We start from the raw sequence: 59,110 nt of genomic DNA, 5'->3' as shown, positions 1-59,110 counted from the left end.
CTGAGTAAAAAATTGCTAAAATATAAGTACATTTTCTGAAGCTGAAGTTCAAAACCATTTCAAGTATTCCGAAAGAAAAAAGAACATGTAATTAAGAGGCCTTTATTGACTTTAAAAAGATACAATGTGTTGCTTGCATAATTTTTAAACTCTTATTTAAAACTCTATGACAAAACAAGACCTGTCAGTAGGACAAAATGCTTGACCATTCTCAGTGCTTGATCGTAAAACAAGCCAGTCGATAATGTAAAATTTTCATTAGTTCAAAAAGGCCATAATTCTGTCAAAAATCCATGTCAAGAGTTGTGGGCCTTGGAGAGTGACCTCATACTATGTATGCTCTCAAATAAGTGTGTGAGCCTTAACCTGTTCTAGTCAATAGTTTTACAGATATCAATTTGTACCAAAAAACTTAATGTGATGCAGTACAATAGCACTACCTATTCTTCAAATAGCCAAGCTTAAATATGTCTTCAAAATGTGAGACATACAGTGATATACAAAATATCTCACTGATACAGGTAAAATCTCATGACAAAATCCCAGAACATAATTGATCCTCATAAAATAAATGCTTTTACCAAACTTCATTTCTCATATCATACCAAACATTTTGGAAAAGCACTATAAAGTATTCTTGCATAGTTTAAATTTGATCTAATATATTACAAAAGAAGATGATCATTGAGATGCCTTTACAAAAACTCCCCTGATTATTTGAAATGGACTGGTCTCTCTTTGGAGCTGCCCATTATCAATTTCAAGGTGTAGAAACACAAAATTTCAGCCTACAAAAGACATAGATTATACTCAATGCTTAGTACTGAAACCAATTCAAAAATGTGACCATAATAAGGAGTGTTTGGAAAAATCATAATCTTGAAATAATTCATAGACAGGGAAAAAGGAACGGCAAATTGCACCAAAAACAAATTTTAAAACAAACAAAAATCAAGAACATAATTGAGTAAAAGCTTGAAATAATTGGTCAAACTATGTAGATACTTGGTCTTTTATACAAGCACACATAAAAAAACATATGAGCCGCGTCATGACAAAACCAACATAATGGGTTTGCGACCAGCATGGATCCAGACCAGCCTGCGCATCCGCGCAGTCTGATCAGGATCCATGCTGTTCGCTATCAGTTTCTCTACTTGTAATAGAGTTGGTAAGCGAACAGCATGGATCCTGACCAGACTGAGAGGATGCGCAGGCTGGTCTGGATCCATGCTGGTCGCAAACCCACTATGTTGGTTTTGTCATGACGCGGCTCATAATAAGACATTAAAAGCTCTGGTCTATAAATGAATAAATGCTCTTCTCTATTTCTTTTTCCAAAAAAAACAACAAAAAAAGATAAAAAAAAAATTCTAGCACCGAAGAGGTTTAAAAAAATGAGAATTTTTTGACAGAATGAATGAATGATGAATGACAGAATTAGAAAAGAAATGAGATGTAAAATATTAAATACTTTCAAACTTCAAAAAAAAGTGTCTCCATAATTTTTATCATTGAAGTGAAATATTGAAAATGAATAAGATATATGCCTACTTAATGCCCAATAAATGGCAAATTTTCATATTTATTCATCTAAAATCTTTCATTTAATTCAAAATCAAATGGAAGTGTTGCAATAGGCGAGTGTTATGAACCGATTCACAATAATTTTGTAAAATTAAAAAAAGAATTCTAAGAGTCTTACTGAAGTATTCCAGGGTTTAAACAATCACAAACGACCCTAGAATATTTCTTGAATAAGGCATACAATCTGCAACTCTGATGTAACTCACAAATGATTATTATTCTAATCATAGTATTGTCTATAAAAATTGAACACATGCATTCTTCAAACTGCATAAATTTAGACCCATTATGTTTGTATGGAATTCATCAATTTAAAAATTGTGTTGTATCAATATGGTGGCTTTGTTCAAAAAAATATTTAAGCTAACATTTAGCATCATTTTAAAATTGCGCTATATATAAATATGTTTAAATAAGCCATTGCCTAATTAATATGGTGTGAAAGGAAGAAAAAAATCTTTTTCCTTATATATAAATTTGTGTGTAACATGTACTATCAAAACCTACATTATCTACTTGTAATATAAAATAAATACTTTCTTTATCACTTTCAGTATTATCACATTGTTTGGCATATTAAAATCTACGTTAAAAATAACTATTTTATTTATTATTCATTACTCATCATAATGACCCATCTTTATGCCACTTTGTCAAGGCCCCAATAACCCCCCCAGCAGTTTTCCGCGCCAAAATTGATGATAAATGCGATTTTCTTCGTGACTCAGCTGTTGTAGTTGCCATGGTAACCATACTGTCAATATCTACATTATCAGTAACAGTTGTCAATGTTGTAACACTTTCTGTTACCGTGGCAACTGAATTTAAAGCAGTGGCACCTGCTGTCGTCACTGTAGGTAAAGGAAGTGAACTCGGTCTAGAGTTATCTTCCCCTGATGCATTTACGGGCACTGCTCCAGTAATATATCCGTAAAGTGAAAACCCTGTAGTCTTCAGTTTATTTATCACTTTCAGTCTATTTGAGTCTGAGTTTGCATTTTCAGTACCATTTGCATTGGTACTAAGTACTGACCCCTGCTGACCCGGTGAACTAAAAACACTATTTGACCTTTGTGACCCTAATGTACTTGAGATCCCTTGCCATGATGATACTGAACCATCAAAACTTCTTTCTGACCTTTGCGGTAAGGTTACTGGTGAGGGTATAAGTTTATAAGAGTTTGTTGGTAGGGTCAAGGTCGTTAATGGCGTTGAAGTATGTCCAGCCTTAAAATGCTGATCACTACTAAGACTCGGGAATCGTGCGGGATTAGAACTAACATTATGATGTCTGATTCCTGGCTGACTTTCTTCCTTTAAATCACGCTCGTTGAGAATGGACGCAAGCCCCAGTGACATACTGAATGTGCTGGTACCATGATTCTCGGCTACACGACCTAATGCCATCCGTGGTGATGATGAGGTAAAAGAAGAGGTGATTCTGCAAATAAACAAAGTTATATAATTATACACAACATAATAGACCTCAAATCATTGCTCATTTACTTCTGATCTATTATGTAAATTTCTCCCCTAACAAGAGTTTAAAAAAGACAAAGTAAAAATTGAAAAAAAAATTGAAAAAAAAATAAATCTGATCAATCAATAACAAAATATCAAAATTCAGAATATCACCATTTCCTTTAAAAACCTTTATGCTAATTAGAATCCTCTCTTATGACTGTAATGCTTGCAATTACTTGCATATGAGCCTCGACTTTTAAATTAACCCCGCCTTTCACTGTTAAGAACCCAAACCTTTTGTCAGTGGCAACATTTTAAGCTTGAAGCTTTAAAAACATCACCTGATTTGCTTGTATATAAAAGCCTAGCTCTATATTACACTAATTGTGATATGAAATAAGCAAAACCTCACTGATGAAAACCTTACATAATACTTTTCATTAATATGATAATTAACTATTACATCTTTTTAACTGTCAGTTATACACAGAAAACCTTAAACCTCTTGTTTTTTCTTTTCTATTATTTTCTCTACTTTTGTACCCGTCAGAAAAAAGTTTGCAAAAGCCATTTTCTGATCAAGATTTTACAATTTTTTTTACCTTCAATGTCTGAATCAAGTCATTTTAGCTGGATTGATAAAAAAGTACAGATTTGAGATAATCTTCAAAACTAACCAGGTTTCTAAACAGAATGACCAGTGATGGCATGTACAAAATTTATAATGTACTTGAAAAAATGGTATCATGGCCTATTAAACTTACAATATCCTTGGGTGCGTGACCTATGATCCCAGTGAATATAATAAGGCAGATATATAATTACATGAAGGCCACTGCCTTCTTTTCGCTATATATTACTTATTTGTGTTGATTTGCAGTAAAATTCATCCTACTCCCTCTTATTTACCCTAAACCACTCTAATTTGTGAAATGGATTTGTCCTGTTTTGGAGCAGTCCATTTAAAACTCTAAGGAATTTCAATGACAAAATACAAATATTGAGCTACCAACAGTATAAAATCTGATCATAACGCATGGATGTGCAAGCTGGCATAGCCATATACTGGTTGCAAAGGCCAACCACTTAAAGTTCCAAAACGTTAGAAACTAATGTTTGTTTACAGTATAATCTTGTAAATAATACAAGTAGAGGTTTATGAAATATTCAGTGTCTAAAAATAGCTCTTTCTATCTATTCTAATGCCAGATAAATATGCATTACACTGCTGTTTGATGAATATATCATTTCAAGCACAGAAAAATCAAAAGAATATAACTTCAGACTAGAGCATGCTCCTTTTCTACAGCAAAGCTTTTGCAAGCAATTTTTTTTTTCAATTTCCAGACTTTATTGCAAACCTGATACTGAAAAATTACAAGGAATGTTGTCTGTACTGGTGATAATGCAAAATGAAAGACAATTTAGAAAGTTATAATCTGACATAATTTTCCACACATAAACATGTACAAATTGAATAAGAAGATCAGGTTTTTGTAAATCTCCAGATACAAGTTTGAAAGAGGTAGAGTTTCATACAATTTCAGAATACAGTAACCAAAGAAATCCTAAAAAACTCTTATGTCAATAACTTTACAATGCATGTACTTGGCATTGCTTTATATGTGTGTGCTTTGGCATACTTACATACATTTGCCACCAGAAACTCACATAGGCAACACAAATAGGAACTGTGGGTCTATTCTATTAATAATTAAGATTGAACCTGTAAAACATTATACAATTAATGCTCTTGATAATCTTATCCAAAATAATATTGTCTTAATTTGGTAGTAAGGTAAGGATTAAAAAATACAATCCCTAGATATGCTCTCTTGACAGTATTGCCACAGGGATATATAATAGCTGTATCAGTTTTAAATTCAAAACTTATCCTTTATAATTATGTAACAATTTTATTAAGACTGGACCTATTTGTAATAGAGTTGGTACGCAAACAGCATGGATCCTGATCAGACTGCATGGATGCGTAGCCTGGTCTGGATCCATGCTGGTCGCAAACCCATTATGTTGGTTTTGTCGTGGCATGGCTCATAATTATGACTACACCTTATCCCCCCCACTCTCGACCCACACAACCTTTTCTTTTGCTTTTCGAACAAGTGAAACAGTGTAAATGCTTGTCTATAACATCATTGCCTCTCAATACCTGATTTTTCAAAAAAATCCAAGTTAAAAAGGGACATTACTCCTACAAAATATTGCTTTCATGATAATCCCCCTTTGTCTTACAACTGCAGCTTGCCATGATAAGCAAGTATTCTAAGTGCCATTTTGATACCTTTAAAAATGTTTGAATCAGGGTCTACATTAAAGTTTCTGCACAAAGACAACAATGACACAGTGATAATAACTAGATTTGTGCCGCGTCATGACAAAACCAACATAATGGGATTGCGACTAGCATGGATCCAGACCAGCCTGCGCATCCGCAGTCTGATCAGGACCCATGCTGTTCCCTTACAACTCTATAACAAGTAGAGAAACTGATAGCGAACAGCATGGATCCTGATCAGACTGACAGCGCGGATGCGCTAGCTGGTCTGGATCCATGCTGGTCGCAAACCCATTATGTTGGTTTTGTCACGACGCGGCTCATTTGTTCTTCAAAACAGACGAGCTAAAAATGAAAAAAAAAAAGCTCTAACATCTACAAAATACAATTCACACAAGGTTGAACGACCCATTCCAAAGCACCTGTTTGATAAAGATATGGCCATACATACATGGGAACAGAAATATGCGAAACAGGTGGTACATTCCTGACAATATGCTGAATATTTGGTTTCTAATCCAGTTGTGGAAACCAAAAAAACTCCTGTGAAATCAACGTTAATTTTTAAACAATACTTTAAACCTTAGAGCAACTAACCAATATTATATGGGTATTGAAAAACTAAAGTCTGCGAAATAATAAAACAGTCATGTGCTTTCTTTTCCAGTCTTCGAAACCCGAAATATTCCTATGAAATCAACAAAATTTTACACTGTGTATATCCAGTAACGCAGGAATGACAAATTAAAGCAGATACTGTGCAAAAAGAAACACCCAATGTGGGAAAGCTATGACAGACACAAGAAAAATGGTAATGTAAACAGACCAAAATATTTTGTCGTACATCAAATGAAAAGAAATGGATCAGCGTATATATGACTCGGCCATAGAAATAAAAAATTCCACATTACTTATGCACAATTACTGTGTAATTTGCACATTTCTGTGTTACTGGATATACAACATATTAAAAACTATTTGTAAACCCTAATAGTCATAATTTAATCAAAATGAAAAAGAAACTAAAATCTTAAAGTTTCAACAAGTTTGTAAATCTAAAAATAAATTGATTTTTTATTATTATTTTAATCAAATTTCTATACCCAAGAAATGATAGCGTAACAGTTATCTTTTGAGTATTTTGATAAATTTTTGGTAATCACTGATGAGTATCGTATATACTTGGTTGAATCACTTTATTTGTACACTTTAAAACAATATTATTTGCATAAAAAGGAACACTTTGAAGAATTTTTATTAAAATTTGCATTAATCTTGAGGTGGCTGTTTTAAACATATTTGATTAATCACAGGCAAAACACACTAAATTAATTTATTAAAAGTCTTAAAGTCATCAATCTTCTCAAATTACGTGCAATACAAATCAACAAACAACACTGTAAAGATAGTGGCATGTCAATGAGTTATGATGAATATATGCATTAATTGCAAACGAAAAACAGAAAAGAAAAAAACAAGCAAAGTTCAAAACAACCTTTAGACTTGTCTGTAACAGTCACCTTTATAAGAAAGTTTGAAAAAAACTGATAAAATATGCCAACTATAGGAAACTGAACCTTTCCCAGAAAGACACCTTATAGGGTACATTTGTATGAAGCTATATCTTATGTAATATTTTCATAAAATTTAAAAAAGGTAAAACTATATTGTTAATCTTATATTCCTTATTTCAGGCTCAATGAGCGGGCACCTGAGTAAAACCATGTTCAGTAAGCTAGCTGAATAGCTTAAAGGCAATATACCAACAAATTCCTTTCATATAGGCATTTTAGAAATATATTCTTTTTCAAAATTCGAAAAAAAAAGGTTTTGTGCTTGGAATCATGAAGAGATGCCCCCGAGGGACATCCGTCTTTCTTTTAAGCCAGAAAATCCCAGTACCAATGTAATTTAAATTACTAAATAACCTTAGACTTACATTACAGAGGGATAAGAAGCTCTAAAAATAGAAATTTTCCAATCCTGACCCATAATCCTTTGCAAGAGATTCATTGGCCTATGGAGTTCACATTTTCATCCATAACAGAATAATTTACTTCTTCCTTATCATAATTTCTTTTTTTTTCACTTTTGCAACTTAATTTTTGTTACTTTTTGATTTCCATAAAAAAAAATTTGACAACACGCAGATTTAGATATAGGTAAATTTTCTTGTGTCAAAAACATCAGAAAATCTCGCAGAAATGTGAATTTGCGTGATAATAAATCGCCGACACAGAGATTTTTTTTTATAAAATACCCCTCCCATTGATAATTGAACTCTCCCATATATATAAAAGGTGACTGTACGGACAAGTCCAACTGTATTAAAACAGGGGGTTTTGGCACTAGCAGTAGCATGCTTACTCTTCTTCCACAACAGTTGTCACAGAATCAGTGTCCACATCACTGTCAATAAGGTAAGCATTCAACATTTACTCATGCTTTGTAATCATTCCTATCAATTCTTTCACAAAAACAGCTTTTGAAAACGCATACTTTTCAACACTTAGTATATTTGCAAAGAATTTATCCTTCATTGTTTTTTTGAGGTGAGGTAGTCATGTTTGCATGGGTTAAAGTTGAAAATTTTGGACAATACTAAAAATTCAAGCTGGGAGCCTGGATTTATTCTTTGAAATGGATCCAGTTGGTTTTAAGCTAAAAACCAGTAAGAAAATTCAATAACCAGTAACCAATAAAACTTCCTTAAAGTGGGGTATATTTATGCCGTGTAAAGTATGCATTTTCTCAGCATTTGGTTTTAATGTTTGAAAACAAAAATTCAAGCATTAAAAATAATATTAAAACAAACAAACAACAATGTTATAAAAAGCTTTTAAGAAAATGGTTGTGAGAAATAGCTTTAAAAAAAAATCTTAATTAAGGAATTATCAAAAACTTTAAAAAAAAAAACAAGTATGAATACTAAAATTAATCAAAGGAACATGCCTTTTGATTTATGTCCAGGAACCTTTAAAGAAAAGTCTCAAATAGAGGAGATAAAGTGAAAATTTCAAACTCGTCAAGAGGCATGTTTCTTTAAAAGGGTATAGAACTATATTTGGCTGTCTAAGAAAAAGAGAAAAAAGTTTGTATTTTGAAGTAGCACGCTGTAGAAATCTTTCATTGCTAAACTTACTTAGAACAGCATAACTTTAATAATTTGTTGTAAAATGTTTTATTTTGTAATTTTTGATACTGCACATTTGTAACATCAATTTCATTGGATAATTGTGATGTTTATATAATACAGCTGCAGTCGATTTATGAGGTTATTTCATTTTTTTTTTCTTTGATAATCTAAGTTTGCAGTATTATAAATTCCTTAAAAAGATTCTTGACAGGTTATATGGCAGTATATAAATGGTTATTTTCATTATAAACCCAGTCTAAAGGCACATGTTATATATACAACCATTTATATAGGACTATATATCCTTTCAAAAACTTTATAAATAATAATTTAAGTCTAAGATCAACATAGGCATGTTTATTTTTGTCCAAAAAAACAATGAAATTGTTTTAGTAAATCTATACATATATTCAGCCAACTATAGCTTTCTATCCCTTTAATGCTAGGCATTTATTTGTTTTAGTAAATAAATAGCCAATTTTAGTTTTTTTGCACCAAACCTTTTCAAGTCAATAGACTTTGAATGTCTGAATTCCTTCCCCAATTTGATCCCTATTTAATATTTCAATAAATAACAGTAAAACATGCAAAAAGTAAGTATTTAGCACAAACATTTTTTTGCAAATAAAACCAAAACATAACCTAAACATGCTGTGCATAGAAATAACTAAATTAGGGTGGCCATCCCATGTGACCTGTGACATAAATCGTGAATACTTCTCACAAAATTACCATTTTCAATATTTTAATGGTTTCAAAACTGAGGTTTGAATGTTTGAACAAAATACCTTTTTGTGATGAAAACTATAGTACCAGAGAAAGGGAATTGATAGTAAAGAGAAAAGAGAAAAATGTGTGCTTTGCGCTGCTTCAATGCATTTTGGACTTGATTATAAAATAAGAAAACTAGATTTGGAAAACATGACTTGGTATTGGATTGTTTATGTGTGCCACCATTAAACTCCATATCATTTCTGAAATCAAATGTCACATGGGAATCAAACAAAATAAACAAAGATCCCGATTATGCTTATCTCTTTCACTACTACTATAGTCATCAATTCTTTATTTATGGATATCAAAGATTGAATTGATGAAATGTTGCAACTCCTCTATGTCTTATGCAAAGGAGCACAATTATTAGGAGAATATTTTTGGTCTTTTGTTATTGATAAGTCACCCTGAAAATATCAATGACTACCTACTCATGGCCAGATGCACCTGTCTGTGTTTATTGCTAAGTGCAACTAACTGTTACATGTGTTAATGACTCAAGAGTCTATTGCTTAGAGCAACCATATTAAAATTAAAAGTGTTAATCACCATGACTGTGTTTATTGCTAAATGAAACTGTCTGCTAAGTTCACCTGTCTAGGCCTTGACCATTGGTTTGAAGCTAAGTTCTTCTCTAGAAAGGTATCACACAGATGCACAAAGATATACAAAAATGATATATATTTAAATAAAGCCTGTCACCCTGTATCTAATATATCTTATACACCATTTTTCCTACATTGAACTCACCTTGTACAAACATCTATATTTCTAAAATTTAAAAAAAAAGACCTATAGCTCAAACACTTTCCATAAATTTAGAATGATGCAATTAAATTCCTTTCTGTTTAGATAAAAAAAATTTCCACATCAACAACAACTACAACAACAAATCTCAAAATAAAATAGTCTCAAAGCATGCTTCAGCACTGTTCTTTATTCTTTCTAATTCAACATTCTATATGCAACATATTCCTTTCCATGCTTAAACATCTGTTTATTTTATCATCGTAAAGACATTAACCAATCCAGTCCTAACAGACAATCCCTCCCCCTTTGCCAAAACCCAACCCCCATTTAGCAATATAGCCCTTTTTCAGCTGTTAAGTATTAAATTTATTTTCATAAAGCAAAATTCTGAGGAGAGAAAGCACTTTAATAAATCCCACTTGATCATGTCCAAATTTATTTTTGTATAAAGAAGAGCCAAAACCTTATATTTAAAACACACTAATTGGGTATTTTTCTATCCCTAGAGGTCTGACAGTCAATCTCTACCTACTGCACAAAGTTTCCAGCTAACACTATCACAACAGCCTATACAACATTTTTTACCATTATTGCATACTATTTTATCATTCCCTAAAATAATCAACCCAACCTGTCCGCCTGCGATTGAGGCGATGTCTAACACGACGGATAGTTCTGTTTATGATTGTATATACACCTGAGCTTTCTTGGAAGTCCGGTCATTGAATACTTCCACTATCTTCATTCGTGTAATACAGAATATTTTTAGCTCATTTACATATTTTATAATATGATAATTTTTTTAATTTTTTTTTTTGGTTGGGTTTTTATGTCGCAACCAACATGGTATAGGTCATATGGCAACTTTCCAGCTTAACTAGTGGAGAAAGACCTCAGGGGCCCCTCTGTAGCATGATTTCAGGCAACAAATGGCACCCGAGTAGAACCACCGATGTTCCCTAAGCTAGCTGGATAGATTTCTCACATGTAGAATCTGATGCACTTATATGACTTTGCCTTGAAATCCTTAAATCCTTATTATTTATTATTATTTGAAATTTACTTATGTAAATTCTGTTAATTTATAATTTAGGTTGTTTTCTTAGCATGATACAGACATCATCTCCGAGTTATAAAACTTGATGCCCAGAAATGCACTACTTTATTTCATAGATATTATTATTAGTTTTAATGTTATATCTAAATTGGTTCAAATATTTAAGGAAAAGCTTTCATAGGTCTTAAGTAAATGTAAAATGCATAAGGCATGAAAATAAAGATTTGTTTGCTTAAAAATGAGTAGCCGCGGTTCATTGACAAAAGCCGAATCATAATGCGTGTGCTTTGCACCAGCATGGATCCAGGACAAGGCCTGCCCATCCCCCAGTCTGATCAAGATTCTATGCTATTCGTATTAGCAAACACGTATTATAAGTATGAGAAACTGGATATAGCGTAACAGCATGGATCCTGATCAGACTGCCGCAGAGGATGCAGCAGGCTGGTACTGGAGCCATGCTGGGGATTAGCAAATTGGCACTGTGTTGGTTCTTGTCCGTTTTTTTGGGGGAATATCGCGGTCTTAAATTATCTACCAATTCTTCTTCAGTTAATTGACTGAGGAGTATAAAACTTCTGGTTCTGAGGTTGCATTTTCGTACATTTCTCTCCCTATTTCTCCACCGAGGTATCGGGTTTTTCAAAATTTCCTCGAGGTGGTGGATTTGGCCAGTTCTCTTGCACGACGTTAATGTCACTGAAGCCTTCTCGAAGTAATATATAACCCAATAAATCATGTTTAAAAATCTGATATTTTCAACATTAAAATAGTACCAAATTTAATTCAATATTTGCCTAAGACTGCATGTTCTACAACCTTAAGTCACTCATTAATTCTGATGATTTGGCAACGTTACAACTGAGAATCTTAAGTTTATGCCATATTATATTTAATGTAAATTTTTCCATGAGTTATTAACTTATAATCCACTATTTCCAGTAAGGGCTCTTCTCAACAAGACTTTATCATATTCCAGGAAGATATCAGAAACTGTCATTACAAACTTATTCTGTATTTAAAGTATTGAGTCTTTGTATTTTTGTTTGAATGTGGTGGTTTCCTTATGACAAGTTCAACCAACTTAAAAATCAATGGGTCTCTGCAGGATTATTCCATAGAAGGTATTATCACCAAAAATCGGAGGGAATTAGGACACAAGAGCCGCGCCATGACAAAACCAACTTAATGCGTTTGCGACCAGCATGGATCCAGACCAGCCTGCGCATCCGCACAGTCTGATCAAGATCCATGCTTTTTGCTATCAGTTTTTCAACTTGTTATAGGGTTTATAAGCGAACAGCATGGATCCTGATCAGACTGCACAGACTGGTTTGGATTCATGCTGGTCGCAAACCCATTATGTTGGTTTTGTCATGGCACAGCTCATAAGGATTGAGAAAAGAGGGGCGGGACATGCCAATGTTCAAGCCTACCTTCCAGAGGTTTAATGATCTGAAGTTTTTCTGGCATCTTGTAATGAGGGTTTGTACTGCTTCCCGTCATCGACATGTAACCGAAACTCAACTGATTGGCCGGCAAACATTCTGCTTGTTCGGGTGTCCGGCACCGAACCTGCGTGTCGCCGATTCTCAGTATCACTCTTCTACTTGTAGATCAACTCCACTCGACAGTTCTAGAAATTCAATGATATTCAAATTGATTATATATAATATGATTATAAAGAGAATTCCTCCATGCTTTTGTCATAAGATTTCTATGTAATAAATTTCACTACGAATTTGGTTTTAAGAATTGAAACTGTCTTTGTAATTCAGTTCTTTTCAGAATCTCCTAGTCGGTTGGTAAAAAATTGCCTCAGGAAATTGTTACTGCCTTCTCCAAATCTTAACTGCAAACAAACCTCTGACTCAGGTCAAACGATGTATTAAGCGACGGCAAGGGGAAACCCCAAAATGGATCGCTTAATGAAACGTTTCTCTTAAGACAGTCAGCATGATATTAAAGTCAAAATTTATAAATGACATCTTTCTTATGTGGTAGGAATGTTTTTTAACTTCATTTTTATATAAATGTTGAATAATTAGTACGCTCCGATAATCTAAATGGATGCAAATGTAAAAAATAACTTTCTGATATTTATTGACAAAACAGGGTGCAAAACAGTTTTGATCCATAACGTACATGTTTGACATTTTTACCAGAATTTGTTAATTTCTCCGTTGTTTTTCCTTGTCTCCAACACGAAAACCCTATAAGTGAAGATGTTTTCTGTTGTGCATTTTTTCATTTGAAATAAACAAATTACATCTAATTGTTACGATCAATTTAACTGCTGATCAAGTTCAAGGTCAATTTAATGCAGTCTAAATGTCAACAAGCGAAGCGTATACACCATCTCAGTAGGGGCGGAGCGTTGCATTGTTTATCCGATACTATTGGATAATACACGTCACGCGTATACTTACCTTCATTTGCATACGCTAAAACGGTTTGGGAAATAGAGCTTTTCACACGTTTATTTGTTGTGTTTTGATTGTTGACACTTGTGACATTACAAGGCGGCGTTCTCTAAAAACAAAATTACTTGACAGGTAAAAGTGGTCGTTTAATGAAAAACTTTATGTCAATAAGGTGACTAATTAGCGGTCGCTGGTCGCGTTGAGCAAAAGTCGCTTAATACATTAAAGATATAGAGAAAAAATGATCGGGGGAATTTAAAGTGGTCGTTTAAGACAAAAGTCGCTTAATACACGTGGTAGCATGGGCAAGTTAGACTGTAGTTAAATAAGTTTCTAGACTTTTAGGTTTGATTTTTGGTTGGGTTTTACTTCACACTAACACAGTAGAGGTCATAGCTTTACTTTAATAGAGTGCCCCTCCGATTTATTTAAGGCACAAAAGGGCACCTAAGTAGAACCATCAACATTCCATAAGCTAGCTGGATAGAATTTTCCACACATCAGAAATGGAGTATTTCTATCAATATACTATTGCTGAAATCTAGCTAAAATTAGCAGTTTGAAAGTTAACACGTAAATCATTAAAAAATAAATAACCTTTCCCTTTGTTTCTGCTCCCGTTCTTGCCTCTCCCTTTCTTCTTTAGCATAGTCCATTTCATTTATCTCATTGGCTCGCCTCATTGAGAGGCGCCGTAGAGCTGTGTGCAAGTCGTTGGAGCCTGGGATACCAGGCTTACCGTAACGAGACGGTGTGGCACTGAAAAATGGATATTCTGTGTTTTATATATTATTGTATATATCTCAGCATGGCAGACTTACTACTGTAAAAGTAATTTACTAAAAAGAATATAATTTACCAATTGATCAATGACAAAATCTGAATTAAGTTCCATCTGTAACACTATCTTATTGAGTTTTTTTTGTTTTGTTTTTTTTGTTTTTCTTTATTTTGGGTTTTTAGCACATAAAAGCTGTTATGCTTTCAAGATGAGCAAAACCACCATCCTAAACAACATACACAAATCATTTGTTTCTCTGGTTGGGTTTTACCTTGCACCAACACAGTAAAGGTCATATGGTGACTTTCCAGCTATACTGGAGGAGGAAGACCCAAGTTGCGTCTCTACGCATTATTTCAGGAAAAGCAGGCACCTGAGTAGAATTGAGTAGTTCCGTTAGTTAGCTGGGTAGCTTCCTCATATGAAAGAATCCAAATTTCAAGACAGGATTCAGACCTACCAAAGTCCAAGGTGGGATTCAGACCTACAGTGGTAACGGGCTTTTTTAAAATCAGACAGAGGAAAGCAGAACATACCCATAAAGAGATTCAAGTTCACCAGTACAGTTTTCACTGACAGCGGACTCTGTATCACTGAAGTACATAGAGCTTCTCTGGGACACAGATCGTGAGTCATCATTGTCAGCTAGGCTGGCTCCCAGCATGCTTGTAGCACAGGAGGAACCAGATCCATGGCGAGCAGGTGATTTGGCAGCTTTAGCAGTTTCAAATACCTTCCATGTATGCTTCCTGGATCAAAATATAATTTTTATTTTCATTTGATCAATACAAGTTCACTATTTTTATAAATAGTTAAGTATAACAAGCAATTATCATAGTATTGCAAGCAATCCATAAGTCCCCTACCGGTTAGAACCCCATCAACATTCTGAAGGGCCATTGGCCATTCACTAATGTTTCAATTTTTCTCTATTTTAAGTAAATTTGTTGGAAAAGTTCTTTAAAAGTGATCACAGGAAACAGTTTTTATGAACAGACAGACGGACTGAAGGACACTCTAAAGTTAATATTTGAACATCCCTGTTACCAAAATATAACCTTTTAAAAGCAAAATTCTTAAAGAGGAGATAACTCTTGAATTAAAGATGCAATTTCATAAAAAATTTCAGCTCTTTTTGACTAATCACAAATATTGTTATATTTGCCATGTTTTAAGCCTATTTGTTGCCAAGGCAACTGATATTTTATTCAAATAGGAAGAACGAATAAGACATGCATAATCTCAAGACTGCTATCTACCCATATGTCAAGTTTCATAAAAATATTTCCAGTACTTTTTGAGTTATAACTGGATTCAGTTTATGTGTAAAATTTGCCATATTTTCAGTCTATGTGTTGCCATAGCAACCAGAATTTTCAACATAGGAAGAAAAGAAAAAGACATGCATAATCTCAAGACTGCCATCTACCCATATGTCAAGTTTCATAAAAATATTTCCAGTACTTTTTGCGTTATCACTGGATCCAGTTTATGTGTAAAATTTGCCATATTTTCAGCCTATTTGTTGCCATAGCAACCAGAATTTTCAACATAGGAAGAAAAGAAAAAGACGTGCATAACCTCCATACTGCCATCTATCCATATACCAAGTTTCATAAAAATATTTTCAGTATTTTTCAAGTTATCCCTGGATCCAGATTATGTGTAAAATTTGCCATATTTTCAGCCTATTTGTTGCCATAGCAACCAGAATTTTTAACATAGGAAGAAAAGAAAAAGACGTGCATAATCTCCATACTGCCATCTATCCATATACCAAGTTTCATAAAAATATTTTCAGTACTTTTCAAGTTATCGCTGGATCCAGTTTTGGGGACGGACGGACTGACGGACTGACAGACGGACGGACGGACGGACAGACAGACGGACGGAGGGTAAACCTAAAGTCCCCTCCGGTAAACCGGTAGGGGACTAAAAAAACTAGAAATGTGTCATCATGCCACGGATGCCCCCGCATGCAGCCAAAATTTCAGATGGTGCTTTAATTATTTTTTTCATTTTAAGTTCAAAGCCCTTAAAACTTTTCAAGTTAACACAAACCATTTTCATACAATGTTCAAGGCACTGAAATTATTCAGTCTAAACCTTTTAAAAATAGCATATTGCATATTTGTAGCCAAAATAATGGCTAAAAGTAAGAGTGCTGAAAGTGAAAGTTCAAAATTTTTCCAACATTCAGGAAAGATAAGTTTGTCTTAAATCATTGAACTACAACCAAATTCAAACTTAAACTGCTTATTCCTAAGATGTATCTATATTATTTTCAAAGTGAAAGGGACATAACTCTGCCAAAAAATCATCAAACCATGACCAAATTCCAACTTGACCTGCCCATTCCTTTGACATATCCATATGTCAAATTTAAGTTGCATATGTAACACTGCTGGGTAGATAATGAACAGAAACTGTAAATTTCATATTATTTCAAAGTGAAAGGGGCATTACTCTGCTAAAAATCATTGAACCATGACCAAACTCGAACTTGGCCTGGGCATTCCAAAAACATATCCATATGTCAAATTTGAGTTGAATGTGTTGTACCATTGGGGAGATAATAAACGGAAACTGAAAATTTCATATTACTTTCAAAGTGAAAGGGGCATAACTCTGCCAAAAATCATCGAACCAAGACCAAATTCGAACTTGACCTGTATTTTCTCATGACATATCCATATGTCAAGTTTGAGTTGAATGTGTTGTACCGTTGGGGAGATAATGAACAGAAACAGAAAATTTCATATTACTTTCAAAGTGAAAGGGGCATAACTCTGCCAAAAATCATCGAACCAAGACCAAATTCGAACTTGACCTGTATTTTCTCATGACATATCCATATGTCAAGTTTGAGTTGAATGTGTTGTACCGTTGGGGAGATAATGAACAGAAACAGAAAATTTCATATTATTTTCAAAGTAAAAGGGGCATAACTCTGCCAAAAATCATCGAACCTTGACCAAATTCGAACTTGGCCTGTATTTTCTCATTACATATCCATATGTCAAGTTTGAGTTGAATGTGTTGTACCATTGGGGAGATAATGAACGGAAACTGAAATTTCATATTATTTTCAAAGTAAAAGGGGCATAACTCTGCCAAAGGTTAACGAACCATGACCAAATTCGAACTTGACCTGTATTTTCTCATGACATATCCATATGTCAAATTTGAGTTGAATGTGTGCAAGCGTTCTTAAGATAATGAACGGAAACTGATGATGACGGAATGACAGAATGACGGAAGGATGGAAGGACGGAAGGACGGAATGACGGAACAGGGTAACACTATATGCCCCGGCCATTACATGGCGGGGGCATAAAAATAGTAAAATATTGCAAAATCCTCTGATTTACAATATAATATGTGCTAAACAAGACCTGACAGTAGAACAACAATCTCAACTATTCTCTGTGGGGTTTTATTATAGAGTAAAACAAGAGCCTGGATAATGTAGAATTTTCTATGTTCAAAAAGGGCAATTATTAATTTATGGGCCTAGGAAAGTGGCCTCCTATTATGCTCTCAAATAAGTGTGGGAAATTTCGGCCACTTCCCTTCAGTAGTTTTGGAGATACAAACTTGCACATAAAAACTTAACCAAAGTGTGACAGTGACACCGACATCCAGGTGAGTACAATAGCTCTCCCTATTCTTGAAATAGTCAAATTAAAAAAATCCCCCCCAACGCAGCTATCCTGTTTAGTGTTACATCCTTTTATTCTAATGTTAAAGTAGGGTGTTTTCTCTCTATCTTAACAGTTCCCTGAAGTAAATAATTTCTTATAATTATCTTATTTCCCATGCAAGCTAGAGAAAATGTAAATCTTAATCTACTAAATCACTCTTTATCTTGACCAAAATTTTAGAATGCAGATTTACACTAACACCCTTTCTTTTAATTTTATAAATGATCAAATTTTTTTTATATATAAATATCCTGTTTCCATGCACGAGAGCAAGCATGTAAATCTTTTGCTACTAAATCACTTGATTTGAAGTCAGGTTTACACAAAAATGCCTTTTTTTCATTTTATATAAACAGATATACATGGGGAATCTTGTTCTTAACTTGAACATATTTTCCAACACCAGATAGTTCTGAAGACACTTAAAATTTCCTCATTATTTTTTTTCCTTCTATAAAATAAGTGACCTGCAAGTGTCATTTGCAATGTGTAAATTACTTTCTTTGTTCACTTCACAAAATTTCATATTTTAAACACATTTTCAAAACATTCTTGAGAGTAAGCATGAATATATAGGCATTATACATTATATTTACAATATCTCGACAATTACGAAAAATTTAACTTCTTACTTTCTTTCCATGGACGAGTAGCCCTTGGGATAGTCGACCTCACTTCGCATGGAGTTCTCTAACTCAGATGCCAGTGACTCTCCTGTCGAGTTAAACATTGGAGACATGAAGCTATGTCGCATCACGCTTGGTCGCTCTTTGCTTCGGAACCTTCGTAACTCTTCCTGCGTTTCTTCAAGAAGAGCCAAAATTTCCTCATTTTTCTCTTTTAAGTCAGCAATCTGTAAATATGCATTGTTCAATAAGTTTTATCTTAAGATAAACCATTACACTTCAAAAATTAGCAAAATGGACAGTCCCTTATTGATCAAATAAACAACATAACCTTCAAATAAAGGCCACTTGTCTATAAAGGCCATGTTCATTCTCTCCCTTGGATGACCTTTGTTCACAGCTTAATAAATGAAGGATTGTCACAGTGGTCTTTATTTACATGGTGCTGTTTATTCAGAAGTGGTCTTTAAAATAGGTATGACTGTAAAATGCATAAAAGTTTTTTTCACTACTAGATTATTTTTGTATTAATTAATCAGGCTAACAAATTGCCAATGTTGACAAACAGTAAGAAATTCTTGTCAAGTTAGGCTTTATACTAGAAAACGATTTAGACCTTTTCCATTCAAACCTGTTTATCTAGACCTTTCATTTACCTTAAATTATTCCTGGTATTTAGCAAAATAGCATAAAAACTTGCGTTTATCATGTTTGTTTGCCGGGTAAAAAATAAACCTAATCTGATAAAGTAGACTTTTTTCCTAGTTTTTTGCTGACATTACACCAGTATTTCACATGGTTTTTCGGTCATATTGGCAACAAACATGCTTCAATTAGATCCTTTAATCAACAGCAAAAACATCTTATCAGCAGACAAATTTAAGTCCAAGTTAAATTAGTTTCAAGAGTTGTGAACACATCAGGGTTATCAGTTTGACTTATTTCTTATAAATCCGGTCCATTTAATGAAATTTCAAATTGAAATTTAACAACAAAAATATGCTTGTATGCAAGCTGAAAATAAGACAACATGCTTTGTATATACTTTAAAGAGAGGTGTGGATAACAATTTAGAAAAGAATTTAAAGTGTTTCAATGCTGTGTAAAGGTTCCGCCCATGCTTTTTGTTTTAAATTTTTTTGAACTTTGACCTTTAAAGTTTTTTGTAACTTAATTTATTTGCTTCATTGCAAGAAAAAAAACGAAAGGAAATAAGCATTAAAATATGCCATATTTCTATAAATATTCATCAAGCCAAATACCTCATGCAGTGATAATGCTCCTGTTAAAAATTAAAAGTTAAAAAGGGGCATAACTCCAAAAATATTGCTTTCAGATTTATGCTCCTTGTCAAACAACTGCACCTTGTCATGATAAGTAAGTATTCCAAATTTCATGTCGAAGCCTTTTGAAATATTTGAATAATGGGCTGCATTAAAATGTTCGCATAATGACAAAGACAACAACTCCACAGCTATCATAAAGGCTCAACTTTTTCTTCAAAACAGACAAGCTAAAAAAAAGAAACATATTCATTCGATAAATGTGCCAGAAAATGATGTGTAAAATAATCAAACAATTTTACCTCTCTCGTAAGATAATTCTGTGAGTCGTATGCAGCCTCCAAGGTTTTCTGTAGGTCCATATTATCAGCAGTAAGCTGTAACAGAACAAAACAAAAGTCACTGTGACTGTCAGTTATGATAATTCATACAAAGTAGGTGGTGGTGTTAGTTGTTTTCAATCCAGATCACACCAGTAAGCCACATTGAATTTACCTAAGCACAGTTTGGCCATTACATCATTCCTGGGCATGCTGTCAAGCAGCTTACTAGTACTATAGTTGCCTTCACTTTCGTAAGGAACTGATAACTTCTGTACATACCAGAGTAGAGTTACAGTGTGAATGACCCTAGAAAGGATTTCATTATCAATCACAACAAAAGTTGCCTGCTTTGTCTGGGAATCAAACTGGGGTCACCCGATGCAGAGTCCATAGCTCTACCAATCTAGCTAACCAGAAGGCTTTCATTCACAATACTGCCATATTGGGATAAATATAATAATTAGAATAAGCCTAGATAATAAGTATGAACCCAAATAATAAGTATGAACCTAAATAACAAGAATAAACCTAAATAATAATTATGAACCTAAATAATAATTATGAACCTGAATAATAAGTATGAACCTAAATAACAAGTATAAACCTAAATAATAATTATGAATCTAAATAATAATTATGAACCTCAATATTAGGCATAAACCTTAATAATACGCAAGAACCCATTGTGATATAGATTTATTGACACTTCCTGCTAGAAACCTCTACAGACTTTTTTCTGCAGCGTAGGAAGCTAAAACAATTAATTGAGAAATTTACTAACACAAAGTACTTACAGTGCGGACTTTTTTCTGCAGCGTAACAATTTGGTGTAAGAGGTTTGTGATCTCTTCTTTCTGTGAACAACATTCTTCTGACTTCTCCACCAACTCTCTCGACAACTGGGAAAGCTGGCCATGAACATCCTCTGTTAAAATATAACAACAATAACGATATGATTGCTTAATAACCAGTTTTCATGAAGGGAATACTGAAAAGTAAATTTGATATCACTTTTAAAATCTTCTTCTATGCTGTCATATAATTATGGCATCACAAAAAACATGAAGTCATGTCATATAATTATGACATCACTTGAAAAATAAATTGATGTCATATAATTATGACATCAATGAAACATGAAGTGATGTCATATAATTATGACATCACTAAAACATGCAGTGATGTCATATATTTATGACATCGCCAAAAACATGAAGTGATATCATATAACTATAACATTACTAACACCATGAAAATATGTCATATAATTATTGGCATTGTCTAAAACATAAAGCAATGCCTTATAATTTATGACAGCACTAAAAACGTGACCTAAAAATCAATTTCAAATACGAAATATCTTCATGAAACAGTATTAGGACAACTATCAGCATAATGGAATGGAATACTTCAACATGTGTATTTTAGAATTCCAATTAACTTATTGTTAATAATAGTTGTCATAAATATATCATTTGTCTATTTGTTTGCTTGGATGTTAGTTAGACAACTTATCAATATGTGAGTAGCTTTTGATTCTCTGATAATGAAGAATGATACATCTTAAATCTTCTAATTATCTAAAATCAATTTGTCAATGTTTCAATCTGGACAAAATATTTCATCATTCTTAGGGAAAATGTTAGAATATGTACTAACTTAATAGCCACCAGTGCAAACCATGATCAGTCAGCACAGATGTGAAGGCAAATCTTGATAAGCAATGATTGCAAGTGTAGATACAGTTGTTGCTAACAGGAAAATGGTTATCATTATTGTTTATTGGAAAACAGGAATGTTTAAAACAAATTTATAATACAGCAAACTCCTTATTTGAGAAAAATATGAGATTTCTTCATAATTTGACAGCAGCCGTATATATAAAACAATATAAACATCACAATTATCCAATTAAAAGCAATGTTACAAATGGCAGTATTATCAGTAGAGAAATATAACCTAACTAAAGTATTTTATATCACATACCCTAGACCTATATCTGAAAACAGGACTTCATTTTTTTATTGAGTGATTACTGATTAAGAAACAGAGTTTTATCTTAAACAAATACTTTATTGGCATTTACAAAAAGCTTTTGAATTGACTACAAACATTTTTGTCACTGGCCGACTAAAAAGAAAGCATTTAAACTTTCCTATTGATGTAAATTGCCACTTATTTCGATAATATTTTGCATTTTAATACTTACTATAACCTCACTACAAACATTTTTGTCACCAGCCGACTGGATATATAGATATTTTATGCCTGATTTAAGCCATATGATCATTACTTGAATAATATTCTTATTCCAAAATGTACAATGCATAGTGAAAACAAATAAATATAATAAACATCTTGATATTGTTCTTCGTAAGTACTTTTCAGACTGACTTTGGTGTTTCATGCTATAATGTATTTGAGCTGTCTCATCAATAGAAATGATATTGATGTTTATCGAAATTTTCCTTTAGATCAATAATCGATACACATTAAAGAAAAACTGTTTACAAATTATATAAAAAAATTTGAAATTATGAAATTTTAACCCATTTAAAGATATATACGCCTTTCTACGCCTTTTTCACCCCCCCCCCTTTTTTGCTTTCTCAAATGGTGAAAAAATGCCTTATTTAGGCCCCTAATACTTGTTTTTGTTTGAGAAGTGTTGTTTAAAAAAGTGACCACTTTTTCGGCGCTGTGCCCCATCTTAATCGGTGGGTTGCCAGAAGGGGGATGTGCCCCCTTCTGTTTGGGGGATTTGAAGGGGGGCTGTAGTCCCCCTCATCGCCAAGAAAATTTTGGACTTTTGAGAGGCTAAAAATGACCCCAGGTTGATCATAAGGTAACTTGTAACCAACGCTGAAAAGCATTTGACTCTATCTTAATCCATTGAGAAGTGGCAGCACTTCAATTTTGATGGAAAAAATCAACGCAAAAAAGTGATTTTTGGCAATTTTGAGATGTCCCCTAGTTGCCATGGTAACAGGAAATTTAAGACTGAGCATGTTGTTACAAAGGCAATGGTCCAGTCAACATTTGTGCCAAGTTTGATTAGTATTGAAGCAGTTTTATAGCAACTTGAACTTGTAAAGGGAGACTTTTCAATGAAAACAGCCATTTTTCACAAAATGCTCATGCGGTAATGGGTTAAATCAAAACATTATACGTAAGCAGTTGTCCATGTCAAACAGCATTCTGTGTATACAATAATTATTTGTAGCCTTTTAGACCCTAAAAAAGCAGAATTCAATCATTGATTTCCAATTAAACTAACTCTTGAGAAATAGCTCAGACAGTAAGCCCAGATCAAGTTGTCAACATATTAATCTTCTTTTACTAATCATTGATATAGAGTCCTTAAAAATCCTATCAAACTTTTATTTCTAAGCCATCAATTCTTTACATTTAAGTCCCTGAAAAGAGGTGCTGTAACTAAATGCTAAAAGTGTCTTGAACCATTGACCTTGTTTCTTCACATGACATCAGGAACCTTATCAATTTAAGTTGCACAATCAATCGACAGCAACAGCTGTCCATAAAAAAATTCTACGTGCTTGACAGTAATAATGGGGGCATAACTCTGTAAAAGGGTATCTCAGAGTTATAGGACTTGTGCTCATCATGTTAAAAAAGTCACAGAAAAACAAGTAATTTAAAGTTTTCAACCCACCCCCCTTTCAGGGGTTTTTTGGTTTTTAAAACGACTCCCAGGGAAAAAATTTTAAAAAAAGTGTAAAAAAAGGAAAAACCAACACAAAAAAATGGGGGCCAGGGAAAAAACAAAAAGGCTCCCCCAAATTTTTTTAAATTTTGTAAAGGGTAAAAAATTTTTTTTTAAAATTTAAGTTTTATAGGCTATTTATTTTTAAGGGAAATTTAATTTTTGTGGGCCCTTAAAAACATACCAAATTGGTTGTACACATCATTGCCCCAAATTTGTTTTCCCTTTTTTTCCCAGCCCGTCGGGCCCAACCCCTTAGCTTTAAACGTCTGCAAAAAAAATTAAATTTTTAATATACATGTATTTTCAAATCCTTCTAAATGCAGCATGACCATCAGTGATATGGCCATCATTAAAATGATTTTGGTTTGCCTACCCTTTGAAAATGCCCCTTCTTACAACCCTTTTTCTGCATTTTGCTATAGAAATTAAAAAAAATTTGCAGCAATTAAAAAAGAAGGTTGAAAACCACATGTAATGACTTTGCAATTACATGCAATTAATTACAAGTATATTGCTTGCATAATGAAACGCAACTGAACGTTATAATTACTCGTTTGCTTAAATAAAATATCAATTTCCTTTTTCAATTTTCCTCCATATAAGCTAATCAATATTCTTAACTTTTATTTAATTAGTATCTAAGCAACCAGACTATGATGTACCAGTGAGTCAGCACTTTATAAACTGTTCAAATACTCAAATTTCGAAAATTAGTAAACATGACACCAGAATACAGTGTTACCAGGTAACTCTTTAAATAAAATTGTGCACAGTAGTAGAGAATATAAGTAGAGTCTTGTATTATTAGCTTGCAAATCTCTTAAGAAAATGTACAGGAAATAACAAATACAGTGCACTCACTACAGAGTGGTCCTCTGCAGAGCAATTGCTCTTAACAACAATATCCAAGCAGACAAATGAGTAGAACCACAGATATCTGTAAGAGTAGCTAGATAACTTCCTCACATGAAAGAATCCAAAGTCCAAGACAGGATTTGAACCCACAGCAGTGAGGAGCAAGTGGTTTGAAGTCAACAACCTTAACCACTTGGCCACATGCATAGATTAGATTTAATATATATATGCTTGGCCATTAATGCAAAGTCAGCGTGATAAAGGAAAACAAATATGGTTAAAACAAACCTCTAAATGTAACTGGAGATTCTCATCTTCTAAACTCTGAATCTTTTTCTGCAACCCTGGCACTGTTTTCCCATCCGGTGAGTCCGGTGAACTGGAGTCCACACCCTCGTAGTTTTGCGTATATATTTTAAGAAGCTCATCTTTCATCGACAAGTCATGCTTCAACTGATTTATTCGCTCATTAGCTTGAGTGATCAATTGTTCTAACTCTTCGTTCTTTTCTTCCCAAAAAATTTATTCTTCCTCCCAAAAATGTCCCGTCCAAAACTTAAACGGTTTAAATTTCCCAAACTCTCTCCTTTTTTGCAATAGAAAAAATACATATTATAATTTTTGAAATGTACAGTCTTCAAAAATATTTTCTTGCATTAAATAATTATAAATCCTTACCCAAATTTTATTCTGATAATACCACTATTTTTAGAGCACTTATTGTGATAATTACTGGTCTGAAAAACTGGTAATAGTATTAGACCAGACATCACATCTGTGAAGTATGACCAGTTATACACAAGTCGTTAGATGTGTGCAGTCTGACCAAAATCTATCTCACTGGATGCTCAGTTTTAGTATTTTAAATTTAAAACCCCCTACAACTACTATCGGACTGTACCAAATTCAAAGGACAGGTCCATTACACTAATTGAGCAGGGATGCAAGGGTTATGTCTAAGTGTATTGTCTGTGGATATTTCATGCCACCACAAGACTTCTAGCAATGCATAGGTCATATATGAAATTCACAGCTTCTAATACTTAATGACAGACAAAATATCTACTGCCACATCCCAAATACCCTTTAAAGTAATATTCCCAGCACCTGTTCATAGAAAATGTCCCATATTATCTGTTTATTTTCTCTTGTTCAAGCAGAATTGATGAGTGAAAAAACAAAATAGATATAGACTAATTAAACTTTCTGAGGCAGCCGCCCCTAAAATATATAACTCGCCACAACTCACATAAATTAGACTTTAAAAGTTACAAGTACATGTGATTAACCACTCATATCTGTTCTTGGAACCTAAAACAGTTTGTGCAAATATCTGAACTTTTAGCTACAGTCAATGGAAACAACAATGAATATGAATTTTAACTAAATTAATTCAATTATATGATTATATGTACATTTAGGTCAGTTGGAACGAAATTGAAAATAAAGTTACACATCATCAGTATTGAATAGATAAATGTGTCAAGGGAATAAATTGTCATCAAGTATCAAAACAATGGCGCTTACATTGGTATATTGAAACAGTTAATGGAAAATATTGATCATCAAATGACAATCTGGTAAATTAATGTTTATTATAAAAGTTCATGAATATTTTACTAAAGTATGAACCATGACTTATGAAGTAATATTTGCATCCTCAGCATAATAAAAGGTATAGTACTCCAACTACTATGTTTAAAAGGCAACAAAAAGAGAATATACAATCATGTATATATAATTTGAAGATTTTTTTTTTATTTTTAAATAAGCCTTTAGGAATAATTTACATAATTAAAACAATACACAGGCTTAACTTTCATTAATTTTGTTTGTTTTTTAATAATAGAAAGCCACAAAATAACATCATAATGATACTTCTATGTGCAAGTATGGTGTTCTTATAATAACAAGTTAATTTTGCTTTGCTTTTGTTTGTTTGTTTCCTTGTTAAAGCTGCACATCATCAGACTCGTGCTAATTTTCATGAAAATTTTGAAAATGTATTTAAAAGTTAAATATTACGAAGGCAACAAAATAATTTACATGTTCGCTGCAATCGGCGCTTAAAATCCACGCACATTACCAAAAAGAGGTCAAAATATGCATAAATTATAAATAGCCCTATGCAGTCAAAATGGTGATAAAAACTGTAAAATCAAATGCAGTCTTAAATAGCACAGAACATGAAAATTATAGCTTGAATCTTGAATCTTTTTACTTTTCTTAACATCTTTTTACATTTTTCTAAAGTTTGATTTTCTTGAAATAGTTTGGTTCATCTGGAGGCAGACAACTTTAAGTGCTGTAGAGTTGATAGCTGGAACCTAAATTATAAAATAAGAAAAACCTTTACCACCAGTATAGAGCCAGGTCAGCCTGCACATCCATGCATTCTGACTAAAGCTCTATACATTTACCTAACTTACACAATCTTTATTTTTTTTTTATTTGATATCCTAAAATTTCTAATTGAACGAGAAAATTTTAAAGATCTGGCAGGTTAATTTCGCAAGTATATGTATACTTATTAACTTCAGTAAAGAATATCACTCGAACCAGAAATTGACATATTTTGATGTCTTCTCTAAATGGAACTACACGATTAACACATCATTTAATGCTTTCTTTTTAAAAATAACATATGGATATGAAAATATCAAAATGCACATGATACATAAAAAAAAACATTTTATTTTTGCAATAAGAAAACTTTAATAATCAAACAGAACAAAACTTACTTTTGCAGACTTTTTCACATTCTGAACATTTTTCGAGGCCATTTCGTGTAATATATACAAATTGTACACAATTCCATTTGTTTCCCACAGCAATTTTAAACAGCTGATTTATCAGTGAAGTTCTGCACAAACAAAGTTTGCAGCAAGGTCCTTGACAATTTTCATAATTTAATGCTCAATTTGCAAAATGTCTTTCTTGGGGATTTATATTTCGTGTTCAAACAGTTGCAAAAAAAAAAACGTATAACAAAAAACAAGATCCTGTTTGACTGATATATTAAAAAGAGCTGCTAGATAAGATAAAACTCGCTCAATTATTCTCAACATGACAATAAAACAACCCCGATAATGAAGGAATTTTCAAAGTTTTCAAAGGGGAGTAATTCAATCAAAATCCATGCAAGAGTTATGGCTCTTGGCAAATGACCTACAAATATGTTTTCCAAAGAGTAAACAGAAATTAGTTAAAGAGATTTATGATATATGGTGTTGCCAGCAAAGCTTTTAACCATGTGTTGATACCGCAGACATTTGGGAAAATTAAGAATCCACGGGCACTTGGGCAAAATAGAATCCTCCGACACTTACGAAAAAAGAATCCCCAGACACTTGGAAAATAGAATCCCCGGACACTTGGGCAATTAGAATACCCGTACACTTAAATAAACTTCTATTCTTCAATTTAAACTTCCGTTCTGTATTTCAGTTAGTCAAGCTTAAAATCGAATGAATACAACTAAACATTAATCTTATATATATGGTCTGCTTTAAAAGTGTCCCACATTAATGTGTCAAATCAATATGTATTTGAAGGCAAGTTGTTTTACTTGTTAAATAGAAAATATAAAAAAAAATGCATATCAATATCTGTCTAAATCCGTCTTGAATATTTTGGTAGTGACAATTTAAACAAAAAACAGGTTTTCATAATCCTATAAAACACTTAACAATTTTAACACTTAGTAATCTTTATAAACTATAAATAAAATGTTTGTTTAAATTTTAATATCCTTGTTGACAGTTTAGCAGTGTGCATTTTTATGACAAAGTGCACACTAATTATTATATTTCTGATTCATTCAAGGTAAAATTGGTTCCGCATGCCTATTTTCAACAAAGGTAAATACATTGTATATACACTGCATGCATATAATTCAACGTATAAATAGCATATCTGTTTGTTTGTTTGTTTGTTTGTTTACAACCATTCACTAGACGGGTAGAATACTGATTTGCTACATTATTTTATCTTCATCACTTTTATGTTCATTTTAATCCACAGAAATAATCATCTATTCAGCATACATGCATAATTATTGCATAACATATATATATGTATATAACATATGTAAACAAACACAGAATTACATTATCAAAATTTCTATTCAATTTAAATAACTCCAGTTTTCCACACTTAAATTTAATTTCTACCAGAAGCAACTTACATAGAAAACAAACAAAAAATGAAACTTAAACTCATTCAAATGCCTTTAATCAAAAACACAAAACATTCACAGTCTAATTCCACATTTCCATGAAATATTTCTTCTAGGTTAAATGAAGGAACAATGAGTATTTTCTATTAAATTAAGATACATATCTAACTCTGCTTTGATGTGTATATATACACCTACATCTCTTATACATCAGAAGTTTTTCCTCCCCAACCAGAAGCATAGCATGAATTATGACCTTTGGTTAACAGGCATCAATTAAGCAAGTGGTTTATTTTCTGGTAAAATGGCATTAAAACAATTTCTACTTTCTGAGAAAAACAAATACCAAAGCTTTAAGGAATCATTCTTTTGATATTTCTGCCTCACTCAACCATTGTTAAGGCAATAGAAAATAAATAACTAGATTCTCATCCAAATTTTGGGGAAAAATAGGGCGGGTGGGTGGATTTTAATTTTTATTTTTTATTTTCCATTCTCGGTCTGGAATTACACACAAGGAGGTCAATATTTTGGACTTTGTTCTATATAATAGGTTCTAATATTATGTGTATGTAAGATATGTAGATTCAGATTGAGAATAGAAGCAACATGATAATATATCTTGATTGTAATGATCTAGCTGTTTTATTGAACCTTTCATATTATTTACATGTTTGGACAAAATAAAAAAGACAACAATATATAGATCTACATGTATTGTTACAAAATAAGACATATTAATTTTATAAAGGAGTTGAATAAAGATGTACTATGCCTATGCTGATCAATAGTGCTTTTACATGAGTAAATTATTTAATCAACCAATGAAGCTACACAAAAAGACAATCCTATTTATATATTACATTGCAAAAATAACATCTAAGCTATTGAAAATTTGGCAAAGAAAGTACAGAGATTTACCTATTATATAAAAAAGCGATCTTATTTTCACTTTCATATCATGACTAGATATTATAAAGAGTACATACAAAATCAAGCAGCACGCTGACCATGAAGATTCTATGCAAAATTCATTTTTAAGGCCACAAGGACCAGCACCCCCCTTTTGTTTATATTTGGTTCAAATGATTATTTCAGGCCGTGACATTTCAAGTATTATATGATAACAACCTGGGTGAATGTCAAAATGACGGCTTTTCTTAGTGTGGCTTTCAATGAAGAAACAAAACAAAATTGGCCAGTAGAAATAATCAGGGTCCTCACTAGGATTTTCAAAATCCTGAGACTCCCAATTCTGCTGTTTCTTCTTGATTAATTCTATCATGGAGCTTGTATAATATATCTGTGATTCCACACACCCCCCTCCCTTAAGAAAATATACATTGTACAACACAAACTGGCAAATGTCTCATTCTAAACTAACTTAAACAAAACAGTAAGTTAATTTAATTAATAAACTATATTTAAAGTGTTATTGGACAATTTTTATCAATACAAGGCTTCCTTTTGGTGACTTCTTTTTTTATTATAAAAATCGGCATCGCGAAAATATGTGACAAACGAAAAAAATGTCTGTTTTCTGCATAACCATTCACAATTCTAGTTGTCGTTGATTTTGATTTTATCAGATTAATTATTTTATGAGAATATTTAAATTGTTATTCAGTTGCTATTTTAAAAGGCATTGTAAAACAAAATTTCCAAATTTGTAATTTACGGCAAAATTTACCGAATGCTGTTTATGAACTGCTGTTTATTTGAATATTTGACTTGTCCAAAATTGGTCTTTTGTGGTTCAAACTTCAATATAGGTAAAGTTCTTTAACACATTTCATTTTAACTATCAAAACAGGTTATTTTTAGCTCTTAGAAATTTAATTTGGACCCGAAGATTTTTCACGGTAAGAAATTTTATCTCGGCCCGCATTTCAGCCAGGACCGAGACTGACGGATTTTCGGCCGCACAGATGATGATACACTTATTTATCTACTTAATTCTTTTTCTTTCTTTCTTCACTTATTTATCTACTTAATTCTTTTTCTTTCTTTCTTTTTCTTTCTTCTTCTTCTTCTTTTTTTTTTTTTTTTTTTTTTTTTTTTTTTTTTGAAAATAAAAATCGTTCGGGCAGAGCAATTTTTGCCGGGCGGGCGGGGATGAGAATCTGGGAATTTATTTTCTATTGCCTAAAAGCACTATGGGGTAAACTTTAAGAAGCTGGGTTAACTTTTAAGATGCTTTAAAGGCCCATGAAGTCATAATGCCTCAGAGATGAATAAATTTTTCTTTCTTTAGAGATTTATTATAATGTTTAAATTATGGTTTTTAAAGAACTTTAGAAGCTTATCAACTGAAGAAAGTAGGCTGAATGTGAAATTATTTGTCATAAAAGTAGCAAAATGTAAACAATGTAGTATTTTGACTTCCACACTAAATCACTATAACTGTACTTATTGCCAGAAAGTAAAGTTTCCTTAAACCTTTATCATTACATTTATACACACTATAATCATTAGTAATCATATAAAATTACCTGTGCTTAAAAAAAACCCAGAAATCACCAATGGTGACTGCTAAATTTTAATTACATTTTGTGTATTCTGACATTGAAATTCTGAAATTCATAATGAGTTCATTCACATTATGTGTGAAAAATCAACACCCAGTTACATAAACAAATATTCCAATGTTATTCATTCTTCCATAAAAAAAATTCATGTGCTGTACCTTTAAAGACCAATAAATGTAAATAACAATGTTTTTAACAGAAAGGAATGGAAGAACACTGAACTCGCAGGGAGTGGTCTTAAAAACAAAAGAATAGCAAAAACATTGACCTTAGATCATGCAGGAGTGTGCTTAAAAAAAGAAAATGAAAAAAACAACTTTTAATCTTTGTCAAGCCTCTTTGTTAACTTAATATATAATATCGCCTTACACTAAAAAGTTCAGGATTAATTTTTGGACCTGATGCCAATATGACACTGTAAGCATCTAATGTTGTAAGATGCTTATCCCCCCCACCCTGCTGTTATATCTTTTCCAATGTTAATGAAAATATAATCCCTATAAAGAGACAAAACAGAAAAAATATAATCCTTATAAAGAGACAAAACATAAAACGGCATGCCCAGAAATATAACAGCAATGTGATGTTGCCTTTTGTTGATTAAAATTATTTCCTGTAACCACATTTAATAATGACTTTGTAAAAGGTTAAACCTGTGTTAAAGGCCACCTCTGAATCAAGATTGCCCTGTAAATAAAGGCCACTCTTTGACAGTCACTTATTGATTAAAAAAGAACAAAGCAAACTCTAAATAAAGCCCACTTCTCTATAAAGGCCATATTGTTTGGTCCCTCCTTTGGATAACCTTTATTCACAGGTTTGACTGTAGAAAGCATGATCATATGTTAATGATAATATTTTGGTGTGTTTTTTGTTTATGTTTGTAAGTTATGTCACATATTAAAAGACATCAGGTAAATTGTCACCTTTATCACTATTAGTGGAGAAGACGGGTGCACATCTGAAATTGTTAACCATACAAGTTTCATAAACTAGTTATCTACACAAAAGGAATCCAATCACTGTTGTGATTTGAAACTACTGTTCCACTGCATGAATAAAGTACAATAGAAACACAGACAACTCAGTACAATGCACTACCAACAACCTCTTTAACACAAATTTGCTCCCAAACTAATATATAAGACTTTTGAGACTTCTGGGAATCAAACTTGAAACTGATCTGGCCAAATGTTTACAATTTGATAACAAAACAAGCCTAAAAGTCAAGATTTATTATTTACAACTAAACACTTACTAAGCAACCATTTGTACAGTCTTTTAGGCACTTCTCTAGGTGATCACTTTCAAAGTCCGGCATGTTTAAATGTTAATAATTGTATCAAAATTTCACCATCATACACCTGATAAATTCCTATACCACTAATAAATAGCCAACCAAATGCAAAATTTTATCTATGATGGCCAGGTTATGACACTGGCAAACTGTAAACAAAATAAACAGACCCGGCTGACATGTATTCAAATGACCACCTTGTAGCCTCAGATACATTATAATAATCTTAACTCCTATGAGATTTGCGTACAGTTAAAACAATTACGTTACATTCAATATAGAAGATAGTGCATGTGATGATAATGACATTTGTGTACTGAATGTCACTGATAAAGTGATTTAAATTTTATATATAGAACACCAAACTCACCAACTTCTTTAACGCTTTCCTCCATCGCTAAATATCTTAAATGGACTTGTCCATCTGTCAGTCTTGACTTAACCATTCATTATTTTTGGGGGAAATTTTTTTCAAAATATGTATTGACTGAATAGTGAACAGTGCAGACCATGATCAGACGGCACTCAGAATCAGATGTGACCAGTGATCATTGTCTGCTCTGGTAGCATAGATAGATTAATATATAAGCTGCCCCCAACAGGCTAATATTTCAGCTTTATATTGGCTATCATAAATCACATCAAATTGGATCAAACGTAATACTGATTTAACTAAACAGACTTTACCAAAAACAAAAATTTTTTAGTCATATTTTGCTTGATAGACTTAAGCTACATGGCCTTGAAAAAAAGTTGGTAAAATTACTATTGAATATTTTTCTATGAAAGTAACATAGCATCATGTTCTTAAAAGTTTTACACAAATTGCAAACAATTAAATTTTTATTGCAGGAAAATAATTCAAGCTTATGCAAACATTTAGTATTTTTAATTCATTTCTTTTTCTGCCTTATCATTATTTTTCATCTAAATCATATGGTAAAATTAAACATTTATCTTCCCTTTTTTGCATATTTTGACCGATTTTTGGCCGATTTTCAGTTTTAAATCTGTAAATGACTTTCTTTCTTCATTTGACAATAATTCTTATTTAAAAAAAAAGAAGAAAAAAAAGCATGAATCTTGAGGCATGCTATTCTAAAGTAGGACTGTCTCTAATTATAAACTGGGTACATGACAGCACAGATAAGAAAATTTTGGTAAAATCTCGATCATTAACAAAAACACATCCACCTTGCATATGCACCTATAATCTTAAAGTAAATATTGACTTCTATATACGAATACGTAGTACGTCATTCTATATCAACTAATATCGTCCTAATCATTAAAAATCTAAAATATATATCAAACCATGCAGTCTATTTACCTACCATGCTTGTGATCAAATAAAAAATTAACTGTCGTGAGGTATTATCTTCATATATTCAAATAATAATTAAACATATTACTATATAATGTTCTAAATATTAAGTTACACCATCAACATTATAACTTATATGGAGACTTTTCAGCATTTACTGGTGGAGTAAGATCAAAGATGCATCTATTGAATTATTCAAGGCACCAGGCCCGGCTTTCACTAACGTTCTCAAACTGAGATATATCTCAATTTTAGATTGTCTCAGTATTGACTGAGATTCTTACTCACCTGAGAAAAATCTCAAGTTGGCTTTCACTAATTTTTTTCTCAACATTTGAGAATTTTCTCAGCTGAGACTGTTGTTTTTTTCTCAAGACATAAGCGGCTATCTTAGTGTACATTGTTGATGGGCTTCTATGACTAAAACATAGAGTGTTCCTTTTTGTTACGTAGTATATATCATGTATATATTAATATAGTTGCTGTTTTGATGTAAGATGACGCAACACGGAAATGTTTTGTATATTTATTACATTATAAAAGAAGATCTATATTTTTTTGTTTTATTTAAAAAGAACAACAACAACAAACAATGACAAAAACAACAAAAAGCAATTGCAAATGTGTGAATATTTGAATGCTTATGAAAACGAGTTTTCAAGAATGAATGTACATCAAAAGAAAAACAAAATCATTTTCAGTATGATAATTGTGACGTCATAATTTCATGACGTCATAAATAAGAGCGCATGATGTCACGCACAATAATCAGTCAATATATTACTAAATATATGAAAATTATAGGAATTTAATTGCAAAAAAGGTCAAATTATGTTTATTTATCAAAATAACAATGCAAAAAGTAAAAATACCCCTGAGAATAATGATTTAGCTTCACTGAGACATAATCTGAGACAGCCAAACCTTGTCTCAATATATCTGAGAAAAATCTCAAATCTTAAGTTGAGATTTTTCTCAATATTTTTTAGTGAAAGCCAAACTGAGAAAAACCTCAATGTCAATTTCTGATTTGAGAAAAATCTCAGATTTGAGCTGAGATTTTTACTTTGAGAATGTTAGTGAAAGCCGGGCCAGGTCAAACATAAGTAGAACTGGCATCAACCAAAGGTAATACGGTGACTCTCCAGCTTTACTGGTGGGGTAATACTTAAATTGCACTTAGTGCATTATTTCAGGCAGAAGCTAGCACATGAGTAAGACCAGGAACCAACCTTTCATAAGCTAGCTAGAGAAGTCCCTCAGAATCAGCAATCAGTTACATTATTTCAGTTACATGACTGGGCACCAGCATAAAAACCATTGATCTTCTGTACTGTTCGGAGAATCTATTCAAAGACTCAAGTTCAGTGCTGAGACCATTTTACTTTATTTGTCTGTGTGCATTATTTCTGGCAAACACATGGACAAGAATATGACCACTGATATTCCACAAAGTACCTGTACAACTTTTGCTCTCTCAGATGAAGGACTGATATCACAGTCTCTGGAAGGATTGGAACCCACAGTGATACAATGCACCATTAAACTGTCTCTGTACATAACAAACTCATCCTCAATAAAATAGCTACCTCAAATGAGGGAATTTAAAAACTGGCAAGAGGGGTGATCCTCAGAAGCACTGAAAACAACAATATTACATGACAATTGCAGACTCAGTTTAATTGAGTCTGTTCACAAGAGAAAATGAAATGCGCAACATCTTTTATGTCCCCTAACATCAGCTTAAGCAGTATTCAATAGTCAACATGAAGGCTCTTTTATGATTAAACCCAACAGTGTTAGTGGTAATACAATTTTTATCAAAATACGAAAAATTGAGTTACCAACAGTAAAAGGCCTTGTCTCAGACTGCACTGATAATGCCAGCTAACCAGTGGCTTTATATTGATAGCAAAGGCTCCAGAAGATATGAGCCGAGTCACCACAAAACCAACATAATGTGTTTGCGACCATCATGGATCCAGACCCGCCTGCGCATCCGCGCAGTCTGATCAGGATCCATGCTGTTCGCTATCAGTTTCTCTATTTTTATACGGCTTAAGCGAACAGCATGGATCCTGATCAGACTGTGCTGATGCGCAGGCTGGTCTGGATCCATGCTTGTCGCAAACCCATTATGTTGGTTTTGTCGTGACACGGCTCATATAAGATTAATCATTAAACATACCTCTTCCAATAGTCTAGTTACAGCTTCTATATCATTGTACGTTTTAGTCATCTGTGTCACACGATCCGAACATAATACTGAAAATAGAAACATTACATGCTTGTTAAAATTATGTCCTAAAAATGCTGAAAATAGAAAAATTACACACTCTATATCATTATGCCCTATCCGAACATAATACTGAAAATAGAAAAATTACACACTCAATATCATTATGCCCTATCCGAACATAATACTGAAACTAGAAAGATTACACGCTCAATATCATTATGCCCTATCCGAACATAATACTGAAAATAGAAAAATTACACACTCAATATCATTATGCCCTATCCGAACATAATACTGAAACTAGAAAGATTACACGCTCAATATCATTATGCCCTATCCGAACATAATACTGAAAATAGAAAGATTACACGCTTAATATCATTATGCCCTATCTGAACATAATACTGAAAATAGAAAAATTATACGCTTGTTAGCATTATGCCCTATCCGAACATAATACTGAAAATAGAAAAATTACACGCTCAATATCATTATGCCCTATCTGAACATAATACTGAAAATAGAAAACTTACACGCTTGTTAGCATTATGCCTTAAAAATGCTGAAAATAGAAAGATAATAGTCGCTCAATATCATTATCCAAACATAATATTGAAAATAGAAAGATTAAAGACTCGATATCATTATGCCCTAAAAAATTTATCAATTTTATTTCTCAATAATGTCCTGTTTAAGTTTCCAAAAAGTAACAGTGATTACAGTGTTACAGTGATTTAGTATCTTATATGGAAGTCAAAATACTACTTTATTTATATTTTTTTGTTACTTTTATGAAAAATAATTTCACACTCCGAGTAAATTTTTTCAGGTGACAGGCATCTTAAAATTACTCTAAAACAATTACTAATATTAAAGCATAAACTCTTAGAGATGGAAAAATTCTTATTGTTTCTGAGGCAAAATGGGCCTTTGATAATGATTTATGCAATTATCCCTAATTAAAACTGAAGCTGTATTAATAATCTGTTACAACAGTAAAATGACAAAATGATGAAGGAAGCATCTCTATAATATCCTAGTGGAAACCCTTTTAATTTAACATTATATAACTGCACCAATTTTATTATCTACAGACTGATACCTTCAGTGTTGTCTAAAAAAAATCTGAAAAATCATAATGTTTATTGTTATTTCAGTAACCTCTAGTAATTTTTTTTAGCAAAATTGAATGTATAATTAATTGAAAGATTACATCTAAGCCCTAGCTTAACAAATAGGACATACTTGATAAATTAATCTGTTAAATGGAAACATGATTATTTCTGATAAAAAGATTTATGTAACTAATTAAATGTTTTATCAACCTGATAAGGAAATGCATATACATATTTAATAAGTATAATTATCAAAATATCTTTCTGAATCAAATTTTAATGTTAAAATAAAATTAGATTAACAAAATCTGTTTTTTTCCCCTGTTTCAAAATTATACTTTCAAAACGGTATTTTCTCTATACAATGTAATTAGCAAACACAAATAGCAACAAGCAACAATAAATCATTTTTCTTTGCATACTAATTCTTTTAAAGTACTCAATTATCCCCTGTAGAAAAAAATAAATCTAGAAAATAATCCACACAATTTCTCAGAAATCACTTCACAATAATATAATTAGGATTTTCATCTTATGCAATATCCCGAGAATTCTGCATCATCCACATGAGAAATTTGTAAGACAGAAATTTCCGGGGGAAACTTTTGATCAGATATTTGACATATAATCAATAGCTCTGAACTTATGATTACATTTCTGAAACATTTCCTCTGCTAGAACCCTACACCTGCCATATTTGTAAAATGGATTTGCCCTGCTTTGAATTTGGAACAGTCCAATTAGAAGTTTAAGGGATTTCACCATCAAAACATCAACAAAACCTCAACATTTCTGTCTGTCTGGCGGAACAACAAGAGCTGTTGGTAGGACAGTAAGCTCAACTTTTCTCAATGCTTGATAGTAAAACGAGAGCCTGAATAATGTAGACTTTTCTAAGGTAAAAGGACCATAATTCTGTCAAAAATCCATGTTAGAGTTATGGGCCTTGGACACTGACCCGTTATGCTCTCAAAAATAATGTATGAAGTTTCAACCCATTCCCTACTAAGTTTTGGAGATACAAGCTTGCATGCAGAAAATTAACCAGTGTGATACAGAAAATTAACCAGTGTGATACAGAAAATTAACCAGTGTGATACAGAAAATTAACCAGTGTGATACAGAAAATTAACCAGTGTGATACAGAAAATTAACCAGTGTGATACAGAAAATTAACCAGTGTGATACAGAAAATTAACCAGTGTGATACAGAAATTAACCAGTGTGATACAGAAAATTAACCAGTGTGATACAGAAAATTAACCAGTGTGATACAGAAAATTAACCAGTGTGATACAGAAAATTAACCAGTGTGATACAGAAAATTAACCAGTGTGATACAGAAAATTAATACAGAAATTAACCAGTGTGATACAGAAAAATTAACCAGTGTGATACAGAAAATTAACCAGTGTGATACAGAAAATTAATACAGAAATAACCAGTGTGATACAGAAAATTAACCAGTGTGATACAGAAAATTAACCAGTGTGATACAGAAAATTAACCAGTGTGATACAGAAAATTAATACAGAAATTAACCAGTGTGATACAGAAAATTAACCAGTGTGATACAGAAAATTAACCAGTGTGATACAGAAAATTAATACAGAAATTAACCAGTGTGATACAGAAAATTAACCAGTGTGATACAGAAAATTAATACAGAAATTAACCAGTGTGATACAGAAAATTAACCAGTGTGATACAGAAAATTAACCAGTGTGATACAGAAAATTAACCAGTGTGATACAGAAAATTAACCAGTGTGATACACAGAAAATTAATACAGAAATTAACCAGTGTGATACAGAAAATTAACCAGTGTGGATACAGAAAATTAACCAGTGTGATACAGAAAATTAACCAGTGTGATACAGAAAATTAATACAGAAATTAACCAGTGTGATACAGAAAATTAACCAGTGTGATACAGAAAATTAACCAGTGTGATACAGAAAATTAACCAGTGTGATACAGAAAATTAACCAGTGTGATGCCAACGCCTGGGATGAGTACTAAGCTCTCCCTATTCTTTAACTTGCCTGCCTAAATTAACAAACTTTTACATATTTTTCAGCTGGTGCACAGCCTGAAATAGCTTGTTATTTAAGAAATAATATATCCCAAACTGTGATTTTATTGCTCAATAACATCACTGTTTGGAGTTCGGATGCGGGGAATTATATCACGAGGGCGTAGCCCGAGTGATATAATGATGCGCATCCGAACGACAAACAGTGATGTTATCAAGCAATAAAATCACCGATTTGGATATATTATTTCGATTCTAACACGACATCAACAAATAAATGCTGCCGTACATAATAATTAGCTAAACTGCGCCTGATTTGTTTCCGTACTTATTTTCAGCGCGTCACATTTTAGTGGTTACGTCACGTATAAAATGATTACGTCACATGTCTAAATATAGAACGTCAAACAGTGATTTTATAGTATAATAACACACACTTTCGGTTCCTCTATGTTCAATAGGGAAAAATGCGGGTCGTGTTAGAATATAACTTAATTGATCATGTGGTCTGATACTTTGTAGATTTTTGTACATTTAACATTTTATACCATATCAATATTAAATATATTTCCTACAATGTCTCCCTCAAAAGGTTCAACGAAAGAAGTTGTAATTAAACAAGTGCAAAAATGCACCCAAAAATACAGTAATTTATAACCACTAGTTCAATAATGGATTTATGATAATAACAACTCACCATTGTATGTTATATTTGTAAGCTCCTCCTCAATCTTGCTAATTTGCATATCCATCCAATTAATTCAATGAGAAACTACATTTTTGCAACATTTTAGTTAACCAATTTGCATATTCATTTAAATAATGATAAACTTTAATCCATGCACTTCAATGAAACATCCATTTAAAGCACTTTTTAAATAAACATTTTGTGTTGCTATTTTGCATACTCGTCTATCAATTAATAAACAAAATTATCTCACTTAGCATTCACTATATGAACCTGTCATAAAATTAAGATAAACTCATTTAAGAATGATACAATATTTTCTGTTATATACAATTATTTTAAAGTTTAAAATCCATCATTTCAAATTACAACATTTATAAATTCTTTTTTCAAATTTGCATACATGCACATTATTTATATTAATTATAAAGATTTGTTTACTGGTTATATGGTCGTGTAGCAAAAATGGTTGAAATCCAATATAACATATTATATTGCTAACAATCGTTTATAACTGGGCCATATTATAAACCTGTTAAAACAGCACAATTCTATTTATTTCAGGAAAATGAAAATTACTTCATAAATTTACAGCAGCTGTGTATACAGATTAAAATCAACGCGACAATTAATACAATAAATATCACCGTCACAAACGTGCAGTATTATAAATATATATATTTTATAAACATGTATATTTGCTTTCCTCTAATACCTTGTGTCTATAACTGATTTCCTCTAATTTAATGCATTAACCGATATTTAAACAGCACTTGAAAGAAAAAAATACTAGATTCAACAGCACTTAAAGATAAACTTAACTAATGAATTGATTATCAAGGTAATCCTCTGTGTAAATTTTCATAAGAAAAAATTAATTTGTGTCACTTAAAAAAGCTCCAATTAAAATAACCGCCAACCCACGATTTACACTTTTTTTTCCTTATGTATAAAGTAACCTGCAGAACTGACTAATTCTTTCAAAGATTATTTCCTATACACTTAAATCAGCAAAGATTACTTTCCGATATATACAATATACCATATATACATACAAGGCCACCCTGTGATATACTATATGTCAAGTTTACCGTGTTACGTACATTATTTTAATACACCAGTAATACTACAATATATCCCCGGCCATTCAATATTTTTCCTATCCTTTCAATTAGTGTAATGTATTGCATTGTGGGAATGGTGTGCAATAAGTCTGCTTAATTTCCACCAGATCACTGTAATCTACACTCAATGACAAGAAATTACACGGCAATATTGTTCTCAAGAAATCATTCAAGTCAAAGCCTTTGTGATTAACTTTTCACAATTCCCCCATCAAACATTTTTTTTTTAATGATTTCAAATCAAAGCCTCTTTGATAAACTTTTCACAATAATTATTCTTCTTTCAAATTTTTTTTTCCATTACAAAATTAATTCTTACAAAATGCAAATAAAAATGTTATGTATAAATTGTTACTTTTCCACTTTTTTCCAAAACAGCTTATCCATTAGTCAAACTTTGGAAATATTTGAGTCACAAAATAAGGTCAAATAAGGGCAATATAAGCTTTAATAATAACAGCTGATGTTTTATTTTTTTAATATTAATGAAAATATAGCGACTTCTAACCCCATCCAGCCCGTCACACATACAAGTCCCTTAAACCTAAAATGAGTACCCTTAATTAATTCAATATGACAAACATTTTATCATTGAAGTTTCATAATTATAGTTATTTTAGGAAAACTTTCAAAAATCCGAATCCTGCAAACAGTTCCAATCTTTCCATTTTTCATTAAAAGCACAATACAAATTTTTGACAGTTTTTTATAAAAATGTTAAGAAAATATAGTTATAGTTTTCAATAGAGGGATACATCTTAATTCACAACACTTGTAAACCTTATAAGAAAGTTTATATTATATTCCTGTACGACCTATATTCAACAGCTGCTCGTGAAGTCACGTTGAATTCATAACACTAAAATAAATATTGAACAATGTCATTTTAAAACTTGATAATCAATGGAAGACTAGGTCATGAATTGAATTGAATGCCCGAGTTTCAACAAATATTGGGACAAATATTCTAAACTACAATAGTAATACAATATAGCACCGGTGGATGATTTATTAAATAGGTAGCAGACAGTGCCTACTGAATCTTGTATATATATTTAAATATAAATACTTTAATCAACTATATATAACAGTAAACTATCACTGAATGCCCTTTACATGCCAGGTAATATCCTGCCCATGTCCTTAATTGGCATCCCAGTGACTTCAGAGCACTTGCATTTCACCCCTGCTAAGGTTCAAATTCCAACAAGGACTTTGGATTCTTTCATGTGAGGAGCTATCCAGCTAGCTTATGAAACCTCAGTGGCTCGTAACTCACGTGCCTGTTCGTGTCTAAAATAATAGACAGAGGATCAAGCATCTGAGAATTGCTCCACCAACAAAACAGAGAAGTCGCCAAATCACCTCTAAACTGTCTTGGTACAAGGTAAATCCCAACAAAAAATTAAGAGATAAACAAATGGGATCAGGCAAACACTGTCATAATTTAACTGCATTGTACAAATATGTAGGAGAAGACCTTTATATTTAAAGCTTTATAGCTTTCGGCTCTAATCCTTTTTCATTCGTGTATCTAATTATTGTAAATGTATTAACAACATGATGTACTTGTATCATTGTTTGAAATAAACTATGTTTAAACTAAATGGGATCAGGCAGAACAGAATGATTCCTTTAGAACCCCCTCTAAATTATGTTTGAATAGGCGTGTACTTATATGCTGTTGCTTTAATCCTTATAAAAAGCCATATTAAATTTTGTATATATAAAATAGACCCGTTAGGACCCGAAGTATAAGAAACGCACAATCATAAATCCACAAACAACTACATACGCACACAAATAAAAACGAAAAATAAAATTAAACAAACTATATTTTTATCCATATAAAAGCCATAAAATTCGTTTATAATGAACGGCTAATGAACAAACAAAAGTGACACACATTAAATGATATATTAACAGGTAGTTCTAACAAATTCCAATGAATCTATGACATGGGAGTTCAGTATTATTAAGTTAAGGTATAGAGACAGATCTAATCAATATGGCACCGCGCCCTAGTATCAGAGAAAATACTCTTCTATTGGAAATCATCACACTGTACACAGAAACCGGTTTCTATTAACAAGCAATTATTTGTCACATGGCACCATTGTTTTTTTGTTCTTTTGGTCACATGACATTGTTGCAAAGCATTATGGGATGCTGTAATGAAAATATTTTCAATTGTTTTGAACGATTCTGATCAATCAGCAATTAAAATGTTTAATACTAAGTACTGCTTTTTAAAGAACAAAACAAGAAATATAATTATAAATCAAAACTGTTTTACATTTGAATTATCATATTTTGCCATTGGGCAATATAATCATTTTGATATATCACAATCTCAACATTAAACAAACTTAATATGTAATTATAATTAATTAATAACTGACCAATTTTTTGCAACGGATTTATTATAAGGTCTTCTTAGAAAATATTAATTTTCATGATAGCAAGCACAATTTTGTCATCAAACCAAAAAGAGGTTAAATGATGACTTTCAGCAGATCACAGAGGGGATTACCCATTTTTCAAGATTTAAAAAAATAATAATAATTTGTTATTTATATAAATTTTGTTAATATCCTGTCTTTTGTAAATGAATCATAACTATGAGAGTCAAATAAATTACTTGATTCATTAGCCAAAATTTACCTTATAATAACACGTCAAACAAATTTTCCTATATCACTATTCAACTGGGGAAAAAACAATTTAAAATTAAGAAACCTTTAAAAAGTTTCCTTAAAAGCACCAGTGTAAATAACAACAGTTTATGAATATGAACATTTTTTCAACATGACTGACATCATTATTCAAATATATAATAATCCCATGGTAATAAATGCAATACATAACTTATTTAAGCAGACCAGGTAATAAATTGTACAGTTTTCTGACATTGTAATGACAGTTGATACTTATAAACAAAACACATCACAATGTGTCTATATTATGTGTATTGTGACTATTGTGTATTTTGTAATATAATATACTACAAAAATACAGACAAATCAATCCTACATCATACTTTAAAGGGAGACACAGGCAAAACTTTCATTTCTTCGTTTTGATTTTTTCATTCATTATTCTGTAAATGTCTGCAAAATAAATACACTAGGCAGTCATAGGGACAAAACTTTTCTCTTTATAAAGCATAAAATGGTTGTTTCCTAACTTGACCCATGTGGGTCAGGTTAGAGCGTTTAGTTTTTACAATAGGTGCCATAGTGAACTCTGGAAACGTTAAAATACATGTCAAATGAATGACTTAAGACTTGTTTTAATCATACAATATCCACAATATCTGTTATTGTAACTTCCATGGTTTGTTCAAGTCTCATGATTTGTTTTAAAACAACTTGGTGATTCTGTCGACGTCTAAATTGCGTTCAATATATTTAGATATATTTCAATTCAAACCCCAAAAATATAGAATTATACCGTAATTCATGCTGTGACTTTACAACAATGTCATTTTATCGTTATTAGAGTACATTAAATCATTTTGATATTTTTGTCATTAATTTGCCTGAGTATCCCTTTAAACAGCTTGGTTGTCATCATCTCAATAAACTATCATCACTAATACCATAATTACATTTCTGACACAATTTCTTTGAATATTTAAGTGGCTAAAAAGGCTAAATGATAATGACTTGTTTTGGCTAAATAATAACACCTTGCCTTGGCTAAATAATAACAACTTTCCTTAGGTAAATAATGACTGATAAAGACTTGCCTTTGCTAAATGATTTTGACTTCTCTTGGCTAGATAATAATAACTTATAATGGTTAATGGCTAAATAATAACAACTTGCCTTGACTTAATATTAGCAACTAAATGGTCTTGATTAAATATTAACTTGTAACAACTTCCCTTGGCTTAATATTAATGACTAATAACAATTTGCTTTGGCTAAATAATAACGACTTGGCTTATAATGCCAGCCTGAATACAAAGTAATTAGTCACCTAAGCAATACAGCACTATAACAAAATTATCCTTTTATTAAATTTGACCAAAATAATTCATTTGTTGGCCACATCAGTACACGAAAAAATTTTAACAGCAAAATGCTGAACTTAATTTGAACTTGAGTATAAAGTTAGATTATTACTAAATACCTTGAATAATTTGTTCAATCCTGTTAACTTAAGAAATAGGATTAAAATTTTAAGCATTTTCAGGCTTATCTACAAAAATCGGTCAGACAAGTATCATAATAAACAATTTATATATATCAGGGGTTGACACTAACTTTTCAGCCAGGAATCCCAACGGGACATCTGTTTTTGAATTCAAAAGTCCCTTCCCTAAGTTGGAAGTCCCTGATTATTTTTTATATAATTTTAAGAATAAAGCAATAACCTTTGTCTATCAAAATTGATGTGCAACTTATTTTTATTGTTCTTTCGTTCTACTTTTTGGAATGTTGATCATAGCACATGGATCTGTGATAACATTAAGTGATGAAGGAACGAAATCCTCTATGTTTCCTTCCAGCATTATTAAGTTTGGTAACAAAATCATACATGCAGTTGGAAGTGTTTATAGGTCTTGTAAAATATGTCCTAAATATTACTGACTTCAATAAATATAATTTATTTTGTCCCTTTGTCTGTAGTTATGCAGTAAGTAATTTTCATTTGATATTATAATAGGGGTCTCACTAAAAAGCGTCCCGAAGGATTTTAGCGTCCCGAAGCGTCCTGAAGCATTATTGTTAATTTAAACAGCCAGAAGGGTTATATTTATTGTAAATGAGCTATATTATTATGTACTGAGGTATTTATGGTAGAAAAAAATATTCTTACTTATCATTTTTTCTATTTATATAAAAAAAACTAACATACCTTCGACTCCAGTTCACTTGCTCAAAAACCACCGTATACCGACAAAGCGTCCGGAAGGTTTAATGTTTATCTAAACCAAAATTATTTTGAAATACTTCGTAATTTTAGTTAATGAAATAGTAATATAAGTAACAATAGCGAGAAAAAATGTTTTCCATACATAAAATTATCTTTATAGCGCCCGAAATCGTACATCTATCCACGCATAGTTCAAGTCGCTTACTGACTAACATAGCGTCCCGAAACGTATTCATGGTTTTTATTTTTATCTAAGCAAAGATAAATCGTAATTAAGTTCTTTTATGATATGTGTAAGTGACATTAAAAAGGAAATAAACATTTCATCCACAAAATATTATTTTACAGCGCGAAAACTGACGTTTCCCATGTTGCGCTAACAAAGCGTCCCGAAGAATTTAGCGTCCCGAAATGTCATGAAGCGTCCCGAAGCATTATTGTTAATTTAAACAGTCAGAATGGTTATATTTATTGTAAATAATGTATATTATTATGTATTGAGGTATTTGTGGTAGAAAAAAATAATCTTACTTATCATTTTTTCTATTTATATAAAAAAACTAATATACCTTCGACTCCAGTTCACTTGCTCAAAAACCACCGTATACCGACAAAGCGTCCGGAAGGTTTAATGTTTATCGAAACCAAAATTATTTTGAATTACTTCGTAATTTTAGTTAATGAAATAGTTATGTAAGTAACAATAGCGAGAAAAATGTTTTCCATACATAAAATTATATTATCTTTATTACGCCCGAAACCGTACGTCTATCCACGCATGTTTCAAGTTGCTAACCTTTTTAATGTCACTTACACATGTCATAAAAGAACTTAATTACGTTTTATCTTTGCTTAGATAAAAATAAAAACCATGAATAAGTTTCGGGACGCTATGTTAGTCAGTAAGCGACTTGAACTATGCGTGGATAGATGTACGATTTCGGGCGCTATAAAGATAATTTTATGTATGGAAAACATTTTTCTCGCTATTGTTACTTATATTACTATTTCATTAACTAAAATTACGAAGTATTTCAAAATAATTTTGGTTTAGATAAACATTAAACCTTCCGGACGCTTTGTCGGTATACGGTGGTTTTTGAGCAAGTGAACTGGAGTCGAAGGTATGTTAGGTTTTTTTTATATAAATAGAAAAAAAATGATAAGTAAGAATATTTTTTTCTACCACAAATACCTCAATACATAATAACAGGGCTCATCCTGGGGGGAAATTTTAGGGAGAAGTGACTTCCTCGCGAAAATTAGGGAGAAGGGAAACAACCCAATGTGTATGCATTAACATGCATGGCTATACATCCTTTAAATATAATATAAACACAAGTAACATCACTTATAATATTTCTCCAGTTTATTAATTAATAGTAGATTAATTAATAGTAGTATTAATTAAAATTAGATTAATTAGTAGTAGATCTGGCAATGGCATCTAAATGTTTTTGAGCTGCAAATATGAATATAAAAAATTATTTTTTTGATATCTATTGATCAGCTATTTATAAGCTTTCTCAAAATATGTGTTTATATACAATGTATTTTCATGTACATTTGTTGATAATGATGTGTAAGAAAAGATGTGATGATAAAATCAATTTCATATTTTTTCTTTCCTCACTTTTATTGGATATTGATAAGTAGAATCTGTTCTATTCTGTTCTGGTAACAGAAATTTCTTTGAACGTCCTGAATGTTGTAATGTCAGATTTATATGCATATAATTATGCTTATAAAACAATTTTCAAACATCAAAGAATATGTAAAATATGTACTGCAAACATTTGTGCACATTATATTTGATCACTAAAATTACATAAATTCATTTCTTATTGAAAAACTTGACTGAGAAATTGTAGAAAATTAATTTCTAATTACCTCCCTTTGTTTTCATGAAATGTTAAATTCGGTAATATCTTTATAAATAATGCTTTTTAAAATTTACAAAATTGATAAATCTTAATCTGAGCGTCATATTTACGACATTAAAACAAATATGTATATTGAAACAATAAGAACTCTTCTTCTTGACAAATTTTGTTGTTATATACGTTAAATGACATGCGACCGATATGTAGTTTAGCCGGGATGTCTTGCCCACGTGCGTAAACTGTGTCAAATTTGTCATTTCTAAAAACAGAACAATGCAATGCCAAACACCCCCACTGTCTACAACATACCAATCGCAAGATTTTTGCGAAATGGTTTTCTTAAATTTTTGCGTAGGTGTATCAGAATCAGTAACTTTCTTTTAGTTTTACTGCTAGGTTTGGGCATTTCGCCCTGTAGCCATGACGTGAGCGACATAACAATTTTACAGTAAAAATTTTATGTTAACAGACTGATATCATTCAAAACTATGATTAAAATTTTAATCCGGTCGCTGATCATTAATGAAATTGATTATTTTTAATTGACTAACAGTTTTGTGATAGCCGTGAAAAATCCATTGCACATCGCCTTTACTCGGGTTAAAAACCCACCATCGGAGTGCATCGTGTATATCAATTAGGGAAGATTGCACGTGTTTAGATTATCGGGGAAAAAACAATGTATAATTATCGCCAAATCCCGTATTAAACTCGCAAACTATCACACAATTATACCGTTTCGGGCCGATGCTCTCATTATTTACTGTTTAGAGTAGGCGGTCTATCGCTTCGCTTACAGGTAGAAGGGTAGTATAAAGCGACGCTCTGATTGGATAATGATAATTAGCGGTCGTCATATGGGCGGATACAATCTCTGCTCTTTACATCGCTAAGTAATTACTATTTGGAATTAAGATTTTATCGGCGATGTTGACTTCTCTTTGATCAATCGGAAGAGCAAAATTGGAATATACACGGCGAAGTTTTCGCCTGAATCGCCCTTCCGGATGAGCCCTGTAATAATATACATTATTTACAATAAATATAACCCTTCTGACTGTTTAAATTAACAATTATGCTTCGGGACGCTTCAGGACGCTTCGGGACGCTAAAATCCTTCGGGACGCTTTTTAGTGAGACCGTATAATAGTGCTGTATAGTGTATTAGGTCTACTTGAATAAGTGTAAATTAGTCATTGAAGAGAAGAAAATGAGTTACTGCAAAAAAGCTTTTTTGCTCATAATTCCTTTACATAATGATATCAATGCCATGATAAGACAGGAACAAGTTATTATTATTGCATTTAAAATATAATCACAAAATATTTAAAAAAAAATCCCCAAAAAATCACGCATCCGAATATGTTTATCCGAAATCTAGTACACTATTGATTATGGAATTGCCGACTTTTTCCACGGTGTAAGTATTCTAACATAATAGTAAACATCAAATATTAAACAAAACTATATAAAACATATCATTTTTACTATGGTGGTTGAAAATACAGCAAAATATCGGAAAATACTGACATTGGAATGTTTGGTATGTGGAGAATTTTCGTATTTTGTAAACAATGTTTCATTTCCGGTTTGCTTTTTGCAAGTTTATCACGTTTAATAAATACTTTTTTTGCAAGATTACCATCTTAAATGAATACTTTAAAGTTGATTAAAGATCAATTTTAATTGTTTAGTATATTTTTTATTTAAAAACTTAAAAGTCCCAACGGGACATCTGACTTGGAACTTAAGAAATCCCTTGCCAATTTTTGGAGTCCTCGGGACCGCGGGACTGCGTTAGTGTCGAACACTGTATATATGTATAAAAACCGAAAACCAGTCCATCCGACAATGCCCTGGTGTCTCACATTGTTCTACGGCCTCCCCTTGTTGTATACCTTCAGTTGTAAATAATGTATATGTATATTTGGTAGGGGTGTAACAATACGGCAAAAACCGTATTGCAATATATTGCCATTCTGCCGAAGCGTATTGCAATATATTGCAATACGTATTGTTGTGTATATGTTTTGATGGAGTAACATTATATATTATTATTATATTCTTATAAGAAACTTAATGAAAATGTAAGGAATGAATAGAAAGTAAAGTGTCACACAATTTGATAAACAAAACTAGTCGCGCTTTACCTTTCACATCTTGGTCAGATATTTTTATCCTTATGTTGGCGCTAATAAAATTCGCCAATTAAAGATTTTATGCAAAATTTGTACGGAATTAGAAGGCAATTAATTGAAAATTATGAATTTTATAAAGTACCGGTTTTCCAAAAATCGTACCGCGGTACAAAATTTATTTTTTCATATTGCAATATATCGGTATACCGGTAAACCGTTACACCCTTAATATTTGGCAAACTGAATTATTCTGCAGTGTTACGGATACTATTGTATTAATATTAAAATTTCCAATATCATTTAAAATCTGAACATTCCTATTATATATATTAATCTATTTTTAAGAGATCCAGACAAAATGGAACTCAAACACAGTGTAAAAGAAACCAAGACACAAACAAAAACACATATTAATATTTCGTATACATGTATATAAGTTTACTCACCTTTCTCCATTAAAGTTAAATCCATGTTTATTTAGGACAATTGTTTACTCCATAGCCATTAGTTACTTGGAAATTTAAATTATCCTCCATATTTGCAAAATTATCCAAAAAGTCTACTTTTTCTAACAGTGAAATGTGTCACCAATGTCCATTTAAGACTGATGCAAAGTCCTATTAACTGGCTTTTATTCAATTTTTCAGTCTTCAGCATTTAATAGCCTAAAATGATTTGTACCTATTACTGGCACATGAAAAATTTCATGAAAATTAATTTCACTTTTTCAAAGCAAGAACAATGAGCATAACCTTAACTGAATATCAAAATTACAAAGAAAATAAAATATCAAAATTTTATAATGTTTATCGAGTAAACCTAAATTTCTTGTTTACAGGAAATTTTGCACAAGATAACAGTAAATGAAAAGTGCAAACTTATAAAATGCTGTACATGTAAAACTTATCAGTTGGTTATTAATGTAAACTGGGTAACAGAATGCATGGTGATTAAACTTGCGCATCAAGGTTTTCTGTATTTAACAATAAAAACAAATACAATTTTATATTAACTAGCAGAAATCCTTAAAATGCCATCCCAACTGAAATTTTCTTTAAGGTCATCCAGTTTCCCATAATTTAACTTTTTAGCAATAACTTTTCCCAAAAATTTTCCTGCAGGCTCTGCAGAGAGAAAAAGCCCTGAATACTTTACTTTTTTTATTTACCAACAATTCTTTCTGATAATTTTAGATGCAATTTAAACATGAAATGGAACACTAAACAACACAAAAATTGCTTTCACATAATCACATACACTTTATAGAATCACATGTATAATTATCCTTACTACAATTTGATAAATATTCAAAAAACTTTTGAGTCTAAAGGAATATAGAGACGTTTCTTTAAATAAAATATCAATACTTGTTGCATTGCACGTTTTCAAATTCATCCCATAAAGAAATGGCTTTATTCACAGTTGATAGATATTCAATCAAATTTTATAAATGACACTGCATTATCTACTATTTCTAAAGTTATATCACGTTTGAAGTTTCAAACATGCACATCATCACGGATCATTTCCTATGGTTTTACTTTAAAGATGCCTGTAAAATTTATCACTTTAAATTCAATCATGTTTGGTATAGGAGTCATTTTTACCTACATGTAGGCTATTTCAAAGAAAACATCAAGCTATTATGATCACTGCAGTGTCATCATCGTTGTGGTCCATAAGCACATTTAATTTTAAAAGTTATCAACAATAAACATGAAGTACTTGCTTATCACAATCAGATGCAGTTGTTAAGACAAGGGACATAATTTTGAAAGTAATAGTTTTAGAGTTGTGCCCCTTTTTAACTTTGAATTAATAACAGACGAGTGTTTACACTGCTTCTTATTTTGTGTACTTTTAGAATGTAAAGAAGAAAATTTTTAATGTTCATGAGTCTTCTACATGTTTTGTATATTTCTATAAATTCATTAAAATATGTGGTAATTTTTTTTTTTTATTCTAAAAAAGTTTTTCAGAATATGAAAATTGTGGTATGAAATTGCTTCAAATTGAGAAGAAAATCATGTTGTTGTTATTTTTCCTACTTACTGAAAATTCCTAATAAACGCCCCTCCCCTAATAAAGGCCCCCCATGCCTTTTGATAAGGAAAACAATCTACTCATCAGTGCTGAACTCCTAATTAAAGCCATAATTTTATTCAAATCATTCAGAATCCATTTTATTTTATAGTAAACACAAATATGTATAATATGAACTATAAAACCTTAACACTTTTTAATGTTATTACCAACACTTGCTAACATAAAAGTATTTACAGTGTTTTTTGGATTTAGGAAAAACTGTGTTGTAATAATAGCCCCCCCTTTTTAGAAAATGTTTAGCCCCCGGGGGCATTTAATAGGAATTTTATGGTAAGTTTGTCTATTTTATATTTTCTTTTGTAAAAAAAAAGGAAATAAATAAAAATAGAATAATATAAAACCTTACCATTGAAAGACAAATTATCCATTATCTATTTATATATAAACATTGAATTATTTCAGTCCTGTTTTGAATAATCCTTAAAAATATACATCCTACACATTATATGAATCACATCTTTAAAGTTTTTTGTTTAATGATTACTTATTTTGAAATGCATATACAGGCTATTAAATCTTTCACCTAAAATTGCACTGACAAAAAAACCACAAGATTAAAACTAAACTTGTTTACAGCCAATAGGTGTCAGATCAATTAATATTTCAACTTTTAAAAAGTACAAAACAAAACTTTTTTTCCCCCATCGAAACTTATAATGTAAATAGTAAATAATATTTAAAGCCGGATTTTAAATCGATTTAGGGTAACCGGTGAATATCAAATTCAGCAATAAAATATTGGCCCGAGCTTTACCTTACAATTTGAACAATCACAACAAATAAATAACCTAATTACCTATGTTTAAATCTTTTCATAAATCGTAAATGACACAAAATATGGACGTCAACTGATCTGTTTAAACTAACCGAATTATCCGATTAAAATTTAACACCCTTGGCGGCCAGTTCACAAGACCTGGACAAAATGCCAATATCAAGCAGTGATCGAAGGTTCAACAAAACACTGTACGCCTATGAACCCTGCAGATTATGTTCCTATATAAAGCAATGAAGAAATTTTGTTAATAGCAATTAAACTGATCATTGGACAAAATATTATCTGCTCCTAAAAACTGTCAAATCTTGAAGATTCTAGAGTGTGAAATGGTGCCAATTTTGCATTGATAGATCAATCTTCTACAAAGTGTAGTTGCTAGATAAGTCAGAAAATTTATGTTATCACATACCCATGCCGTGCATATATTTTGATGCCAACTCTTTGATGCGATATTGTATGTGTTATACAAACAGAGTAAAGACACATGAAATATTAATGTCTACTGTCCTACCATAAGAAAAATGTTTCTTTTTCACTTTTAACTGTCTTTGTTTGGGTATGTGATAAATAGAATATAATACTGATAATTTGTGTAGTCAATACTGTGTTTATTGAACATGTGTAATACAATTTTATTCAACTTTTTCGATAAATTAAGCATTAAAAACCTACATTCATTTAATTCAATATCCTCTCTTTAACAGTATAATTATTTTATTGGCAGAGTCTCTAACGGCCATTTGATGACATTTTTGAATTTGGAGACATTCAGGCTGTAGTGTTCTTCCAGTTTTGGTGACATTCTTGCTTTGGAGACCGAGACATTCGAGCTCACCAACAGCGCTGATTACAAAGAAGTAATATGAGAAAGTTAATTCCGTCTAAATTAAAAAAAAACACTTTACCAAGAGAAAATTACTTTGTGCTGGGCTGAAGCTAATTGGACTCTGATATTACATCCTTAATCAGAATTGATTTTTTCCTCTCAGGTATATTTGCTTACCCTCTTGACCTTTAATGAACGACTATATTTAGTTATTATCCAAAGAAATACAGAGATAATAAACTTAAAGAAACAATTATTTGATTATCTGAGGGCCCAGTGCAAAACTTCTGTAAATTTGTTCTAAGTGTCTGGCAAGTTAAAGCATTATATTTATCGCCCCTCACCCCCTCTCTCCCATCAAGATCCCCCCTCAAAACCACTGTTAATATTGATCAGGTTTTAACTGTAATATTTCTTTGAAGATTAGCAATAAACTATACATCAAACCCATTTCTTAAGAAGAACCTGATATAAGGTGCGGACATTTAACAGCCTATAACCATATAATTGCTTCAATAATTCAATATGGTCTATGCCAAAAGCTGCATTTATTAATACCATCAAAGTAAAATAAACTGACTTTTCCTCATAAAAAAAAAAACGTTTTCAATATGGACAGTATCTACTGCCCAATGACGTTAAGTATAAACTACATTGAGTTTGAGGTCAAAAAGTCTAAAAAAATAAAAAATTTGAATTTCTTACATAGATTAAGTGGGATATTTAACACAGAAAGATTAGCAAAGGATAATTAAGAAATATACTCAGAACTGAATTTAAACTTTTTTAGGCAGATTGGATTGGAAAGCAACTGTTAAACACTTAGAATAATTATCCTGGAAACCAATTCAAACCAGCCAGTGCAGACAAAAACCAGCCAGCACATCCTAGCCCAATGTGTTGCTGATTATGGTCAACACAGTTAAGTTTGCTTTTCAAACAGTACATAAATTCCCTATATCAATACATATGTGATAATTGTGCGTTATATTTTTCATAATGTTACTTTTATGTGAACGTTTTAGATAACCCTTGAGTGTTCCACATTTAATTTTTTCTAACTGAGCCAAAAATAATATCATTTTCTTGTTGATAAATAATTTATATAAATTATGTCAAGACAAGTCAATACACAAAACTGCATAACACTGCATTTAGACAGCTTTGAAATGAGGTAACATGCAAAAACAAATGCATCCTGTTTTTTTCCAGCCCGGTGATAAAAACATTCAAAGCTATATATAAAATGTTGTATTGATAACGGCACGGACCTAAAAAAACATTGACTTGATTTTCTTTATTTCACACCTGCAATGTGCACTAAGTTTCACACTCATCCTACAAACTTTCATTGTTGTTTTACCTGCTAATTTAAGACAATGGTGAAAAGTGATTAAACTCTAATTAGTAAACTTAGCCATACATGTACATGCAAAAATTATTTAAGTCCATCAATGATGCTTTGAAACCTGGTTTACACATCCTGGATTTCCATGTAAACTTCCAACATTTTAATCAGTAATAAATAAACTTCCAACAATTCAATCAGCTATACCTGGACTTCCAACATTTTTAGCAATACATGGACTTCTAACATTTTTTAGCAATACCTGGACTTCTAACATTTTTAGCAATACATGGACTTCTAACATCTTTTTAGCAATACCTGGACTTCTAACATTTTTAGCAATACATGGTCTTCTAACATTTTTAGCAATACCTGGACTGCTAACATTTTTTAGCAATACATGGACTTCTTACATTTTTAGCAATACGTGGACTTCTAACATTTTTTTTAGCAATACATGGACTTCTTACATTTTTAGCAATACGTGGACTTCTAACATTCTTTAGCAATACATGGACTTCTAACATTTTTAGCAATACCTGGACTTCCAACATTTTTACCAGCAATACTGTACATAAACTTCTGACATTTTTATCATCAACAAATAAACTTCCAATACTTCCACAGGGTTCTCAATAACTTTCAGCTCAGCAGGCCAAATTTGAATTCTAGCAGGCTTCCTAGGGGGGTCCGGGGGCATGCTCCCCCGGAAAATTTTGAAATTAAGCACTTGATTTCCTGCATTCTAGGCCATATTTAGGCAGTTTAAAACTATTACAGAAGACCAAATGTAAAGGCATAATTTGAAAAAAAAACTATATAAAATTTCTCACACTATTAAATTCTATAAAAAATGGGTTACATTATGAGTATTAATCCAGTATTAAGTGTGTTGTCAAAAACATTTGTGTGATTAATTGGAAAAAAGTGCAGTTTTGCCTTAAATACTGTTTTTAAATTCATTTTAAACTTAATGAAACACCATATCCTGCAATTCATTTTAAAATACTGGACCAATACAGTTATATCGGGCATTAATTGCAGACAGGAGAAAAATATTAGAAAATTACTGCATAAAAATCACTCTTATTCAATAATAAAATATCATGTGCCAGATGCCAATCATTGTAATTCATTTTCTAGGGATTAACACTTTCATTGAACAGAAGGGCATTTTAAAATGACTTGCCAATTATGTGAATACTCACCTGGCATTAAATGATTAAATAAAAATAAGCAAATTGTGTGTTGCCTGTTGCTGCAGACATGGCACTAACAAGATTTCAATAGAACTTACAGTTTCACATGTACATAATACATCAATGTACAGTTTATGTTTACAAAATCAAAACAGGCCGAGTGTTCACAAAAATGGATCAGGATCAAATTAAAAACTAATATTCTTCATTGTTTATCATCATAGATTATATATCTAATATTAATTTGATGAAGTTGGGTTTGCGATGGCAAGTTTATGAAATTTTAGATAAATTTATTGTTATTTTTGTAAGATAAGGGAATTTTACAGTTGATCCAAATATTGATCCTGATCCTAATATTGATTCTTATTTTGAAGTTAAAAGCTTGAACAGGGCTTAAATGTTTTAGTCATAAATTCTAAAAACTTATTGCAACTTTGGAACAAAAGAAAAATTCACAAAAACTTTCAAATTTTTTGCCAAAAATCCAGTACTGTAATTCATAAAAATGTATAAAGTTTTTTGGGGAAAATTTATGGGAACTTTGGGATTTCATCTTTTGTCCCTGTTTTAAAACAAAAAATTTATATTTTTTAAGTCATTTTGATCAAAGTAATTGCCCCCTTAATTTTATACCTAGGGAAACAAAAACTTGATAACAAGCTTTTTAAATTCAAAATTTTTATTACTTGCTTTAAAAAATTGCTTTTTTCATAAAAAAAGGGTTTGCTATACTGTTAATTTAAAGTCAAAAAAAGATATTTTTTTCCAAAAATTTCTTTTTTTTTTTTTTGGAAAATTCCCAATCCGTAATTGAAAGGGCCCGAATAATTTTAATCCAAAATCAGATCTTTTTTCGACAAAAATTAATGTATTTTTACACTTTAAAGTGTAAAACAATATCAAAAATTGTTTTACGATTTAAGAAACAATTAAATTTTTTTAAAAAAATTTTAAAACCCCTTGTTTAGTGTCCTTTTTTACCCAAGAAATTTTTATTGCAATTCAGTAGGCTGGAAAAATGGAAAATGGATTTGGATTTCCTTTTAAATTTTATGCAATTTTAAATTTAAAGATTTATATCTAATAAAACGTTTTTCGTTTTATTCCAATCTTTCCCATTGTTTTTTTTATTTAAAAAAATTTAAATTTATTACACAGAGCAAAAAAGTTTTTGACATAAAATTTTAATGTTCCATTTATGGTATAAAATTTAAAATTTTTTTACAAATACAGCCGGCCAAAAAGTTTTTTTTAAAGGTCTTTGGGCCCGGGGGCCGGGCCTCTTTTTGAAAACCCCTCCCCCTTTTTTCCCCCAAACCCAAAAATTTAAACTTAACAATTTAATCAAAATACAAAAATTTTTCCAAAACAATTTAATCCCCAAATTTACAAAACTTTAAAAAATTTTAATTAGCTTAGAAAAACCATAAAATTTCCAACATTTTTGAGCAATTTATAAAATTTTGGGCCCTTGCCCATAACAGAAAATCCACTTTCCGTCATTTTTTTCAAAAAACAATTAAAATCCCCAAAACATTTTTCGGCATTTTCCCTTTATTTTTAAACCTACGGGATTTAAAAGTTAAACCCCCTTTGCAAACAAACACTGAAAAAGAAAAGGCCTGTTTACACATCTTAAAACTTTTTGCCCCAGCTCTATACTCCCGGGGAACAAAAATAGAGGAAATTTTATATTTTTAAAAGCTGAAATCCCTAAAATTTTAAAGGGGATTATCAAAATTCAAAAACGGGGCACATCTTTTACCCAAATCAAAAGATCAAACAAACATAAAAAATTAAACCAAAATTTTAAGTGCAGAAAGGGTTTTTTATAGTTCCCAGTCTATCAACATCTCCCCAGACCTTTATTTTTGTAATTTTAAAATTTGATTTTTTTTTTTTAAAAATATTTCTTTTTTCCCTATTAACTGAAAATTTTTTGGGGGTTAATATTTCACAAACCCTTTAAAAAGTAGCTTTTAAGTTAATTAATTTTCAGCCCTACATTTTATATCTTTTTAAATTTTAAATTAAAAAACTTTTAAATTTCATAAAATTTATAAATTTTAACAAAAATGAATCTTCCCTTTTCCATTTATTAGGAGCTTAAAAGGGAAAACTAACAACTTCAACAAACAGGAATTGATAATACTGCCCCCCTTTGGCCCTAAAATTTTAAAAAACCAAATTCTATATTAAAAACCAAAAAATTTCAACATTAAAACCAAAATGTTTTCAATAAATTTAATTAAAAAATTTCTTACATAAACTTATTTTTTGTAAAATTTTCAGCAAAAATTTTAATAAAGAGATTACATCTTAAAAATAAATTTTTCAAAAAAAGTACCCAAAATTTGTGTAAATAGTTTTTTACCAAGGCCATACCAATAGTATTAAAATAATACCCACAAACCCAATTTAAAGACCGTAATAAAACTAAAACCCTTTTAAAAGAAAAAATTCAAAATAAAACCCTATTTAAAACTAGTAAGACAAAACCCAAATTTTTCCCCCTTTTCAAAATTTGTTTTATTCCCAAAAATTTTTAAAAATACAGGTTTTTTTTTATAGCCGTACACTGAAAAAATTTTTTAAGATGAGGAAATAAAAAAAAAAAAAAAGGTTTTTTTTC

At 31.5% G+C, this 59,110-nt stretch overlaps 1 protein-coding gene across 1 annotated transcript; it reads right to left on the bottom strand.

Moving 5' to 3' along the window:
• Positions 1-2,188: 2,188 nt before the first annotated feature.
• On the bottom strand, positions 2,189-40,340 carry LOC132714398 (trafficking kinesin-binding protein 1-like). Its single transcript, XM_060697278.1, has 15 exons — positions 40,199-40,340; positions 36,301-36,377; positions 30,095-30,290; positions 25,075-25,295; positions 24,113-24,197; positions 20,999-21,129; positions 20,184-20,258; positions 18,605-18,825; positions 14,805-15,017; positions 14,085-14,246; positions 12,485-12,670; positions 11,884-11,925; positions 10,008-10,028; positions 7,715-7,756; positions 2,189-3,028 (listed from the first exon to the last, which is right to left on the bottom strand). The coding sequence occupies exons 1-15, from the start codon at positions 40,251-40,253 to the stop codon at positions 2,212-2,214; spliced, it is 2,544 nt and encodes an 847-aa protein (XP_060553261.1). The 5' UTR covers positions 40,254-40,340; the 3' UTR covers positions 2,189-2,211.
• Between the last annotated feature and the right edge of the window lie 18,770 nt (positions 40,341-59,110).

This window comes from Ruditapes philippinarum, unplaced genomic scaffold (assembly GCF_026571515.1).
Source record: "Ruditapes philippinarum isolate M1 unplaced genomic scaffold, ASM2657151v2 ctg2486_1_1_1_1, whole genome shotgun sequence".
Classification (NCBI taxonomy): domain Eukaryota; kingdom Metazoa; phylum Mollusca; class Bivalvia; order Venerida; family Veneridae; genus Ruditapes; species Ruditapes philippinarum.
Note: the sequence above shows the minus strand (reverse complement) of the source record. Positions and strands in the feature narration are given on the sequence as shown.

What these genes read in the sequence shown, in the direction of transcription:
- LOC132714398 (XM_060697278.1), bottom strand. Translation starts at nt 40,253, where the DNA reads ATGGATATGCAAATTAGCAAGATTGAGGAGGAGCTTACAAATATAACA. An exon ending in GAACTTGAATCTCTTTATGG is followed by an intron (nt 14,247 to 14,804) that starts GTATGTTCTGCT and finishes TCCATTTTTCAG; the next exon opens with TGCCACACCGTCTCGTTACG. An exon ending in AATATAGATGTTTGTACAAG is followed by an intron (nt 7,757 to 10,007) that starts GTGAGTTCAATG and finishes CCTTATTGACAG; the next exon opens with TGATGTGGACACTGATTCTG.